Below are 63,310 nucleotides of genomic sequence, written 5' to 3'. Positions count from 1 at the left end.
TATTGCTTAGTGAATACTTAGTTTAATGTTTCTGATTTGCTTTAATACATTGTTTATGATTTTTTGAGTTGTTTGATGCTAAGTATTATATATTCTCCTTCTTCTTAGGATGGTTGAAGCTAGATTTGTCTTGGAATTTCATCATGGGGTCGTTTCGTTGATGTACCACAGAAGCAATATCTAAAAGGTAACATAAGCTTGATTAAGAATGTTGACTCTGACAAAATGTAATACTTTGAAATGTTAGATTTGGTTAAAGTGTTGGGGGTTACAGAAACACCTAATATCTATCATATGCTTCTTGACTGTGACTTAGATGGATGGTTGAGAAAGATTAGGACTGATTTAGATGTGACTTGATATGTTTGCGATCCATGCTGGGAGGAGTAGAATTGTGGTTTATGTTGAGAGCTGTAGACACCCCAATCTAGTTTTCCAATTGTTTTACTTTGTTTTTCGGTTTCTTGTTTCCTCGATGATGAATCAGATCAAAAACAGTCTTGAGAGTGAAATGGTTTGAGCTTGGAGTGAGTGGAACCTATCATAAACCCAAAACCCTGAGTCAAAAATCCTGACCTCCGGTTTGACATTCGCGCGATGCTTTGCCTGCCAGGTGTTGGTCAAAGTCAAAGCCTTGACTTTTGACCATCGCGTGGACTGTTTTAAGCATAGTACGATGGAGTCACTGTGTCGCACGATGGTCAACACCTGTCACTTTCACCTTTTTCCAGCTGGATTTTGTGATGATCAGGGGGCTACTGACCTGTGGAACCCCGTTTTCGTCGACTGAATAGCGTTTTGCAGGTGCATGGGTAGCACCACCCTCACAACCACTCCCATCACCTTGTTGGCCTACTTCTTTACCAAGGAAGGTTGCCCAGCCTTGTTGGCTGGTTGCAAGGCCAAGTCCTCCACCCACCAAGCACTCTCCCATCTCCTATATATACCCCTTTGGTCTTCCAAGATCAAGGTTACCAAAAAAATCAAGGAAAAAAAGGCCACACAAACTCTTATACACTTGATATTCTCTCACTCAAGCCATCTTCGTACACTCATTCTCCAAGCTCTACCACCTTGTTCAATCCATTTCTAGGTTACTCAAGCAAAGGTATAAATTTACTACCTGTTTACTGTTTTGAACCCTGAGGGGGGCTGGCAGGGCCAAGGCTGGTAATCAATATCAGTTTTGGTCCTAAAGTCAGCAGAGTTACAAGAACTGTCTACTGGCTCTCCTACGCGCGATGGACCCATTCACTCTCGTGACGATTCTGGTCTATGCGAGACGGTCCTCGTGGGGATAGGATGCTAGTCATTTCCTGTTTTATAATATCATAAATCACTGTGAAGCATGATTAATCTTAAACCACTGCATTGCATGTTAAAATTTGTAAGTCAGCTTAGATTATTTACTTGTTCACTTTGGAATGCCCCTGGGTTACTTCTGAATATGTCTCAGAGCCCAGGCATGCAAAGCAATTCCTGGAAGTCCAGTCATGACACTCGCGCAATGTTCTGACTCTGTTGCGCAATGGTCAGCTTATTTCCAGTGGTTGCCCTTGCATGGGCAACTTGGTCCATGGCCTTTGTTTTAATACTCTCACTGTTTAGGGGTCGTATCTTGTTCCTGTTACCCCTGTTTGTAATAATTATTTACTTTCAGCACATATAAACTACTTGGTTTGATCCCTGGTGTGCACTGTTCCTTCCAGAGCCCAGAAGGAGACAAAACTCAACTTGTTGGAAGGGCATCGACCCTCGCGCGATGGTGTGCGTTTGACACGCGATGGTGTATTTGCATGCTGGAAGTTCCATGCATGCAAGTTGGCCACTGTTCGTATCAAAGTCACACCAACGCACTGTTTTGATGTCCAATCACAGAGTGGGGTTTTATCTCATTTATTTTCTAGCGTATCATTCATCCGTGCCATTTTTCAATCACCTTGCAAAGTGTTACAGTTTTAATCCCCGATTAACTGTTTCCCCGCCTTAATTGGCTAAAAATTGTTTAATAAAAAGAAAAATCTCAAATATTTTCACAAAATGCCTAATTAGAGACCGATCTCCGGATCGGGCGAGAGAGGTGCTTTAAAACCCTTCCCCTCTCGTAACCTAGCTCCCGAACCCAGATATGGTTATGATGGACTGGTTTCTTAAACTTTTTTTCAAGTCAGAATAGCGTGGTAGGTGCTTCGAAATACGGTTCCTTGGGTGACGGACCTTCAAAACCCGAGTGGCGACTCTATATTTTCGAGCACTTGCCATCTGTACTTGCGCTCCCTCGATTCCGGGCATTTGCGCTCCCTCGATTCCGAGCACTCGCGCTTGGAAATCCGGAAATTTCCAAGGGCATGCTGCCCACAAGAGCACAATTGTGTCACTAGATACTGACGAGGAGTTGATAAATGAAGGTGATGAAGATAATGACCATTCCAGTGATAGTGAGAGGAGTTTGAGGAGCTTTAATGATGGTGAGTGTGAATACTTTGCAGATGGAAATGAGTTTGATGAAAGGTTTCTGGGAAATACTATTAGTGCAAAGGATGTAACTAATTTATGAGAGATAGTGAGAATGGATGTGGAAAGGGCTCATCAAACCCCATTGTTCGAGTAGAAGAGATTGAGAGTGATGATCTAAACAGTCCCTTCAACTCAGATGATGATGATGAGGGGAAGGTGGAATTCACTGAGTTCAATGAAGATAGAGATATGGAGAAACCAGACCTGAAAGTGGGGATGATTTTCTCGTCTGCTATTGTGTTTGGAGCTGCACTTAGGGAACATTCAATCCTCAATGGAACTGATTTCAAATTTATTAATAATGAGGGGGACAGAGTAACTGCAAAGTGTAAAAATGATTGTATAGAGTTAGTGCACGATTTACTATTTTAGTGTAGCTATATGTGTTGTGTTGTATTTCCTTTAAACTATTATTTCATGTATTGAAGTTCTTACTCTCCAAAAAAAAAAAAATCCATGTGCTATAATACCAAGGTACATCCTTAGATGTAAATAATTGTCTAGCATATGGTAAAAAAATATTTAATACTAGCAGGCAAAAAAATGTTGCCCCCAATGCCTAAAACTGCAACAATAGAATGCTCACTTGTTAAAGATTTCCTTGCTCTCTTTTTTTTCTTAGTCGCCTTTCTCTCAACTCCTCCTTAACAACTACCATCAGTTAGGGTTCTCCTATGGGGGTGGGGCTGCCGCCCCCTTGCTCCACCCCCCTCCTCATTGTCGGTCACTCTCTTTCACTTCTTTGCCCGTTGATACCCATCCCCAACTAGATCCATTCTCCACCGCTCGCCCTTCTCCTTTTGGTTCGTTTGGGTTAGAAATGACGGTGAGATGAAGCTAGGGTGACTTGGCTCCCTCCAGCAAATAAGTCTCCAATTTACGTGGCGGCGTTTGTCTGGTGACTTCTCCAAGACCGGAGGTTTCTTTTCTATTTTTTCTTTGTTTTTTAAATCTAGTTTTTGGTTTTGTTTTGCCCAGATATTTAGGTCGGTTTCTGTTAGGATGTTTAGATTGGTTTCTGTCCAAATGTTGGGTCCGGTTTCTGTCCCGACGGATTTTCCCCCCGGGTTTTGTTCCGGTCTAGTTTCTCTAGATCTGGTGATTGGTGTTCATTGGGTTTTATGTTATCTTTGATATGGAGCTCCGCCATCCCGAGGTGTCTGATGTCTGGGTACTAGCTCCACTTAAGCCGATCCTTGTTGATTACAGTGTGGAATGAGCAATGGCTCTTGTTTAGGCGCTAGACATTAACTTCGTCTCTTTTTGTTAGTTTTAGGGTTTGACTGTGTTTCCATATCTCTGCATTCGGATGGAAATCTGTAATTGCCGTATGGCCTGATCTGTATTCAATGCTTATCTGTGTTGGGATTAAACGCGGAAGCACCCAAGAACTGAGATTCAAACACAACCACAATCTCAACCAATGGAAGAATAATGAAAAGTAAAATAGAGAGAGACACGCGAGAATTACGTGGTTCGGCAATAATATGCCTGCTCCACGAAGAGGATCCCGTTCTTTTCACTATGAGAATTTTTAGTACAAGTACACTTGAGTATGAAAGACCCATGCCCAACCCTTATACCCTCACTCATACAAGAACACGCTCTCACACCAAGCACTAAGACTTAACACTTGCACTCACACAACTCCAATATACACTGCCGTATATTGATAATCCAAAACAAAGAACACTTGGGTTTAAATAGAGTCTAAGAGAAGGATCCAGAAGCTTGATAATTACTTGGAGACCTTTGATATACCCATGCATAGGAAAAACAAACATACTAATGACCATTAGCCATTAATAGCCATGCATTAACCTGTCAACCAAACCAATTACCCAAGCTTCCCATTCAAAAATTCTCATGCAAGTAATAAGGAATTTGAACCAAACCCATCATTCTCTACCTTGGTGAGAATTCCACGCCTCATCGCGTCTCCACCAAGCCTTGAAAATGACAGTTACACTTAACCGAATCAAATTAAGGTCCAATAATTTGATTCAAACCACACGGCCAATATACGTGTGTAGCCACCTTGTGCCAATAATCATCAATTGACACAAGAGTAGGACCTCGACCCGTCCTCTCCACCAACAGAATTTTCACTCTCATAAACATTAGTAACTTGGAAACATGACTTTGTCTTCGCCGCAAAAGACCCACACCTTGGGTACCCATTTCTTTGTGCACACCGTTTCCAAACCTTTGTCGAGTAAACAGTTTTGCCAATCAACCGATACAACCCTTTGCAATTCTCTCCTTTCATTAGGACCTTACCGCCGCGAGTGATTTTCATGGTTCCACCTCCAGCAAAATACTTGCACCCAATGGAATCCATCCGGCTAAGTGAAATTAGATTCCTTCGTAACTTCGGGACATAAGCCACACCACCCAAAGTACGAACCGCTCCATCAAACATTTTTATCTTTACATTCCCAAAACCTTGAATTTCACATGGAGTTCCATCACCTAAAAACAGTGACCCACCATCTTTTTCTTGGAATGTATCAAAAAATTCTTTCTTAGAGCAAACATGCATAATGCAACCCGAATCTAAAATCCACTCATCACAAGAAGAAGTGTTTATGCCTTCGGAGACTGTGAGAAGATCTCCATCATCTGCTACCACCAAAGAACTACCACTTGAAGCATCATCAAATTTCTTTCCTTTGTTCTTGCGCAAAGGACAATCGCGCTTCACATGGCCAAATTCTTTGCAACTGTAGCATTGTACACCCTTTCCTTTAGAACTAGACTCGGACCTATTGTTTCCTCCAGATCTACCATCAGATGTCCTTCCCCGATTCTCACTTTGAACCGCTAGTGCCCAATTTTCTCCACCCTCAGAACTTGATTTTTCTGAGTAAAATGAGAAACCAATGCCGACTGCACCTGCTCCAAACTCACTGTATCTTTCCTATACAAGAGAGTCGTCGCCAAAGTATCATATGAAGTCGGAAGCGAAGTAAGAAGCAAAAGGGCCTTGTCTTCCTCTTCTATCTTTGCGTCGATTTTCCGAAGCTGATCCAAATAACCATTGAACACATTCATGTGCTCCATAAGATTCCCGCCTTCCTCCATCTTCAGCTTGTAGAACTGCCGCTTCAGATGCAACTTGTTGGTCAAGCTCTTCGCAAGGTAGAGAGCTTTTTCAACTTCTCCCACAAGGCCGATGCCGAATCCTCATCCATGACATGGTTAATAATATTATCAACAATACAAAGCCGAATAGTGCTCATACACTTCGACTCCAACTCCTCCCAATTATCATCTTTCATCGTCTCCGGCTTCGCATCATTTCCCTTCAACACCTTAGCCAACCCTTATTGAATAAGGATATCATTCACCCTCCTTTGCCATAGGGTAAAGCTGCTGCTTCCATTAAACTGCTTAAGAGAAAACAGAGAGTTGATCGTTGCCTTCATTGTGGATATAACGGAACCCAAATCTCAAACACCGGTTAAGAACCAAGCCGGCTCTGATACCACTTGTTGGGATTAAACGTGGAAGCATCCAAGAACCGAGATTCAAACACGACCACAATCGCAACCAAGGGAAGAACAATGAAAAGTAAAATAGAGAGAGACACGCAAGAATTACGTGGTTCGGCAATAACACGCCTACTCCGCGGAAAGGATCCCATTCTTTTCACTATGAGAATTTTTAGTACAAGTACACTTGAGTATGAAAGACCCACACCCAACCCTTATACCCTCACTCATACAAGAACACACTCTCACACCAAGCACTAAGACTTAACACTAGCACTCACACAACTCTAATATACACTGCCGTATATTGATAATCCAAAACAAAGAACACTTGGGTTTAAATAGATCCTAAGAGAAGGATCCAAAAGCTTGATAATTACTTGGAGACCTTTGATATACCCATGCATAGGAAAAACAAATATACTAATGACCATTAGCCATTAATAGTCATGCATTAACCTGTCAAACAAACCAATTACCCAAGCTTCCCATTCAAAAATTCCCGTGCAAGTAATAAGGAATTTGAACCAAACCCATCAATCTGTAGATGCCGTATGACTTGTTTAAATAGATATGCTTCTTTCGTCGACAAAAAGAAAAAGAAAAACAAATTCTCACTTGTTTTATTTATCTTACTAGTGAGATAACTGCGTGCTGGTTTAGGCCCATTACAAAAATATTTAGTTCAAAATAAATGATGTTATGTTCTTAAGGACTCAGGGATGGTTATGTGTTGAATGAGTTGTACACGGTGTTGTGCCCCAAAACAACATCGTTTTGGGGCTATAAGGGGTTCACCATTTGTGCTGCAAGGACTCTGTTTGGTACCCATTAAATGTACAAGAAATTGATGATTTTTATTTTTGCGTGGTCTATTACGAATCCAACAAAGATGATTCAAATCGCAAGTTATTTTTATCGATATCGGATTAAGCTAATTTTTTTCAAGAACCCATAAAAAATATTTTAAGAATAACTTGTGGTTTGAATAATCTTTGTAGGACCCATAATAATGGAGATAAAAGAGACACCCTATGAATTCTGAAATAGACCTTATCGATATCAGATTAAGCTAATTTTTTTTTGGAATCCATAAAAAAAATATTTTAAGAATAACTTGTGGTTTGAATTATCTTTGTAAGACCCGTACTGGGTCCCAATTTTTTTTTAAAAAGTATCAATTTTTTACCCATTTAATGGGTACCAAACAGGGCCCTTGCAACACAAATGGTGAACCCCTTGACAGCCCCAAAATGACGTCGTTTTGGAGTACAACACCATGCACATCACATTCAATATAGCACCATCCCCGAGTCCCATTTGGACTTAGAACATGTAAAAAATGAGGAGCAAGTAGGGTTGCAAATGATCCGAGCTGCTCGCGAGTGGCTCGAAGCTCGGCTCGACAACAACTCGGTTTGAGACACAAATGAACGAGCTCGAGCTGAAATATTAGGCTCGTTTCATAAACGAGTCGAGCTCGAGCTAGTCGAAACTCGGCTCGCGAGCCCAATTATATATATATATATATATATATATATATATATATATATATATATATATATATATATATATATATATATATACACACACACACACACACACACACACACACATTATATGAGTCCCATTCAGGTAAAGGCGTCCTCATTTTAAATAAAATGCGGATGTCCCCTTTTCTGATCAAATTTTGATGATCCGAGCCGCTCAATGTGTTCAAAAAGTGATTTTAAGGGTACTCGCGAGAAATTAGCAAAAAAATGACTGCGAAGGGCTTGATTTGAGCAGTTTTTGTTTGAACCGTTCGATAAAATACAAACAAAAACTGCTCGGATCAAGCCTTTTTCGGTCTTTTTTTTTTGCTGATTTCTTACGGGTACCCTTAAAATCACGTTCTGAACATATTGAGCGGCTCAGATCGTCGTAAATTAGTCGGGAAAGGGACGTCCTTAACTTAATACGGTAAGAGCGCCATTACTTGAAGTTTTGTGTGTATATTTTATATAAAGATATATATTGAATATATATCACCACGGTAACTTCTCCTTGACTACCAACACCAAAGATTATCCATGAGTCATTGAGGAGTGGCTACACGTGGAAAGATGAGATCCATCAGGAAGCTTTGCAGGGTATTGAGTTGCTCTTCAACTTGTATTTTTTCGATGTGGGACAAGTCCATGAAATCCCTTCTTTCTTCTTTTGCTTTTCCTTCAGTCCCACATCGCTACTTCAGAAGAAAAACACCACGGAATGCTTTACAACTTGAGGGCTTCAACTTATTTCCCTTGGGCGCTGAACTCGAACGCATTTTTTGAGCCTAAGCTAGCCGAGCGCGAGCTCTGTAAATATATCTCGAGTCGAGATTGAGCTCGCGTTTTGCAGCTCATCACGAGCTCAAGCCGAGCTCGAGCCAACCTTATTTTTGGCGAGCCGAGCTTGAGCCCTTTAAATCTCGGCTCGGCTCGTTTGCAGCCCTAGGAGCAAAGGATCCCTATCTCTATTCTTAAATTGTTATGTTATGCCTTTTAGAATCCGTCTCACTTTTTAATTACTGCACTTATATTTTTTTTAATTTTTAATATTTTACAAGCTTTAAAAACTTTATTTAATAGAACAAATTAAAATTTATCAAAAATAAGATTCGTATTACACGCAACAATTATTATTACCAATAAAAAATAAAGGTAAATTACACTGACCTCCCCTGAGGTTTTCAACAAATGCACTAACCTCCCTTAGGTTCTAGAAATTACTGTCACTTCCCTTATTTTACAAACTAATTTGCACCTACCTCCCTTGCCGTTAAATTGTGGCTAACAATGTTAACTTTGATAATGAAAAGACTAAAATACCCTCAACACATGTAGATTGGGTTGCATTAGTCTTCCATGTGCTAACACATATTGTTTTACTATTAACATATCACAAGTGTCACGCCCTCGATTTTATTCATAAATAAAATAACTTTTACTTAAATAAAAGTCCTCACAACAATACACATCGAACCCAAAAGACTTTACCATTTTTTGTCCATTAAATTACAGTTTCAACTCCAAGAGTTTAAAATATTACATCAATAAGCATTACGACCCAAAAACATAATTACTTGATTAATAAGAATTTAAAAGTTTCCCATAATCTTTCAGCAAAAAGTATAACTAAGATTACAATCTCATCTTCTTAAGGTGTGGGCTCCCTGACCGGTGCGCTAGAGAGTCGCCACCCGGATTTTTGAGGATCCGAGAAACCAAGAGGTTGTTTTGAAAAGAAAGGCTTTTGTTCTAGCGAAAACGTTGAGATTTTGGGTTATGGAGCCACGTTACGAACGGGAAAGGTTTTGTTGAAAAGCACTCCGCTCACCCGGTAAAGACCGGTCTCTACTAAGCATTTTAAATGGGGGATTTAATATCATTTGAAAAACTTAACTTTGATTAAAACATGTACGGGAAGAGACATGGGGTTTAATATAACACATTGGTATGCTTGTGGTGCGAACTGTACAGTATGAAATGGATGAGCAATGTACAGAAAGTGAAATAACAGCATTATAGCAGTCTGCCAATATCATGTGAAATGCGGCACGACAACTTGGATACGTCGCACGGTGTGACTAAAACACCTTGCGATGTACCTGTCTACACATTCCAGAATCAGTTCGCTTTTACATGACAAAACAAACCATAGGTCCGCAAAATAGTTTGTTATATTTTTCGAATCTCTGAAAAATGATTTACGAGACCCTTTTGTTCATCTTATCATGTAAAACAATGTTAAAAAGCTTTTTGAAATGTTGAAAGATTTAATAAAGTCAAAAAGATGACTTTTAACATGAAACTTGAATCTGGAATGTACCCGTACGATCTTTAAACAACATTAGCCGAAGTAGGAAAAGAAAAAGAAAAAGAAAATAAAGTAATAATAAACAGTACTAAAAATAACGCGATGTGCAATACGCTACGCCGTGCGATGTTCTAAAGTATCGCACGATATAGCGTATCCAGTGCAAAAACTATTTTTTGTGCTTTTTGAATATAAAGCTCGTTTGAGGCCCAAACCCAGTATAGAAGAACTAGTAAGGGCCCCGGTGAGCTCCCCTCAATGCCAAAACTTGGTTTAGCCCAAGAAATTTATTTATACCTTTTGATCGAGGCTTGGATGTGCTTGAAAGTGGATAAGTGGAGGTTGATTTGGACTGAATTTTGAGAGACTTGTGAGCAAATGAGTGTAGAGAGAGAAAGAAAGAAAAATCAGTTTGAGACTGATTTTGTAATAGCCCAGCTTGTGGGTTGATGTAGAGAGAGAAATAGATGTATGTGGCTGTAAGGGGTTGTAGAGAGAAAATCGGGGTCGGGGGGGGGGGGGGGTATTTATAGACAAGAGGGCCAATGATGATCAATACAAAGAGGGGAGGTGGCTTCTAGGCCGGATTATTGCACCTGCAGGTGTGGTTGACGACTTTCTGCAACTGTCATAACTTTTTCTGAAACGCCGCGTGACACAATGAGAAATGCCGTGCTGCATATTGAAATCTTGAGCGGTGGAGCAATTTTTTGAAATGTCGCGTGGCGTTTCTGAAATGCCGTGCGGTTTTGTGTGACAGCACAACACATCAAACTTCGCTGAAGTGCCCCGGACACTTCCGAACTCGGATTTGTGCGCGGTTCAAAGCATTGGAAAGCTTGTTGAGTCCTCTTTCTAACCCAATTGGTTTCACTCAAAGGTGTTTTATACATTAAAATGTGTACCTATTTTACCTTCAATGTGTCATGAAAAAAGTTATTTTTGACTAAGCAAATGCATCTTTCTCCTTGCAATTGAACCGGGGGCCACCCTATATGTTTGGAAAGGGGTTTTCTTGAGGTTTAGAGAAGGAGTAACAAAGGAGCAACAATCCAAGCCTTGAATGTATATTTTTCCTTATTTCATCATCGGGGAACTTAAAGATTATTCGGAGGCCCAAATTGGGGTATCTACACGAGGTTTACAAAAGATTCCAATGTAGCTCCTCAATATAGCTTTCAAAAAGTTTTCAAATCGATGCATGCACCACACTCCAAGTTACTATTCTTGGTACCTGAAAAATAAAGGGTTGAGCTGCACTAGCCCAATAGAGAAATCTACACTACCATCATATACAAATGGATGATCAGTAAAATGAACAAAGGATGTACAATACGGTATCACGAATGTGAAACAAGCACGACTGGTAAATATCCCATCATCAATTACGGAAGTAAAGTGCAACGGCCACGCACCAAGATTCTAGTCGAACCACAAAGACTTTCTACCTATATGGTTTACTCCCGGCTACCATGGCCCCTCACCCCATTCCGCAAAACCTATCCGGTAACTCAACTTCGTAATAGACATAACCGTACATGCGTAAAGAAAACAAGCATATTTCTATGATGTCAGGTCTGAACAACCAATCACTCCACTCGTCGATTCATTTCGTTAACCCTCCTTTCGTTTATACATTACCATTGCAAACCAACATCACATGCCATGAATGAATGCTCTTTTCAGGCTATTCATGGAGTCCTGTAACTCCCACAAGTACCTCTCTCACTAAAGGAGCTAATTCAATTCACATAGTATAGGTTATCATTACCACCTTCCCCTTAATACACTTCATGACTCTATTGTTTGTCTCAAACACATGTAAGAGATCTTTAAACAAAACTCACGTTCACATAGAAGTAGTAAAGGAATTCCATTTCAATCAACTTACAATCATTATACTATCGATTTCCCATATCATTATATATGCGTTCACATAACTCATCACTAAGTAAACTTACTCACAATGATTCCTAACTTCCCATCCTTTAACTTATCAGTTCTTACAAGCTATACATTATGGGTATATCACGCCAAGAATGTCCCTCATACCCCATCTAGCACGATTAAGCTCAATTGTGTATCCTACGTGTTTGTTTTTTGTATTACATGTCAACACATATTACCTCCATCCACCTTTGTTCATTACGTTCCCTAAGTTCTCGTTATCCATATAAGTGTGTCCCAACACTCCACGTAACCCACCAAACCCATATAGAACACCACGATACAATATCCAAGAAGAATTCAACACTAGAGTCCCACATAATAAGGACCAAAGGAAGAAGGACGATCAATGAATCATTGAGGCATGACAACCATGATTAAAGGTGGTTTGGGGATATTTAAAAGGTGTTAGAAGTGATCGGAGTTCAATAAATCGAGAAGGGGTCAGAATGCTTCAAATCAGTCCAGAGATCATCGGTATTGATACCCCTCATCATGGGTATCGATACCCCGACAACAAAAATCTAGATTGCAAAGGTATCAATACCTCTGATCGTGGGTATCAATACCCAGGGACTTTGAGCAGCAATTTCTGCAGATTTTCATGAATGAACCCCTAATAACAAACAATAATCTAAGGCACGATTCACCAAATCAACACATAAACACATGATAGAAGTGAGAAATTTCTACCTCAAAGATTGATGCCGAACCCAAGTGTTCCAAGCAAGCCCTAGCTCTCCAAGACTCGAAATCAACCGATTGCTCATCTTCGAGTCTAACCCGACGGAATACAAACCGAAGATTGCGTATACGAGGTGAAATGGAGGTTGATCTACATGGGTTTCAAGTTGTTGGGTGTGATTTTGACAGAGAGATAGAGAATTGAGTGAGAGAGGAGAGAGTAGCGTGAGAGTAGAGAGAGAAAGAAAATGAGAATTTGATTCTTTACACACACACACCTCTACATACACACACACACACACACACACACACACTAGTTTATGCCCGTGCCTGAAGGCACGGCTTGAACGATCAGCACACGCGAACAAATACTAGACATTCAACCTAATATATCAACCTCTACCCAACGAATTCAACTTTGCAGAAAACAATAACCCAAACAAATTTATTGATCTGTTTAATTTGAATCAGCAAATGAAGAGCAAATAATTTTTCAATTTCTAACTATTGTATGCACAAACTCAAATACATAAAATTTTGATAAATAAAACACACTATCAAAACATCAATGCAAACAAAAAATAATTTATAAAACTGAAAATGCGTGTCTCGAGTGGATATATAAAAGAACACAAAAAAATATGTATCTTTGTATCTCCTGTTAAGAGATACATATATTGCATTACAGGTACTAATCAAGATTTGCAAGAAAATCCGATACCATTCTACATCAAGATTTTCCATAAGATTCTAACCCATATTAGATGTTTGTCGAATCCCTATCCAATACTTTCCATTGTCAAATCTCTATCCTCATTTGCCTCTAGCAATAGTAAAACTCATGTTCCACTGACGCTACCTTCTAGCCTGGAACCAACAATAGTATGACTCATGCAACCACCCACCTCCACTACCATATTCCAATGATTTTCTTTTCTTTTCGTTTCTTTTGGGTTTTTTCTAGCAACAAATTCGTGCTATGAACGGGAGTTCAACAAAAGGATCTCAACACCAAAGATACATGTGCATTTTGAATTTCTAAATGAAAAAGATCTCTACCTCTCTCATGTCTCTGCTCAAAAAAATACTTCGTACAACCCTACATATGGATCATACAAACCGATTGTATGAGTTTTAACTTTAAACCGTTCTGCCTTCAACTGTCAAGATTCATAATGTACAAAAGGATCAATAGTCTTCAAGATTTTTAACCGTTCATTCACTAGCGCATGCTCGTGCCTGAAGGCATGGCTTGAATATTCAACACACACAATTAAATATTGAACCAACTAAAACGCATAGAATAAACTTGAATGCTTAAAACTTGATCAAATCAAAAAATACCATCCAAAACACCGATGAAACTAAAAAATAATACACATTAATGAAAATGCCTGCCACGATGAGACTTCTAAAATGAAACATAGAAACATGTGAAGACTAAAAATCTTGAAGACTATTGATCCTTTTGTGCTTCAAGGCTTCTCGATCCCAATCCTAGAAAAAAAATGATATGTCAATAGAAGCCCAATTAGTATGCCAAGTCATTTGTCTAAGAAATACATAAATTGCATTACGGATACTAATTAGGTTGCCTTCTGTTTACTAGTCATTGCCCCTATTCTTTGTATCTCCTGTTAAGAAATACATAAATTGCATTACGGGTACTAATTAGGTTTGCAAGAAACCCCATATTTATATGGATACTTACCTCGGGAACATGTGCAGTATGGTGGTCTTGCCCATCGGCTCTAATATTACCGTCTCGGAGAGGTTGAATCTTTACGCACAAAGTCAACAATTGAGAAAGAATTACATAAAAAATACATGGTTAGAAGATGTAGATAGTCAAACATGATTTTGATTAAGAATAGTCTTACACTTGTATTTATCGGTGAGTGTTGTTCCAATCGCCTTTCGGTGGTTTGCTTAAAAATTCGTTCTCATTCTCATCAGGCACGTTGCGCAAGTGTTTCTTTTGATATCTCTTTACCGGATTGTTCCTAAAATATGTGTATAAGCAACTTTAAGAAATTAGAATGTCGTTTAGCTAATTGACTATCAATTTTTCTTTTCAAAATAAAAAAGATAGAAGATACGTCAAAGGGTGATATCCGTGAATCTTTGTCTCCATTGCTAACACGTTTTGGCTTTTCTTTGCTAGTCATTGCCTAATGCAAGGGAAAAGACAAACCAAAAAAAAATATCACAAACCAAGATTGGGAAAATTTTTTGGACAGAAGGCTATATCACTTATCAAGTGGTTTGCAAATGGCTAGGCTTTAAATGCCTAGAAATAAGAAAATTCACACATAGGCTTCTTTTCCTTTACCCTAGATTGTAGAGCTTTCCTTATGCTTACACTAAGCCTCATAACCATTAGATTGACCCACTTGTTAAGTGAGGTCACGGTCACTTGGGTATTTTGTGTTATATGTTTTGAAGCTTCTCTTAAATTTCTTCTAGCCTAAATCAGCTATGGCATAAGCTTCTCTTAGATTGACCCACTTGTTTTACAGAGCAAGTTCTTACTACTACTATATATTTCCCTGCCATGACTACGCAGCTACACCTTGGATGAATAACCCTACCAACATCAGTAGTAGTAGCAACTAAAAGGAATAAGATCAATGAACACTTTCGATGAGGCATTCTTACAAACACCTTGGTGCAATAAATCAAGGAACATCCGGTTTGTTTCTTAACTGACTGAAAACTTTTGCCCGAAGACTACCGCTTGAACTTTGGCCCAAAAACGTACTATAACTTCTTATTGGTAAAAGGCACTGCTCGGAAACATACTATAACTTAGTTTCTTGAAGCATACAAAACTGTTGAATTCAATTTTGACAGTTCTTGAAGCATAAAAAAGGAATGACAGTCAGTTCAATTCAATTCAATTTCGGAGATGAAACATACCGAATCTACGACTGTTTTGAAGCTTCTCTTAAATTTCTTCTAGACTAAGCAGCTAAACCTCAGCTCGAACCCATGATATGGCACATATCACCACAGTAGTATTTCAAGAAGTACAACAAAAAAATGTTAGTTCCTTTCAAGACATTGAAAAGAGCGAAAGACGCAAAAAAAATAATTAGTCGATTGTCCTAACAGTACGATCTTCCATCAAGCGTTGCACTGCCTGTCTCACCAATTGCTCAGATCTGCTATCCAAAGCAGAAGTTGCTCATCCAAAATCAAGATGGAAGGGTTCTGATATACTGCCCTCATAATAGCAAGTCTGGCATTACACAAAGTAGTAAAGTACCAGCACAATTACTATATAGTGCAATTCAACCCTGATCCAAAACATCCATCCTTTTTAAGAAATCCTGTGTTACGTACTTCTATTACACTCCTATCTATTACAGTTCCATTACGTACTTCAAACCCAACTAAAGAAAGATGAGGTTCCCAAAGTGTTACGTTGAAATAGTGGCTCCTTATACTATTGGCAGCAAAAAATTTTGCCTGAAGACTACTGTTTAAATTGAATGTAACTTGTACTTATATCAATAAAAAATACTGTAACTTCTAATTGGTGGGCATTCTCTATCTATTGTTCAGTTCACATCCAACTCCGCCCAAACTCTATTTTTTCAATGAAGTCAAATAGGGTTGATCTAATAAATACCATCAAGCTAATTAAAGAAAAAAACGATATATAGAAAATGAAACCAACGCAGTCCATAATCTGATTATTTGCTAGGAAAAAGGGTGCGTTAACATTATTGTGAACGTAAATACTACTCTCCTGTCCCAATTTAAATACTCCCTATGAAAATTTGTGCAATTTTGAACCCAAAAAATATATTAGCACATATTATTTTTTATTTTCTTACAACGAATTAAAGTACTAATTGAATACTTTAATTTGGCGTAAGAAAATTAAACAAATTATATGTAGAATTTTTTTTTTTTTGGGGTTTGATTGTACGGATTTCCGTAGGGAGCATTTAAATTGAGACGGAGGGAGTACAAAAGACGATATAAGAGGTAGCCTGAAAATTAATTTTCAGTATGGCCCGAAAAAAAAAGTTTCAGTTCAAAAAAATTCAGATTAAATATCCATCTCTCTTTTTTTTCCTTAAAACACCCCGAAATCATGAGTTGCTCATTTGCACGCCCAACCTCAAAGTGATTCGCCCAATGCACAGCTAAACAAAGGAAAATGGAGAAAAACTTAACCAGAAAGAAAAAAGTATCACAGAGAGAACAATAGATTTTGTTACCGATATAGTTGATTATGGTTGTCGAGTTTGATCAATCAATCCAACTCTTAGAACTAAACCCAAAATTGAGAGAGAAATCCTTACCTCTCAAGTTTTTGGGAAATGGTGAAGATCAATTGAAGAAAATTGTGAACTTTTAAAAATCTCACATACAACAACTGTTTCATGGAAAAGTGGTATGTTACCCCGTAATTTAGGAGTGTTTTACTTACCACTAAGATTGTATTGAAAGTTAAAACCTTCCCATCCAAAGTTTCGAATTTTAATATGCTCTTGAAATTTAAAATTTACTCATCTGTTATTCCTTCCACAGTGTATACTAATTGAAACATGAGTAATTATTCAATAGTTTGGGAGTACCGCCACGTAAAACTCCGGATCACTTTGCAACCACACGTTTCAGTAGGGTCCATACACTTAGTGGTAACCCCACAAGAATGTGTGATTGTAAAATGGTCCGGAGTACAAAGTAAGGTACTCCCGGACTATTATATAATTTCACTTGAAATATATTTGGAATTCAAATTTAGTTGACTATTTTTGTTCCTTATCTCGAGAGCTTTCCTAAAGCATCAAATTCATTTCGAAATTTGAAATCAATCAATTAATTGTTTCCTTTATGATTATTGTTTCCTTAGCTGAATTTGATGCTTTCATTCCCATGCCTAACCATTTTTACTTAATATTAATAAGAACGGTTTGTAACGTTCGATTATAGAAAGCATGAATTCTACTAAAAACATTGAATTCCATAGGTAGGTATGGAGAGAGGGAGTGAGAGAGAAGGTTTGAAAATCAGATTTCCAAATTAGGCACAAGAATGTGTGATAGGGAATGCTCAAAAAATGTTACGGGGCATGCCATTTTGTAAAATGGAGTGCGGAGTTTTATGCAAAAGGAGGGGATAAATCTTAAGCATTGGTTGTCTTTATAATATGACAGGGAAGTGTTTGAATCCAAAAGACAACCAACGGTCCAGATTTATACTCTCGCATAAATCTCCACCCTTCATTTTGTTAAAATCTCTTCCTGGTATATTGGTTTCTAAAAGGAATGATTTTTTGAGTGATTTTTTTTATTGGTAATTTTTTGTATTTTCCCTTATAGCTATGCTCTTAATTTACCCCCAAGTTTCTGATCGAATTTTGATGATCCGAGCCGCTCAATGTAATCAGAACGTGATTTTAAGGGTAATCGCGAGAAAATATCAGAAAAAAAAAAGATCACGAAAGGCTTCATCCGAACAGTTTTGTATATATGTACTAGCAAATGCCCGTCCCTGAAGACACGGCGCAATACATTTTGAAGACAACTAAAGCTATGGGTCGAACAATGAGTAAAGGGAGAACATGTTGAAAAAAATGGATAAGAACAAAGTAAAATATGGTATATGCTCAAGTCAAATCGAGGTGCAAAAAATATTGAAACAGGTCAAAATTTTAAGTGTACCATGGTTCAGGCATGGGCATCGATTCGGAGTTGTGCCTGAAGGCATGGTTTGAACAATCAGCACACGGAAACAAATAGTACTAAACTCACATGCAATATACGGCTCAAACAATCAGCACACGCAAATTAATACTAAACTTGCATGCAATATACCAACCCATGTCAAACAAATTCAATTATGCGACAAATAATAACGCAACATATCTATTGATAGAGACAGCTGTATGGCTTAAAAAAAATGGTCACATAAACACCCAAAAAAAATATTTTTGCTGAAATATTTTTTGATTAGCCTTTCTTTGAATACCCAACCAAAATATATATGAACACCCAATTCTAGTAGTTTGGAATACCTAACCCAAAACTGAAATGAATACTCAGCGTAAAACCAATTAAACACTCAGTCACAACCCAAGTACAACTCATCAAACCATATGCTACACTATAGGTAAAACGTTAGTCTCGATGCAATATATTTTTCTTGTTGCAAAATTTTGATATGCTAATTACCTATGCCTGCAGCACTGCGTAACAAAAAGTTTTATTTGTTAAGCCCCTACCTGTGTATACATCACTACCAATGATAATCCCAATCACATATACCGAGTTAATTGCATTGATAGGATACACACTGAACTATATTAATCCAAATCATAAAAGTCAACCAATACCATGTTGCATTCATTGAATCCAATTTTAACATGCATAAAAAATCTAAAAATCTATACAGAGGCAAATCTGATGCACAAATGTAGGGGAAAAAAGGTGTTCAACATAGGTCTTATTGTCTTCAAATTTATCTCTCCATCTACCTCCCAAGAGTTTTTGTACCAACGCATATCTACTACATCCAAAAAGCACAATTAAGAACATGAATAACAGCCTAAAAAAATAATTAATGAGCAAGAATCCTTTTTTGTAAAAGTAAAATGGTGACTAATAATAGTTACCTTAATTCTAGATCTCGTTTATTTGTCTCTCAATGCCATCATGGTACGATCATGACCTTTGTAAATGTACTTGTGGATATACTTAACCGATCTTATTCCAGGACAAACTTCCACATTGATATGAGAATTATATTTTCTCGAAACGTATGTATTGTATGGCACCACATCCCTTTTATCAATTCGTTGACCCCTTACAGTACAGAGGGAGTAAAGTAATAATGGCATTGGTAGGCATAATCCATGCATAAAAATAAGATTAACTTCTTGCTCATCATGAATCACCACAATTACATCTACCTCCCAAGAGTTTTGTACCAACACATATCTACTTCATCCAAAAAGCACAATTAAGAACATGAATAACAGCCTAAAAAAATAATTAATAAGTAAGAATCCTTTTTTGTAAAAGTAAAATGGTGACTAATAATAGTTACCTTAATTCTAGATCTCGTTTATTTGTCTCTCAATACCATCATGGTACAATCATGACCTTTGTAAATGTACTTGTGGATATACTTAACCGATCTTATTCCAGGACAAACTTCCACATTGATATGAGAAACTTCTTGCTCATCATGAATCACCACAATTACATTTTTTTCTCGAAGACACATAACCTTTGTACTGAAAAAATAAAACAAAGCAAATATGAATCAAACATATAAATTCAGATTAACGCAATGCAATCAAGTAAACAGTTCTTACATTTTCTGCAAGTCACCATCGAGCTGCATAAGAAAATGAAGAATTTGCCGAATGCATAGGAAACAATTAATTTGATTATTACGACCAAGGTATAAAATGAAACGGTTCAACTTACATGACCATAGACGCTTAGATTGTCCATGATTAGTTAAAGTCCCAAGAAGTTATCTAAAATTTGAAAGAGAGTAATAGTCAAAAGTTATCATGGGAATAACAACAGAAAACGTTTTAAAGATATATATAGAAACCCATAATATTAAATGAGTGACAAAAAAAAAAAAAGAACACAAAACTCTAGTTTGCGATGTGTTGATTAACATCATAATATTTTCATCGATGCATATATGGTAATGTTTAAAAGAGTGTCAATAACTACACGTATTCTATTGAAACGAAGTTTAAAAAAATGAAAAAAAAATGTTTACGATTACTCCATGTGTTAGTCATGCAAAAAAATGTTATTTCGACAACTATTAAGGAAAAAAAGAATAGGGTGTTGCCGTTCAAAAAATAAAAAGAATAGAGTGTTAATTAGTTTTGCACTCTTTTTTTTTCTATGTCGGTAAATATTAAAAGACATAAAAAAAAAATTGCCCCTAGCCTCAAGTAAACACCCCAATCGTTTACAATTTTCTGTAAACATGCCTCTCATCGTTCTCTTCTCTGTCATTTTGATTTCAGACTTTCTATACATCCAATTTTATAATAGAGGCTCCACAATTTTTAAACACATAAAAGAAGAATAGAATTGGAAGGAGTGACACATAATTCTTTCGCATTTTTCAATAATAGAGAAAACACACGTAACAAAAAAAGAGAGTAAACGCCATACTCTTAAAAAAAAGTAAATATCATAATCTTAATGAAAAGAAAATGGGTAGCAAATATACAAAAATAATGAAAGAATGATGGAAGAACTCACCTTGGTGATTTCGGTGAAGTAAATTTTGGTGGTATTGAACTTCCCAAGAGAGACTGATAAAAAAAAAACTTCCCGAGAGAGAGAGAGAGAGAGAGAGAGAGAGAGGAGGGGAGAGGTAGAAAAAGTATAGAAGAAAAATGTGAAAATCATATGAATGATGCATATAAAATTTTATTTTCGGTGATTCCGTGATGTACATTTCACAGCCTAGAAATAGGAAAAGGAATGTTGGCTGGTTTTGGTTTTGGTGATTTCGTACAAAAGTTATGATTTTGCTCTTCATTTGAAAAAAGTCTTAATGGGTGCCAATCAAAAAAAAATTAATGCCTTAATGAGTGGTTTTTAATGTAATGCCTTAATGGGAGTAAATCAAGAGTATAGCTATAGGGGAAAATAAAAAAAATTACCTATCAAATAAAATCACTCAAAATTATTCCATTTAGAGACCGTTACTCTTCATTTAAAAAATGCCTTAATGGGTGCAGATCAAAAAAAAAAAAAAAGCCTAAATAGGTGGTTTTGAATACAATGCCTTAATGGGAGTAAATTAAGAGTATAGCTATAAGGGAAAATAAAAAAATTACCAATCAAATAAAATCATTCCTTTTAGAAACTAATATACTAGGAAGAGATTTTAACAAAATGAAGGGTGGAGATTTATGCGAGAGTATAAATCTGGACAGTTGGTTGTCTTTTGGATTTAAAACCAATTCTGTCTTATTATATATATGTGTGTGTGTGTGTGTGTGTGTGTGTGTGTGTGTGAGTCTCTTTCTTGTGAGGGATCCCTTACTTAGCTTAAGTGCGGACCTCATAGATCCCGATCGAATTTCAATGATTCGAGTCGCTCAATTTGATCAGAACGTGATTTTAAGGGTCTTCACGAGAAATCGTCAAAAGAAATGGCCGGGAAGGGCTTCATCCAAACAGTTTTTTATTGAACGGTTAAAAAAAAACTGCTCAAATCAAGTTCTTTCCGATCATTTTTTTTGCCGATTTTCGCGAATTCCCTTAAAATCACGTTCTGATCACATTGAGCGACTCGAATCATTGAAATTCAATCGGAAAATGGAAGAAATTGGGAAGGTCTGCACTTAAGAAGTTTATTTAAAGTCATCACAGGAAGCTCACTGTATATATATATATATATATATATATATATATATATATATATGTGTGTGTGTGTGTGTGTGTGTGGCACGGCTCGAACAATCAGCACACAAAAATAAATACTGAACTCGCATGTAATATAAGGCTCAAACAATCACAACAGGCAAATTAATACTGAACTTGCGTACAATATACCAAGCCATGTCCAACAAATTCAACTATGCTATAAACAATAACGCAACATATTCATTGATAAACATCATAATCTTAATGAAAAGGAAATGGGTAGCAAATTAATATACAAAAAATAATGGAAGAACTCACCTTGGTGGTTTCGGTGAAGTAGATTTTGGTGGTATTGAACTTCTCAAGAGAGAGAGAGCAGGGGAGAGGTAGAGAAAAAGAAGAAGAATGTGAAAATCATATGAAGGATGTATAGAAAATTCTATTTTCGGTGATTTCCATGATGTATGTTTGATAACCTAGAAATAGGAAAGGAGGATGCTACGGATACCGACTCAGTCCACAAATCATACGTACCGACCATTTGCGGGGTCCACTTCGGATCCGCATGGATGATCCAAGCCGTTCAATAATTTTAAAATAAAAACCAAGTGGATCTGTGAAAAATCAGCTCGATCCGATATATATAAGTGCTCGATCCAATCTTCTCATTTTTCATCCAATCTTTTCCATTTTTTTCAAAATTTCAAAAATGGAAAGATTTAATTAAGCACTTACACATATCGGATGGAGCTGATTTTTAACAGGCCCACTCGTTTTTTTAAATTATTGAACGGGTTGGATCATCCATGTGGGGCCCGGAGTGGGCCCCGTGTACCGTCGGTGGCCATGGTCGGTGTGCTCGGGTCGATATCCATAGAGTTTTCGAATAGGAAAAGGAATATTGGCTTTGATTTCGGTGATCTCGATGGCTTTGATTTTGGTTTTGTACAAATGTTATACATGATTTTGGTTTTCATTTGAATAATGCGTTAATAGGTGGTTTTAAATACAATGCCTTAATGAGAGTAATTAATGGGAAGAGAGAGAGAGAGAGAGAGAGAGAGAGAGAGCGCTTCACTCATTTGATCCAACGGCAATAACCTTATCACTAAATATGATCGAATGGCTGTAGATGCATCTATATTTGTATGCCTAGATATTTTTAAAGAAAATCGTTCTGTTTTATAACATAGAATACTCACACACATATGCCTAACACTCATGCCCCAAACTTTCAAATTCTATCACATTCAACCCAAATCACATTACCTTGACATTCTAATTTTTTTTATTCAAACATTAAAATTATTGAAACTAAACATGGGTCTTTACAACGAGTATATAATATACTTTTTATTTTAAAACTCCACATAATATCAAAAATAAAAAATTCAAAAATTCAAAATCTTTTGGATTGTTTTAATTGTTAGTTCATATTTTAATTGTTGGTCATTATAGTTTTTTTTATTTCTATTATTTATACAATGCAAATAATCATTAAGTTTTGTCCCAGACGAAAACAAAGCAACTTAAAGAAAAAAATATGAAAAATATGATTTTCATAATTATATTATATTTTATTTTAGTTTGATGATTATTTTTTTCAAGATAAATCAAAATAAGATTAAATTTTTGATAGAAAATCCAAATTGGGGGAAATCAAAATCTATAATTTATTTTTTAAATTTTTGGTAGTTATACTTTTCATTAGATGAGAGAAATCATTCTTTACAAGTTTTTTTTTCTTCAGGCATCATCCTTTACAAATTGAAAGAGATTTTAAGTGTATCTATTAAAACTTAATTTGAATGTTTTTTTATGTCTATCATAGAGTGTAGCTGGAAAATCAAAAGAAATTGGCTAATAACCATAAAAAAATTCACCAAGGATAAGAAATCAAATGTTGGACCAATTATAAATTAAAATGGAATCACGTATTTTAGAAGAACAAAGTAAGATAACAATATAGGTAAAAGGTGTAAATCTTGTGAATTTTGTCTTTAAGTCACTCTTTTTTTTTTTATCTTGAAGAAAATTTAATACTTTTTTGGGTTGTATAAAGGAGAGATATTGAAAAAGAAAAACTAAACATTATGACCAACTAGTGCATGCCTGTGCCTGAAGGCACGACTCGAACGATCAGCGCACACAAATAAATTCTAGACTCATGCGCAATATATTAACCCCTACCCAATGAATCCAATTATGCGGAAAACAATAACTCAAGCATACTCCTTGATTTGTTTAATTTGAACAAACATTTTTTCAATCCATAGTTGCCCGTGCCTGAAGGCACAATGCAATACGTTCACAACAAATGATCCCATGCCTGAAAGCACTTATTAAAAAGCATTAATCTAATAAAAGTTTCTTGCACTATCAACAATGAAATTACATACTCTCAATCAAAAATATTACTTAAGGAATCAAAACCGTTTTGAAGCTGCTATTCAAATCACAAACATTAACTAAGTTAATCAAAAGAGTTATAAATTTGACTAAAGACTATTGAATTCAGTACAAAGTAGGAGTCTACCCACCAAAATTCAAACCCATCGTAGTTGATGTAGCACTTAATAGCTACCAACAAAAAAGATAGAACGGTAGCCAGCAGTATAAAAAGAACGGTAAATTGGGCTAGAGTCCGTTTTAAAGGTGTTTTTGGGTGTTTAGTCCAGCCCAATGTGTAATAGTGGTGAAGGTCCATTACTGTAACATTTATTAGGTCTACAGTCCGTTTCTAGACCAAAATGCCCTGACTGGTGTGTATATATAATGTGTTATGTTTAAATTTTGTTCCCTGCTGCTTTCAACCCAACGCGCCATTACTGGATAGGGCACCATTTCTGGATCTCGAGCAGCACAATCACGAGATCGAGCTCGTTTCTGGTGCGCCTCTCTCTCTCTCTCTCTCTCTATTTATCTCTCTTCCCGCAATCACAGCTCAGTTCTCTCTCTCTCTTCCTGCGATCACAGCTCTTTTCTGGATCACGATCACTTTCACGATTTCGTTTCTGTATTGCGATCACGATCTCGTTTCGCTTTGTGACGATCTCTCCCGATCAGGATCACAATCTTTTGTCTTCGGAGTGTTTTCTGTTCGCGATCTCTGTGCTGATGTTTCTCTGTCGCTGTGTTCTTCACTATCTCAGTATTTGTTTTGATTTTTGCTGTGTTCTTCTATTTTGTGTTTTATAGAGTTTATTTGCTGAGATAGCGTTATCTATTGTTCTATTCTGGTAGATACTGAGATTGTTTTTTTGTTGAGATAACATTATCTATTGATTTATTCTGGTAGATACAAAAATTATTGTTGCTGAGATATGTGTATCACAGTGAACTGTATTTTCTGAGATACTGTTATGTAGATACTGAGATTGTTTTTTTGTTGAGATAACATTATCTATTGATTTATTCTGGTAGATACAGAAATTATTGTTGCTGAGATATGTGTATCACAGTGAACTGTATTTTCTGAGATACTGTTATCTCTTTCTATTTTTGTTTATTTGCTGAGATAGCATTATATCTATTTCTTTGTTCTGGTAGATACTGAGACTGTTTTTGTTGAAATAACATTATCTATTGCTTTGTTCTCATAGATAGACTACTTTTTTGAGATATGTGTATCTGATTTGTTTATTCTGATATAATGTTATCTGTTTGCAGACTGAACTGGTTTTTGAAGTTGAAATGGATTCTTCTATTCTTCTATTGTGCAAATATGGATCCTATAATCTTGTTGTTAAGGTGACAGAAGGTTATCAATTTGAGAATCTTATTGGAAGTATTTCTAACAAGTGGAATGGTTTGGTATCAATGAGGTTGTTGTATTCTGTTTGTGATCATCGTAATATACTCCTTGAGAATGATGATGATTTTTGTAATATGATGGATTTAGCTGCTGCATATGGTGCTCGTTGTGTCGAGGTATCAGTTGAAGATGGTAATTGTAGAGTTAGTAGCCGTTTTGAAATCGGTGAAAGCAGTAGTAGCAATGGAAATGGTGGAGTAACTAGTAGTTCACATTCTGAAATTGTTGAGGATCCTCTTGAAAAATTTTGTCCTCATCATGAGACAAAAAGACTTTCTGCTGATTGGGCGTATTTGATTAGTCATGTTGGTCAAGAATTTAGAGGTGGTGTTAAGGATTTTAGGTTATCTTTGTGTAAGTATGCAATTGAAGTTGGATTTAGGTTCAAGTATTTGAAGAATGACCAATCAAGAGTGACAGCTGAGTGTGCTTTTAAGGCAGATGGGTGTAAATGGTTTGTTCATGCAATTCTAGACAAATCAAATCAATTTTTTTGCATTAAGGAGCTTGAAAAAGAACACAGATGTGGTGCTACAATTTGTAATTCAAAAAATTCTCGGATGTCTTCAAAGCTTGTTGCAGAAGAAGTTCTTGATGAAGTTCGTTCAAAGGCGTCGTATAAGCCTATAGATGCTGTTAGATTCTTCAGACAACGATACGGTACTACAATCGGTTATCACCATGCATGGTTAGGTATTGAGATGGCGAACAATGATACTCAAGGTGATTATGCATTGTCATTTAACAAACTTCGATTGTATGCGGAGGTAGCGAAGGAGAAAAATCCCGGTAGTGTTGTGGACGTTGAATGCTGTGAAGATAATCGGTTTCGAAGGTTATTTGTGGCATTCGATGCATGCATCAAAGGATTCAACTACTGTCGGCCTTTTTTGTGTCTTGATGGTACTTTTTTGACAGGGAGATATAAGGGAACTGTGCTCGCAGCCGTTGGGAAGGATGCTGATAACGGTTAGTTTTTTTTTTTTTTTTCAAATTCAGAGAATGCTTATACTGAGATAGAGTTATCTCTCTTTCTAGTTTTGTGATTATTGGCTGAGATAGCGTTATCTATTGCTTTATTATGGTAGATACAGAGACTATTTTTCCTGAGATACCGTTATCTCTTGCTTTATTCTGGTTTGTAGAGACTGTTTTTATTGAGATGTCATTATCTCTTGCTTCATTCTGGTAGATACAGAGACTGTTATAGCTGAGATACTGTTATCTGTTGTTTTTTTGGGCAGGCTTGTTTCCGGTTGCTTATGGTGTTGTTGATTCCGAGACCGACGATAATTGGCTTTGGTTTTTGTTGAAGTTGAGATCTATTCTGTCAGCTCGTGAACTTACTTTCATAACAGATCGCCATACTGGTCTTGTGAAGCATGTGCCAGAGGTTTTCTCAAACGGATATCATTCTTATTGTCTGCAGCATTTGAAGAATAACTTGAGGGATAGGATGTCAGGAAGAGCACCTAATGGTTTCCGGGAACGAGTAGTGAGTCTCTTCAATGATTGTGCTCTTGCACCTACAGTATTAGATTTTAAAAACTGTGTAAACGAATTGTTTGAGGTCGGTGGAGACAGAGCTAAGGAGTTTGTTGCTTCCATTCCAGTGTATAATTGGGCAAATGCATATTTCCCAAGTAAACGATATGGGGAAATGACCTCAAATGCTGTGGAGTCTTTCAACAACTGGATTGTTGAAGCTCGTAAGTTGCCAGTCCTTAAATGTGTTGATACGATCAGGGTTCAAATCATGACTCAAATGTGTGAAAGGAAACAGTTATCAAGAAAATTGAACAGTGTTTTGTGTCCTGAATATGATGCAAAATTGAGAGAGTTCTTTAATAAAGGACGGACATGGACTGTGTTTGGATCAAGTGATGAGGTTTTTGAAGTGTCTTCATTACCAGCTGTTGTGGTTGACATAAGAAACAGGACATGCACATGTTGTCGTTGGCAGCTCTATGGTTTCCCTTGTGTGCATGCATTCACAGCTCTTCAGAAGAATGGCATAGATGTATCCAATTATATTGATCCATTATACACTGCTGATGCTTTCCGATTCTGCTACGATTGTCCTATACATCCTGTTCCTATTTCTACTCTTGGAGTTGCACCAGTGTCTGAAAATTCTGCTGTTATTCTTCCTCTTATTCTTCCTCCTAAGACTAGGAGGCCACGTGGTAGACCCAAGGTTGCAAGAATCCGGTCAAGGGGTGAGAAGGTGAGGCAAATAAGGTGTGGCAGGTGCAAGAAGTTAGGAAATCATAATAGGAAGAGATGTAAGGAAGCTTGTGATTGATTCATTGTGTTCTATTGTTGATTCATATTCATTGGACATTGAATGAAAGGTTGAACGTTGGCTGAGATATTGATATATATTTTATTTTGTTTTTACAGAGCATGTTTAGGTTTTACAGTTTATGGGTTTAGGGTTCACAAAGAATGTTTTGTATGAGATAGCTTTATCTGTCATTCTATTTTGCGAAATGTATTGGCTGAGATACTGTTATCTCTTTTAATTTTTGTGTTGATACAGATTTTATTGGCTGAGATATCATTATCTCTAACTTTATTCTGGTAGATAGACTATTTCGCAGCATTCGTTGTGTGTCAAGTGAAAAGATATAGAGTTGTTATCATAACAAAATGATGACCTGCTATTCCCATTGTTCGGAGCCAACTATGCATATGTATCGTTTTAAACAAAAGAACAATTACTGTAATTCAAAACAGAGCAGGCAAGACATTTCATATACAAGCCTTGGTACGGCGAATTCCAATTGTTCTGAGCCGACCATTCATATGTGTCAATTTTAACAAAAGAACAACTATTGAATGAAAGGTTCACAAAGAATGTTTTGTATGAGATAGCTTTATCTGTCATTCTATTTTGCGAAATGTATTGGCTGAGATACTTTTATCTCTTTTAAATTTTGTGTTGATACAGATTTTTCTCTCTGAGATAGCATTATCTCTAGCTGTATTCTGGTAGATAGACTATTTCGCAGCATCAGTTATATATCAAATGAAAAGATTCAGAATTGTTATCATAACAAAACGATGACCTGCTATTCCCATTGTTCGGAGCCGACTATGCATAGGTATCGTTTTAAACAAAAGAACAATTACTGTAATTCAAAACAGAGCAGGCAAGACATTTCATATACAAGCCTTGGTACGGCGAATTCGAATTGTTTTGAGCCGACCATTCATATGTGTCAGTTTTAACAAAAGAGAACACCTATCGTACTTCTAACAGAGCAGCCAAGACATTTCATGTACAACCCTGGTATGGCGAATTCCAATTGTTCGGAGTCGACCATTCATATGTGTCAGTTTTTAACAAAAGAACACCTATTCAGCAAAAGAATACCTATTCAACTTTCCAACACCTAGTCCTATTCAACTTTCCAACACCTAGTCAGTCTTCAAGTTTCGGTCTTTCCAAAGAGCTTCTGTCCATGTTCTTGGTTCATCATACAGGAACCTCATCAACAATAACACTCTGTATTCTCTGATTTCATCAGTTGTCGATGACTCAGGGATGCTTTCTCCGTGTGCAAGCTTGTCAATGATGTAGCAAACTATAATTCCACAGTCAACACTACAAAAGTTGTCATAATCAGAGTTTAGAAGGATAGAAATAGAGTGCACAGGAAATAACACAGTGCATAGTAGTATCGAAATAAGATGCTGAACATGATTAATTGGCTTACGTTCCAGGTCTTTGTTGCGGAGATGCAGGTGAGATTATTGGAGCATCAAACTTTTGCTTTTCAAAGATTGTTTCGTTTTGTGATGAGAGGATGAATGTTGGGGTATGATTTTTCTTCACGAATCCTTCAACATACCTTTTCTGCATTTGCAAGGTTAAATATTTGTTTATTATTATTTTTGCGTCATTTAAGTATGGATTACAAGAAGTCTCAGTATTTTTACCATTAAACGAGCATCTTTAAGGTATGCATCTGCCTTTCTTCCAGTTGGTCTGATGGAGTTGTAATGCCTCCATTGCCCATCCTCAATGTCATAAACCAGGACAGTCCAATGGTATGGATCGTTGTCGTTCTCTTTATTACCTCCTGAGGAATTCATGGGGAAAACCAAGTAGCGATAGGCATGCTGTTTTTGAATGAGTTCTAGCAGCTTGTCATCAAGGAACATCTTTCTGACCTCATTTTTCTGGTCCTTCAGTAGGCTCTGTCAGAAGGAAGTGTTTTACAAATTACATGCAACAAAATACATACCATATACCAGTTGAGATAACCATATCTCATGGTTTCTAATGGATAATTCAGAACATAGAATTCGTGAGGTATTCTTATCTCTTGTTCTTTGTGCGCAAAAACAGTATATGAGAAGTAAGAGATAACAGTATCTCAGACACATAATATGTTTTTGATATTCTTATCTGTTGTTCTTTGTGAGAAAAAACAGTGCATGTGAACAAGAGATAACAGTATTACAGAAAAATAACATGTATTTATGCAATAGATACAGAGATCAAGTAGTCATGCGAGACTAGTGCTTTACTTACCCACAATATGGATTTGAAAAATAGTATTTTACTTTCATCTCCTTGCTCTCTTTCCAATATGAATGTAAACGAATCGATGAGCTGCACACATTATTTCATGTGAGACTTAAATGCACAAAAGATTGGTAACAGTCCTGAAGAAATATAGAGTATTGGCAAAAATGAAGTGAGAGATAACAGTATCTCAGATAAAAAGTGTTGGTATCTCACAAACTTAATAAAGAGATAATGTTATCTCATCCAAAGAATTTACTGGTAGTACAATGTATACACATGCGAATGTGGATAAAGCAAGAGATAGTAATATCACAATGTAAATGTCAGCCAATTCAATTCCCAAATAAACCGAATAAACTAAGAGCTAAGAATTAATGGAAAGCGAGGGATTGATAAAGAGTACCGGAGGGGTACGGTTTGAGAAAGACAAGGAGCCTTTCTTACCGTGTTTTGTACATCTTTTTCATTCAAGATTTCTATGACTTCTTGCAAGCTTACTGTACCATCAAAGAGGTTGTTATCCCAGATAGGGATTCTACAAAGTTATAAGACAACAGCAGTACATCAGCAATGAATATGAATCAAGAGATAACAGTATTTCAGACAAATAACATCTATTTGAGCAAGCAAATTGGTGCATTTTTACTAACCTGATGTCTTTCTCACACTCAAATATGTGATTTAAGAAGATCTTGTCATTTTCTGGGACAAGATGTGCCAGCTTTGTTGTTTCAACACCCATATATGGTAGTTCTGGAGATGCTTTCTCTGCTTGTTTCTCTGTGCTTTTCTTCTTCCCATAGACTTGAAAATCCTCCATGTTCTTCCCTTTCCTATCTTCCCTCTTACTCACTCTCTTTGTCAACGACGATGGGTCCACAGTATGACCTTTCCTCAATCTCTTCTTCGTTGTTTGTTGTGGTTCTGCTTGAATGCTTGAGATTGTGGACTTGATCATTTGGTCTATTTCTTCCTCAGTCACTTCTTCATCATGAATTGGAGATTCATGATGGTGCACATTCTCGCTTTGTTTTTGTTCAGACAAGCTATTTTTTTGTTTCTGCAACTCTTCAATTATCTTCTGATCTTTGTAATGTTGGGAAACACAATGTGCTGCAATGTCATGCAACTCTTCTGTCACCTCTTCAATTTTTTCTTCCGCTATGTCCTTCTCAACATACAACCCGCCTATTTCAACCTCATTTTCGATTATGTCTTCCTTCAACATCTCCACCTCAACATGCAGACTACAAGTTTCTTTTTCAATATCTGTATAATCTGCATTTTGTTTTCTATAACCTGAAAGCTCATGTTGAAGGGATTCTACATTCTGGCGTAACTCAACAATCAACAGATCCCTTTCTTGGATCTTCTTGTCCCTATCTTCAATTTCAACTTTCATGACATTGTTCTCTTCTTCAAGCACCTTAATTCGTTGTTCAAGCTCTAAAATCAAATTCTTAACATCCTGGTTCTCTTCTTGAGGGTTTTCTTCTTGGGTTAAAGGCTCTTGGTCCGTAAGGTTTTTCTCTTTGGCTTCGGGTTCTTTGTGTGTACCTTTTTGTTCGTGCAAGACTAGAGCTGCAAACAACCCTCTCTCCCGTTCAGTTAGCTCCAATTCTTCCTGTTTGACCTTTGAGAGTAGAAGGGAACAATGAATTAAAAGAGGTAAATTCAGATTATAGATTCATGAGATTTAATGTTTCAACTAAGATAGAGTTATCTCATTTTATTTGCAAACTGTATTTGACTGAGATACTGGTATCTCTTTCTTTTTGTGTGTTTATATAGAGTTTATTGTTTGAGATAGCATTATCTCTTGATTTATTCTGGTAGATACACTATTTTTGATGAGATACCGTTATCTAGTTTTGACCATAATACATAATAAAATCCAATAGGTAATGATGCTTACCATTCCCTCTGGAAGGCTGCTCAGTGGTGCCTCCAACAGTTTAGCAGCAAGCTCATTCATTTTCCATTTCATAAATCTTGGAAAAGTTTGTTGAGCTGGTTCCATAATGTGGGTATGTTCACAGAGCCAGTACTGTTTTCAATGAAAATGTGTCAGATGTTGTTGATATTTTACTACAAGAAAGGGTAGAAGATTTTTACCAGGAGTGCAGTGGTGCAACCACCAACAATCGCCGGATTCTTGGAGTTGAGTTCGTTAACAAGATTATTAGTGATGAACATTGACCAATTGTAATTTGCACTATTTTCCAAATCCTCAACAAGCTTCAGGTAGGACCAATTCAGGTTTGGACCTGTTGTTGGGAAAAACAGTGTTCCAATGGTGTACAATGTCAGAAGACGTGCCAAATCTTTTGCAGCTTCTATCTCTGATACTTGCTTTTGCTTCTTCTTCTGCTTCTTCTTGACGGGAGGTTTCAAAATATTTTCAATTGTCACCCTCATTGTTGAAAGGTGCATGGTGCTTGCCCCAGCAAAGACTCGATTGGCAAATTCTGTGTCTGGCCTTCGCCCGTGGGTTGCGATGTGGATCTTCACCGGTCCAGATGTTATTCCAAAAATGACACCAATGTCATGATCAGTCAGAGGAATATCTTTTCTTGCTAGGGAAAACTTTGCTTGACCTCTCTTATATGTCTCTATCAACTTGATAAGGACAGGATCAGATTTCTTCACCATTTGCTCATCAATACTGCCTTGAGTAATTGCAAACAACATGTTCGCAAAAGGTGATTTCTGAATCTGTTCGGATTGTACTTCATTGAACTTTACATCATGTAGAAGGCTTACAATGCTGTAAAGATTCGACCTATAATAAAAGTAACAAGACAATAGCAGTATATCAGCAAAAATGAGGCAAGAGATAACAGTATCTCAAAAAAATAACACCTTCAGGTTATTGTATAGAATGGCACGCCAAGTAGTTACCTGTATTGCAAACGTTTTGGTTTAACCTCCTCTTCCTTCACCTCTTCTATGTCTGGTTCCTCCTTTTTTTCTTGTCTTTTTTGTCTTTTTGTTTTGCTCTTGGGTTTATCTTCTCTCTCTTCCTCTTCAAGTTGTGGTTCTGTCTCTTCCTCTTTCCTTTTCTTTGTTGTTTGACTCCTTGTTTTTATGCTTTTTTCTTCTTGATGTTGTGGTTTCTTTGTAGTCTTCTTCCGGGCTATCATTTTGAATCTTTTATATGTTCTAGGTTTTTCAGGAGGGTTTTCAGGAGGGTTTTCAGGGTTTTCAGGAGGATTTTCAGGTTTTGTATCATTTTGAATCTTTTTCCTGTTAAAACAGATGAGAAAACAGTATCTTAGCAAAAATGAGCAAGAGATAACAGTATTTCAGATAAATAGTGTTGGTATCTCATAAACTTAATAAAGAGATTATGTTATCTCATCGAAAACGTTTTCTGGTTGTATTTTACAACAAGGGATAAAGTAGGAGATATTAATATCACAAATAACTCTATCTGCCAGAAATATAGTATATTGGCAAAAATGAGCAAGAGATAACAGTATCTCAGATAAATAGTGTTGGTATCTCACAAACTTAATAAAGAGATAATGTTATCTCATCGAAAACGTTTTCTGGTTGTATTTTACAACAAGGGATAAAGTAGGAGATATTAATATCACAAATAACTCTATCTGCCAGAAATATAGTGTATTGGCAAAAATGAGCAAGAGATAACAGTATTTCAGATAAATAGTGTTGGTATCTCATAAACTTAATAAAGAGATTATGTTATCTCATCGAAAACGTTTTCTGGTTGTATTTTACAACAAGGAATAAAGTAGGAGATATTAATATCACAAATAACTCTATCTGCCAGAAATATAGTGTATTGGCAAAAATGAGCAAGAGATAATAGTATCTCAGATAAATAGTGCCCTAAATAGTGTTGGTATCTCACAAACTTAATAAAGAGATAATGTTATCTCATCGAAAACGTTTTCTGGTTGTATTTTACAACAAGGGATAAAGTAGGAGATACGAATATCACAATGTAAACACATGCAAATACTCCATTACACAATATTTAACATATTGATGAGCCCTAACATAAAGAAAGTGACAAAACCAGTAAATGACGCTAAAACCCTAGGAAAGTGACGACGATCGGAATGACGCTGTTCACGATGACAATAGCAACGAATACAAAAGTTAAATTACCTGTTGAAATGGTCGAAAACCAGCGAAGATGACGACAGGGATGGTGAAAGGAACGCCTACAATAACGATGATGGCAGCGACGATGAAAAGATCGACGATGACGACCGTGAAAGGATCGACGAGAAAGACCGCGATTAGGTTTTTTCGTCTCTGAAATGTTTTTGAAAACGCGTGTAATATGGGTAATTTTAGAACGCGTGTGATAAAAAGGACTGGAGCCGCTATAAATTCTTTAGATGGACTAATTGCTTGTTAAACCCTATAGTATGTCCTTATAAACAAGGAGCCCTAAAAAGAATTGAAGAAGATAGAATGTGAGTCATTCGAAAGAGGATAACCAATAATATGACCTCCACCACCACCTTCCATCTCTGGATACATGCATATTGAATTTAAACGTTGGTGGTAATAGGATTAAATAGAATCATTTGACTTTTGTTTAGAAACAATCTGTTCAGAAATAACAAAACACTACCGAGAATATTTCTCGTTCAACTCTGAGGGCTTCCTCAAAAATCACGATCATCACCTCCTTCCTACTCGATCCATAGAAAGTAAAAAACAGTTTATCAAAAATAATTAGGAACTATAGCAGAAATTGAAAATAAGTAAAAAGCTATGGAAACAATGTTATAGGATTTTACGAAATGAATGTAAACTCGCATTTCAAGTAACATCAAAGTACTCAACAATTAGATAGATAATCAAATCAAATCACTGACTAAAAGTTGAGATATCATGTGCACAATCTATAGATTATTGGTAGAGAGAAAACAAAAAGAAAATAACGTATGATATGGTTTTTCACATTTTCCCTCTGGTTGCTCTTCATCAATATGACAATTTCTCTTGCAAAAAGAAAATATCAGAGGAAAGTATAAAAGAAAATCCAACCAATCGAATCTATCTACAAAACAAATGTTAAAATAAAACATAGAAACGAAACCAATGATCAAACTACTCACATTAATATGTAGTTTTTCAAAGATTCAGTCTCAATATTGCTCATCAGAAAGTTGAACCACTTCTGCATAATACAAAAAAGTAAAAGAAAAGAAACAAAAATAGGAATATAGGAGAGAACGCATAGGAGAATCAGTGTATCAAACCTACCTATACATTTTCAAGGGGAAAAATAGGAGAAACCATCATCAAAGAGAACACAATAGCTAGGCGGCCGGGAAAAAAAAAAGAATGTCTTCCAAGTGATAATATGTAGGAAAAAATAATATATATGGAAAGTGTTTCCTTCAATTTTAAATTTTGAAATGGAAGTCGGCAATTTCCCAAAATCAATTGTTATGTAGATGGCAAATCTTGCTCAAATTATATATGGGAAGTGTTTTAATTTTTTTCCTACTCAGCCGAGAGTTACTTTTGAACGAAGATTACCATATTTATCTTTGTCCAAACAATGTAAGTTATTTACTAAATTGCCATTGGTTTGTATGTGAAGGGTGGAGAAATTTGGACTGTTGGATTTGTTTGTATAGGTAGATAAAATTTGTGTCAGGGAGATCTGAACCGTTGAGAAGGAATATTCCTAAAGATACCCGTCCCTTTTTATAATATAGATGTTAAAAAGATATGAACATTCAAATAATTCAAAAAAACATTACTATTCTTTTCTATAATATCGTTCAAAAAATAAAATTTTGTTTTTAAACTTGTGATATGCTAATATTAAAACAATTTGTTTATATAGAGCATGAAAGACACTCAAATCTAAAATTACTGAGGGTATTTTGGTCATTTACTCATCAAAGTTAACACCGTTAATCATAATTTAACGGCAAGGGAGGTAGGTGCATAGTAGTTTGTAAAGTAAGGGAGATGATAGTAATTTCTAGAACCTGAGGGAGGTCAGTGTATTTGCAAAAAACCTCAGGGGAGATCAATGTAATTTACCCAAAAATAAAAGAGTTTATCATGGTAGAACCCGAAGGTCAAATAAATTGCCATAGGGGAAGTTAGTAAAGGAATGAGTGAAAAGTTTAATCTGGGCGGACAAATACATCAACCTGAGAACTGAGAAGTTTATGGGCACCGGCTACCACACACGTGGTACTCCGTCGTTTGGACGGTTCGAATTTTAAAGAGAGAAAAAGAGGAGAGAGAGTGGTTGGATGAGGGGAGAGAGAGGGAATATATATGGGCGGTCCTAAACACATTCGGAGCGGCCTTTTGATTGTTTTCTCTTAATTTATCTAGATTTTGATCAAAGTTTTACACCGCATCGTTTATCTTGATGAGAGTAATCGAAATATAAATATAGACTAAAGTTGAAAAAAAAAAAACTCAAATAAGACAACAAAAAAGACCTAAAAAGTCAATCACTTTATTTGGTTCGCCTCTCAAAAATAATCTCTCCAAAACTTTTGGCTGTTTCGTCATACGTGTTTTTTCGTCTTTAGTGATTTTTTGTTAAATTTTTTACTTATTTTATACTTTTTGGATGTGCATAGCATATCTCTATTTAAAAAGTAAAAGAGTTTGTCAAAATATTAAAAAAATTTACTAAAGATGAAAAAATACGCAAATCTATAGAATTTTTTTATCTAAAAAATAAATCTCAAAATTGCAAACCGAACACAAAGTATTTTTATATTTTTTCTTCATCTTATATGAATGTGTTCAACTTTGGTCTACATTTTTTATAATTTTGTGATTTCTCTCTCCGAGATAGACAATGTGGTATAAAATTTGACCTAAATCTAATAAAAATTAAGAAATCAATAAAAAAAACAGGCCACACAAAAAAGAAACGTGATTTTCACACTTCCTTTTTATTTTTAGTGTTGAAATTGCATGTATTTTTCTTGCTTAAAGATTAAAAAAAAATGTAAATAGGAGTATAAAAAATGGGAGTTTGAAAATCAATTACCCCTAAAAAAAATCCCCAAAAAGTTTGTCAAAAGGCTAGTCGTTGCTGACTGGCCCATGGCGGATTCCAAGGGACCTATCCATTCTAGTTGATTTTACTACGGAGTATATAAAATAAACCACGTCATTGACACGACAGCGTTCTATTCGCTGGCGTAGTGTCCACGTTGCATACATCGTGCTAAGTTCCGCCACGTGTACGGCGGCCGTGAATGTAAGAATAAATAGAAAAATTGGGCCAACTCAACAACCACCACAGGCCCAATTCTGAATATATAACCAGGGCTCTGTATGTAAAGCACACGTACGCTCATCTCATACGAACACGTGTATCGTGACGTGGACCTTCCCCCTTGGCTCTCTCTCTACACCCTCTGCATAAAACTCTTCCCTCCCTCTCAAAGGTTTTCTAGTGAGAGAAACTAGAGAGAGAAAGTGAATGCAGAATTATAGCAACCAGGGGTATGCTGCTTTCTATAGTATATTTTTTCCTTTTTCACAATTACGATAGCCGGAGCTTTTTACTTGAATAATATTTTCGTGAGATTTGTTGAAATTTGAGACTTGAAGGTATGTTGAATTTGAATATTTTTTTTGTATGATTTTTTTGGAATTACTTTGGTTCAGTAGAGGATTTTCGTGTGTGTGAAATTTGCGTATTTGGAGGTGATGCTTATGTTGATCTCATGGAGTTTCTGTTGTAGATTTTGAATTTTAAGTATCTTTAGTAGATGATTTGATTTGAATACCAGCTTTCAAGTGATTCCTTCATGTCGTGGAAAATTGTTATAAATTTGAGAACTTCGAAATTTTTTGGATATATGATATTCTTTGATGTAACAACTTTTTTTTTTTTTTTTTGCTCAGCATTCTTGTATGTAACAATTTTGTGTATATAAGCAAATCTTTGAGAGAGATAGAGAGATCAAAAAAACAGTAAAAGGGTAGAAGTCATGGAAATTTAGACTACTCATGAGGACTGTTTTGTCATTTGCCTTCTAGTTTATATTGAAAAGGCATAAATCATAATTGACAATTTATCTGCTTTACATCTTATTGGGATGAGGAAAGACAATAATGTCCCTGTTATGTAAACTCTTTTATATAGTATAAAATTCATCAAATTTTTTAATTGACTCAGGAGATAGTATTATTTACATGTGCTGTGTGAATATTTGGATGCTGTTACAATGTTGTTTTTTGGGGGGTAAATCAATTCTGTTATGTATGTTAATATCCTTTTCTTCATCTCCCATATAATATAACAAATCATGGTGTTTGATATGTTTAGAGCTTAGCTGTGTAACCTGTTAGTATTTTTGTTGAGCTCCTGGTATATACTGTAGCATGTTTTCCTGGTATATGAAATGTTCTGTAATTTACTTTTGGTTCAAATCAGAGTATCTGGAACTAAAGTTGACTTATTAATTGATCTATATAGGTTCATTTTAGTGTTAATTGCTTGCTAGGACGCCTAGCTTAAATTGCCTGCTAATATCTTGGATTTATTTGTTTAATAAAATAAATGGTGTTGTACTGACAGAAAAAGGTGGGTATATAGTCTTAGAACTCGAATTACTTTGCAGTTTTTAACTGGTGGATCTAATAAGCTTCAGTGGGATGCTGTGAGTTTTGTGAATGATAGTTGAGGTAAAGTAGCATCCGTTTTAGTCTGTTTTTGGCAGGATGCTAAGCTATGTAAAGCTCTGAAAGTAGCTTGTAAGGCCTCTGCTAGTATTAACTATGTCCTGGTCAATAACGTGAAGCTGTTTTTGGAATCTCTCAGTTTGGAACTTGAACTAGTTAGCTCTTTGCCAAGTTACACACTGATTTTGACTGCGAGGATACCGAATTTGAGATACAACTCAAATGTGCTATTGCCTGTGGATGCTTGTTTGTGTATTTGTTTAGGTGAGGGCGCGTGGAAGTTGACGTTGTTGTGCTGGCCCAGATCATGAAGATGATTAGTTTCGGATTTTAGCAGCTGCACTCCTGCTATCATTTTTATTTTATTTTTTGCAGTAAATTGTCTATTTAAAGCTTACCATGTTTGCAAAGATAGCAATGCCTGAGGAACTTACAGAATATTGGTTCCTAGACATTATGAACTTAATTTGCAGAACTGTATTTAGGAGTTGTTAATCCCCTTATTCTCATTTTTCGTGGTGAGGGTACTATTATGAAGCAATATAGTATCTGAATGATGCAAATTTTATTTATTTTGGGATATATTTTTCTTTATCAATGTTCAAAACCATTTTGTAGAGACGGATGTGAAAATGTTTTTCTTTTTGTGTGTGTCATCTCAGAATCAGTCAAGAGTTCCAGTTTGGTGCTTCACTATGGGTAATAGTGAAGAGACAGAACCTTCTAAGCCTGAGAAAACATCTTCACCTCCACCGGTAAGCTAACAATTATACATTCTTTTGGAAAATGTATGGGACTTCCTGATTTGTTGGTTGAGAGTGTCTGAAATAGGTGTTTTGATCACATCTTCATCATTCCATTTTTTTACAACCACTTCATTACATGTTTGTTGATTACCGAATATTGGTCGTTCCTTTTTTATTGACAGGATCAAGCCAACATCCATGTCTATCCCGATTGGGCAGCAATGCAGGTTTTCCACTTCATGCGTGCCCTTATTGCATCCATAGTTATAACTGCCTCAACATTATTTGTCTGATAGAAACATTCTAGTCATCATTTCCATAAATCTGTGGTTACAGAGTGATGAAATAGTATTTCATACCGTCAGGCATACTATGGCCCCAGAGTTGCTGCACCACCATATTTCAACTCACCCATCACACCTGGTCATGCTCCTCACCCTTATATGTGGGGACCAACACAGGTATGGTCCAATCATTAGTCATGTAAGCTGAGGCAAAATTTTAGTACTTCATCAAGAGAATGTTACTTAAACCTTAAACTTTCTGTTCTCGCAGCCTATGATGCCACCATTTGGGCCACATTATGTGGCATTCTATGCGCATGGAGGTGTATATGCACATCCTGGAGTTCCTCTTGTAAGTCAGCTTTCTCTGTATGTCTCAGTATCAGAATAGAATGGGTTGATCTTTGAATGTTTCATAGTTGAGTTCATGGGGTGCTCCTTCCTAGTAGAAGATGGGTGTACTGCCTTCCTAGTAGAAAATGTGTGTATTGAAAGTGATGAGCTTCCTGAAATTTTCCATCAGTAGACTGTATATTGACAATTAGGCATATCCTCGGAATGTTCGGTTTCTTAATGATAAATATGGCTCTCAATGAATCTAACATTCTTGCCCCCTTTCGCTGTTTTTGGCCCCATCTAATAAGAAATGTTGTGTGTATAAAATGCAACCATAATTAGGACATCAGATTGAAATCTTGTAGGGGTGTGCTTGTTTTCCAGATTTTTTATTTGTTTCCGCTTTTCTATGGTGGTCATTATCCCATGAACAAGCCATCTCATCTTTCTTCTGTTATCAAAGCCTTCGATCTCCCAGCCATCTTTCTTCTGTTCTTGGCATTTTATTTGATTGCGAAAATGGAAGTTACATTAGTGAGAGAAGAGGCGCTGTTGCATAACTTGCTTTTCTTATCTGAATGGCACTGGATGGAATTTGGGTTTATTGCAAGTGGGAATGCAGGCTGCTATGCCAAACATGGAACCACCTTCCAAGTCATCAGGAAATACAGATCAAGGACTGTTGAAGAAGTTGAAAAGGTTTGATGGGCTAGCAATGTCGATAGGCAATGGAAATAGCACCGACAGTGCTGGAGGAGGAGCTAACAATTCTCATTCTCAGAGGTAGGTTGTAATGACTTGCCTTTATTATAACTTGAGAGCAATTGAGTATACTTTACTAGTCAGGAAGTACTACGTAGGCTTTTTATCTTTCCCGAAAATGCCTGCACACATAGATTTTCCCTTTTAGACCTCCAATGGGAAGGTTAATTTCTGAATTTTATGGTCATGTGAACAGCGAGGAGACAGAAGGTTCAAGTGATCGAAGTAACGGAAACATGGCAAGGGTAAGAGTTGTCTCTTTGCGCGTTTCTTTCATTCTTTGTACCAGCTAGTGTACAGTGTTGCGAAAGAGTTGCATGTTTTAGCAGTCTCTTATCTTTTGTAGGCGCGTGAAAATGGTAGGAAAAGAAGCCGCGAGGAAACAACTATTGGTAAGCTCAATTTTTTTTCTGAATAAAAACACTATTTCTGTAGGTTGCTATTTCCTAGTAGGATGGACAACATAGGTGCAGTCAGTAGTAAGAATGGACATGATTACATTACACTTAACTAAGAATGACTTAGAATAGACGTAAGAAATTGATCCAAAGTACCGACCCCACGTAATTGCGAAGAAGACTTATTTGACTTGAGTTGATTTTTTGGATCGATAATATTCTTTTGCTAGTAGACTAGATCATACTTATATGGCATGTGCCGTGGTAAGCATACCAGGAGCGCACTAGTCAGACTTGTCCATTCCACTTGATTGGAGTTCCTTGACAGAATTCTGGTGTAAAAGTTATCAGAGCCGAGAGAGTTAGACAGTATAGCAAATATAGAAGGCAAAAAAAAAGTGCAAAATTTATCCAGTTTCTCATGCTAGTGTGGATTGCTGGGAGGGCGGCATGGATTGTAGATGAGATCTACCATTTGGAATGGTTCAGAGACAGCTCCAGCCTTACCATGCAGGGAGCTGTGACCTCATAAAAGTGCCCATGTTGCTTATGTTAGAAGTCGTGGCACACGTGTTGTGTGTCCATGGTTTTTAAAGCTATCTTTTTTGGTTCTTGGGTCATTGCCCCGCAGCATTCAATTGATTCCTGATCACTTTTAGCGAGAGAAACTGACAAGGCTGTTAAAAGAGAAAAAAGAGAGGTTGGCATTTGGTTTATAGAAACTCTACGGTTAGGGTAGGATGGGCAAAGTGGTGCATCACTGACCTATCCACGGCATGTGATGAATCTCTGGAAAAGTGGTGGTAGTTCTCAATATTGAACGGAAGTTGAATTGGAGCCATTGTGTGGTTTCGAATAACACATTTGTCAAATAAGTTGAATAATCATTACTGATCCCCCCATTGGACGACATGGGAAATCACAAAATCTCTCGAGATCCAAGGTACCATTTACCAAGCGAGGTATTGCCTTTACATAATAGTAGACGTGTGTGACCGCGTTAGCAAAGGTAGTGTATGTTTCTGGTACCCAGGTTATCACATCAAAGAATTCTTGAAATAGTTGTAATTCTATCTATCGAATTTTGCTCAAAAAAGATCTATGGATTTGTAGCCTGTATCTGTCCACTCTACCTGTGGATACTACTTCGTTTGAAATATTATATTATTGGCTCCATTTCTTGTAAGAAGTGGGATAATTGATAAATCATCTGTGGGTCCTCATGATGTATATTTTATCATTGTTGCGGTTGGAGATTTCCATCACGTGAAAAGCAAGGGTTGCTCAAATTCAAAGAGAAGCAGCAAAACCTCCATAGTTGACTTTGCAAACTTTGCATAATTTCCGCTTACATGCAAAACGTGCATGATCATCTTGTGATTCTCTGTTCTGTACTATTGTTGTACATCCTTATACTAGTAAATCATCACAAAGATAGGTAGATTTGATCGGGGTAGTTGCTGAACCATACCACATAGTTCTGGCAACAACAAAAGCTGGGAAAAAGACAGTACTGATACTGCTAGTAAGGGCGGCTTCAGTATTACCCATACGCAATTCTTTGAACAGACGTATAAGGAATTGGGACATGTACGGGTTTGGGGTTTGAGCGATTGTAAACTCTCCTCCCGTCTGGACCCTTGGACATGGGTAATTGCCGAACCACGTGAGATTTGATCTCAGCATGTTTGATTGAAAGGTAAAGAGCAAATATCCGACTTAGTCTTCATAACTCTAGGAGTGGTATTCAGTATTAACCAGTCAAGACCTTTTGCCCTTCCACATCTTTTCTAGTTGGGGGGCGTGCGTGTGTGTGTGCGCACACGCTTGCTTTTCTAGGCATCTCGTAGGATTCATAGCATTGCAGTTTGTAGGTAGGGACTGTGGAAATGTCTAATTTGCAAATGGATGAAAATCCAACGCTAGATACTTGCTGAACAATATGCCAATACCTATTACACAGAAAACTTTGTTTGCTGTACATGAAGTCTTCCCAGTCAATTTTTTGCCCTTTAGAAACAAACACTATTGAAACATCCAGAATGAGAGACTTAGAGAAATAAAAAGAAGGAATGGTATTGGTTCCTGTCAGAAGGATTTTGTGTGGTGTAATTTCTAAATATATTTATCTTTTGGCTTGATTGTTATGCCAACAGGTGGTGAAGACAGGAAGACTGAAACCCAGGACAGTCCAGTTGCAGCAGTTAAAGTAAGTGGAGCTCCTGATAAAGTTATGGGTGTCAATGTGGGAGCTACCATGGCATTGGAGCTCCCAAACGCAAATGCAACAGAAGCGTGGTTACAGGTGCTGTCAACTTTGGTTCATCTCTTTTTCCCTCTTTACTTCTGATTGGTCTTTCCCATCACATATATTTTAGTTGGGCTTGCTGGAATATGTTTGTTGAGATTAATTGTTTCTTCAAAAATAAAAACAAAGAGCTTGAATGGCTTCTCGATATTCCATGGATATATGCATTAGGTTTGGATTGCAAGACGATGTCTAGGAGATTGTTAAGTCTTACCACTGTTCTTTTTTTTTTTGTCTGGTTTATTGATGATCTTCTACTCAGAATGAGCGGGAGTTTAAACGAGAAAGAAGGAAACAGTCTAATCGTGAATCTGCAAGAAGGTCCAGATTGAGGAGGCAGGTATGGTAAAATTGAAAATTATTGGGGAACAGTCTATGTTTTGTGCAAGGATGTTGAAGGAGTTACCAACAAGACAGGATAGTGTTAGTAAAACTAAAGAAAGATATTTAGTTTCCGAACTTCATTAGCTTCTTATATTTCCCTTTCGTCGACAAATGCATTCACCAAACTTTTATGCAAACACAACCTTAATGATCTTGGTGTTCACTGTAGGTTGCCGTTCAAAAAAAGGGTGTTCACTGTAGGTTTATACACTACGATTCTTGCAATTGTGAATAATTCCTTCACACTTTGTCTACTTGCTTTATTTTCCTTGTGCAGGCCGAGACTGAAGAACTTGCAATAAGAGTTGAATCCCTGACAGCTGAGAATACGACACTCAAGTCAGAAATCAATCGGCTAACTGAGAATTCAGCAAAACGGAAGCTTGAAAATACTACATTACTGGTATAACTTCATTTGCTTCGTATCATGGTCGTGTTTGGATCAGGGAGTGGGATTCATGGGGGGAAGAAAATAAAAGATGATAATGAAGTGAAAATCCTAAATTTACTCTCTTTGGCGTCCTATCACTTTCCTTTCCCTAGATAATTCTCTCCAGAAAAGCATAATCTGAATACAACCTTTATTGTTAGCAATCCACTTCTTGTCTTTTCACCTTATTGGGAGCTCATAAAACTGCTTTGATCTCAGGAGAAACTGAAAGATGCACAAGGAGGACGAACAGAATTGGTAATTTTAACCAAGATGGATGATAATAGGATCCCTGTAAATACAGAGAACCTTCTGGCTCGAGTCAACAATTCTGGATCCATTGATAGAAGTGACGAAGGGGGTGATCTAATGTACGAGAGTAATAAGTCAAACTCTGGTGCAAAGCTCCGGCAGCTTCTAGATGCGAGTCCGAGGACTGATGCTGTGGCCGCTAGCTAATTGAGGAAAGGAGACGCATTTAGATTTTAAGTACATCGTGTGATTTTGGCATAATTACAAGCCCACAGTCACCGCTAACAGTCGTAGAGGAAGATAATAACGAGAACAGGAATTAAGAACAAAAAAAGACTGATTGTTACTTGTGATGTAGCTCTCTTGTGGTAGAACTGAGGTGTGTTTTATTAGATTCAGAGTGCCATGATGGCTGATGTAACTAAAATAAAATAGATTAGGGGTGGCAGGCACTGTAACTATAGTTCTGGTTTGTGTAACTTACTTGAGCAGCTTTTATGGACCCTTGAAGAGGTTTGGGATAAATAGATTTCATGGAGATGTCTGTGTCCTGTGTTTTTAATCTTCCAGAACATGAGGAGATTTAAGACCTTTTCAATTTACTCTTTTTTGTAGTCAAAAATAGCACCAATGAGCTTGCATTATATTGTCTTTAAGCTGTGTTTGGATCACCATGGAGAAGGGTGTGGAAACATGCTTGGAGGATGTATTTATAATATAAGAGATCTAACAACTTTAAGGAAGAGTATATAAAAAGCAAAGGAGAAAAAACTTTGTTTGCTCACATTGTATGGTTTAACTCGCGCGCGTGTGTATATATATATATATATATATATATATGGTATTTTTTTTGACATCTCATTTCTTAGAAAAAACTTTTTGTACGCAGCACTATAAATCAATTAAGACACAATTATCTCTCAATTATCTGCTCATTTTTGGAAACAGTTAAAGAGGGAAAAAAACAAATTCAACCTAATTTCTTTCACACTTTCTTAGGAGTAATAGTTTTTCCTCCACAAATACCAGATCCAAGTATAGGATAAAATTATAGCCGGATGAAACTCGAACTCGTGGTTGAATTTTGAAATCAAGCTGGATTTCTATATTTGTAGTAGTAGAAAATTAAAAATTCATGATTGATAGATTCTCAGTCTCAGACGTACATCCACCCTACAAGTAGCGGGAGCCATGTTGGCTGGCCCACTGAATGAACTTACTGTATCTCAATCACGGACTCAGGGGGGCTGCTGTCCCTTCAAGGGACAGCAGCGTGCTGTCCCGGTCCAGGGAGTCCCGCTCCGGGCTTGGTTTGACGATCGGAAACGTTCACTTCGTAAAGCTGGTCGAGTTGAACAAATGTTCAAAAAAATCAGTTTGATCGGATATCGTTAAGTGCCTGATCGGAACCTTTTTGTCTTGAAAAGAATGGATCCGAAACACTGGATCAAATCTAATAGAACCCATTATTAGCAAGTTATATGTGTTCTGATCAGGCACTTAAAGATATCCGATCAAATTGATTTTTTGCATACTTGTTCAACTCGACGAGCTCTACGAAGTGAACATTTTCGATCGTCGAACTAAGATCGGAGCAGGACCCCCTGGGCCGGGACAGCACGTTGCTGTCCCTTGAAGGGGCAGCAGCCCCCCTGAGTCCGTGACGGACTCAGGGGGGCTGTTGTCCCGGTCCAGGGAGTCCCGCTCCGGGCTTGGTTTGACGATCGGAAACGTTCACTTCGTAAAGCTGGTCGAGTTGAACAAGTGTTCAAAAAAATCAGTTTGATCGGATATCGTTAAGTGCCTGATCGGAACCTTTTTGTCTTGAAAAGAATGGACCCCTGAGTCCCTCAGTCGCCATCTTTACATAGTGTCAAGTGGGGCCCAATTGGCAAATACTACTGTACTATTCTATTTCTATCAAGCACATACACACCCTCACAAAACGCATGTGAACTTTCGGTAGTGGTCCAAATGGTGCAGGCAAAAAAACCGCCACATGGTATTATTGGTCTTTCTTCATGACGCATCGGTATTTTCATCACAAATCATGACCCCGTTCATTTCGAGATTTTAGATTTGAATTTGTAGATAATGAGTGTAGAGAGAAATAAAATAATAATTAAAAATAAAGATAATGATTGAAGAAAGTTAGAGAGAAAAATGATTGTAGGGGTTCGATTTGACAGGACCTGGCCTGGGTTAGGTTTCTCCTTCCGTAGGTTCGTTTTCTTGCTTCTGGACCTGCAACAAGTCACTAGGGCTGGAGTAGCCCAGTGACCCTCCGACGATCAAATCAGACCTCGGGGAGAATATAGATCTAGGGTTAGGGAAGAATGGCATACCTCTTTAGGTTAGGTCCCTTTGTATTTATAGATCTTGGTTTGCTTGGCCTCCAAGCTAGCGCGTGGAGGTCACGCTCGGGTAACCACCCGGGTGACATCATAGATGACGCACCGGATAAGGCGGTTACGGAGCACATGGCTAGGTCTGATTCTCATGATTACGTCTGCCCTGTAATCTTCATGGACCCTCCTTGGCATAGCTTTTCCTGGGAAGCTAAGGGAGCACCGAAGCGAGAGCATACCACGTCATCATTAACCGAGCCTCAAACCGAACCGTATGACTAGACTTTTAGCCGCCATCGTCTTGACGACCGCGCCTCCAAGGGGACATTGGTTCGGAACACATGGCCAGGTTACCGTCTCGGTAACCGAGGCCGCTACAATAGCCCCTCAACTCTCTGGAGCTCTTTGTCTTGGCTCTGGGGAGTTGATATCCTCACGAACCCCGTACGAGAATCTTACCTACTCCTGCTACCGAGCGACTTTAAAAGGTGACAAACAGTTAATCCTGCTCGTCGGGGCCACGTGTCGATAATTCTTGGCCTTCAAAGAGCTTGATAGCTGTCCCGGCACGTGCCGTGTCAGCTGATTGGTACGAAACACCTCCCTCGGGAACACGTGTCGATGTGCCAATGGCCTGACCCTTCGGCGCTCTGACCTCGGTGCAGAGCCCTTGATGTCGACCGTCCGATGAGGACGCGTGTCAGAAATCCAATAGGCCTGAGGACGGCGCTTCATTTTCCGCGCAACTCTTCAACCCTCCCACTATAAATGGGGAAGACGAAGACAGACCGGCCATCTCCTCTGTGCTTTGAAGACGAACCGCCGCCGTCGCTGCCCACCGCCTTTTGATCAAGACTTCGAGCGTTTTGGACGCGGATTTTGACACGAAACCCATGTATGACAATCTTTAGTCGCTGGTTTTCATGTTTCGATCATTTTCTTCAAGTTCTCTTTCCTTTAATTCACATTTTCACGCATTGTAGCTGTGCCGCCGTTCGCCGTTGTCTGGCCTACGACGGCGCTGGGCGTCTTCAGCGCTTTGTTCTTAACTTTCCTGAGGTCTAAATTCAACCCGAGGGCCATATTCATCCCGAGGCCAATCTGCAGCCCGAGACCATAGATATAATCACTGGTCTCGGAGACCCTTCCCGGAGAAGGGTCGCCGAAAATCTACCGAGGAGTGATGACCATTCCGTCCCATTTGCTAGGTCATGTCGCTTTTCCCTGGGCATATAGCTAACGGGCTTTTGCACACATTTTTTTTTGCTAGGTAGGGGCGAATGGTTGTTGAAGTCTCCTCGGACAGTTCCAATAGCTCTTCTTCTGCTAATCTTGAGGAGTGTCGTGCCCAGGCCTTTTACCGAATTCCATTGGACGCTATTGAACCCTCAGACCCTCTTAGAGCTTCACGTCCCGTCACAACCTTCGTTCCTTGGGAGATGGAGATCCCCAGTACATCGGGACACGGACCGGGCCCATTCGCCGATGCCCCCGAAGAGGTTCGGGGACGAAGGAGGCCGATGAGGCCGTGTCCCTATCTGAACCAGTACTTCGGTTGCTTTCTGATAACAACCCCAAGACCCTTCCTAACCGACCAGGGGAATTGATTTTTCCCTTGATGGCAATCACCGAGGGAGGGGTTAGATTCCCCCTTCATCAATTCGTCCGACGAGTACTCCGGACCCTTTCTCTTACCTCCTCCCAGCTCACGGTAAACTCTTACCGAATTATCACCAGCGTCATCGAGCTAAGGAGGCAGTTCAGCTTGACCTTTGGGGTCGAGGAACTCTTCGGCGTATATCTCGCGGGAGTCAACCGAGAGAGCAACCGACACTACCTTTCATGCAGGACGGGATACGACACGTTCCTAGTCGACCGTCTCCCCGACTCCGAGGAGTGGGCGAACATTTACGTCTCGGTAACCGAAAATTTTATGTTCGGACCCGGGGAGAATGCGGATACCACTACCAGAGTGCAGTTTGGGACCGGAGCTCTTGGTTGGTAGAAATTACTCTTCGGTAGATGCTTTGCATGTTTTTGTTATGCCCTGCATACTTGTACTGATCCATTGTTTTGGTATTGCCTTGCAGTCAAGGGAGTCGTTCAAGAGCTTCGGGAAAGAGCTAACCGGGCCTGGATTATAGCGGCCTACGCCATTCCCATCACAAGTCAGTACGCACCAGAGCTGCTCGGGTACGTCCCAACTTACACAAGCTTTTTAAAGAAGAAATCGAGGCAGCAGGGGGTCCCGAGGACGAGGCAGAGGGAGAGGACGAGGGGAGAGGAGAGACTGCGACCAAGACCGAGGGGAGTAACTCCGGGCCTCAAGGCATCCTTCGCGAGGAAATTGACCGAGATACTCCTGAAAGAACCGGTCTTAACGAGGGGATGGCAGGTCCCGGAGCTCGCAAGGTGCTAAATCTCAGGCGCCGGAGGCCGGCAAGTCGGGCTAGGGGAACAGTACCCGGTACGCCAGGCGCTGGAACTTCAAGGGCGACTCCTGTTTCACCACAGGAGCCCCCGAAAAAGAAGGCTTGGCGTGGGGGGGGGGGGGGGGGGGGGGGGGGGGGGTACGCAGAAGGGGGAGATCAGGAGACGATCCTGATCGAGGAGGAGCAGGGGGAGCCCAGAAGGGGGATCGGTGGAGCGGAGGAGGTTCCTGGGTCAATCCGAGGGAACTCCCCTAGGCTCCGGAGTTCCGCCACTTCGCCGGTCGCCAGATCCATCACGCCGACAGTGTCAAGAACCTCGGGGTAGCCTTCAGGATGCTCCGGGGGAGCATTCTTCCGAGGGATGCCCGGGTTGTTACGGGCTTGACCGAGGACATTACGGCCGAGATAGCTCAGGCCCTTTTCACTGTAAGTTAATGGTTTGCGTCCTGCTCTTTTCAATCTGAATGTTTGCATTTGATGAATCTTTTCTGTTCTTTGTTTGCAGGCGGGCGCTCGGGCATTGGCTATCAATGATCGGTGCAAGGCGCAGGAGGAGAAGACCGAGAAGCTGAATCGGGAGTTAGCCCGGAAGGAGGAAGACCTCAAGCTGGCTCGGGAGACTTGCGAGCTCTACCTGGCGGACTTCCAAAGGTGTGACAGGGAGAGGGTGCAGGCAGAGGGCAGGGCTGCCAAGGCCGAGGAGGATGCCAGCACCCTGAGAGTCACCTGCTTCGCCTCAAACCTTGCCTTCAAATAAGGTTGAAATACCCCAAGCGTAGGGCTAGGTCGTCGGTAGCATAATATCCGGAAGTCCGGGATCGTACCCACAGAGAATTCGAATGTAGCTTAATCGGAATGTAGATTTTATAAGGTAGATTGTGGCGTTTAAGACGGCCAACTTGGTTTTCCTTTAAACGGTGAAAATTGCCAAGGCAAAAGACTAGGATAACGCTTAATAAACTAAAAGGAGGCAAGTCTAGGGATCGTCTAACCCTTGACAAAGGATGTTACCGGTTCTCAATTTAACTCAGGCGAGAGTCACGACCGCGTGCTCACGCCCGGAAGATTTAGCTTTAATGACTACGTTTATCAAAAGATGTGATTAACCGGAATTAAATCAACCTATTTTTGCTAATGTATCTAACACGTAGGGGGCCACGAGCCCTCAATATGTCGCTTGCCAAGACCGCTTGACTAAACTTCATACCAAGGAGTTAACACGCCTCGCTTAGACCAAAAAGACTAGGTTAATGAAATTCCGAAAACCAAGATTTTAAGCCCGAAGGTTTGAGAACCAAATAACCACCTAAGTACTCGGGAAAGATTACCCCGAGACGTGGCCTATCAACTACTCACACATATTGAAAAGACTAGAAATTATGCTAGAAAATGAAAACATGATTAACCGATAGAAACGAAAATAAACTTGATTTATGCAAAGATCCAAAGCGTAGCTACAATATTAGTAAACGAGAAATTAACATAAAGTAAATACTTACTTGAGTTCTAAGGAAATTACAATAGGAAAAGCATGAACAACAATGGAGATCTCTCCTAGAGAGAGAACTAAAACTAGAACATAAAGTAGATATGAGATAAAGTGGGAGAGAAGAGTATTTATACAACTCAACTTCTCTCCCAACAAATATCCTAGAAACATACTATAAGTAGCAACTATTGCATAAATGGAAAGTCCAAAAAGCAGCAAATATCTGGCCGAAGGCTCTCCGTATCGATACAGATTAAGCAAAGTATCGATACCATATCGTTAAGCTGAAAAGGCCAATCTCCCGTAACAATCCCGTATCGATACAGATTATGGCCGTATCGATACGGGAAGCTCTGCTTGGAAAGGTAACAAACGCATATCGATACGCCTTAAATCCGTATCGATACGGAATGCTTATCTCTGGTTCTTCAAGCCAGCCTCCCAATCTTGACACCCGACGACCGTTGGCTTGCCCGATGCTCCTCGCCTTCGTTCTTTGGTCAATTTGGCACAAGTTCCACCGGGCGATGATTCTTGAATTAACTTGGGGGTTGACTTTGCACTCAAAATACGCCTTTTAAGGGCGTTTTGCCTGAAACACTTAACAATCTACCTTACGAGCAATATTGACTAAAAACGACAAATAATAGCTAAAAGCACTTCTAACTAACGGACTTAAGCACCACGATCAAGCAATCTTAGGTGCGTATCATCACCCGGGCCACAGAGGTTGACTTCGTGAGGAAAAGAGGCTACGATGAAGGTTGGGACGCAGCCGGAGCAGAATATAAGAAGCAGGTCCGGGAGATCGAGGCCGAGCTGCATTGGGACCGTTTCTTGGACGGCCTTCGGTATGGCCATGAAGCCTTGGTGAGGAGGCTCAACCTCCCTAAAGACTCCGATCTCCGAACACTTCCCGAGGCGCCTCCCGAAGAGCTTGTCCTGCCTAAGAAAGAGGAAGAGGTGGTGGAGCCCGTGTCCGAGGATCAAAACCCTGGGAACCCAGCCGATCCCAATGCCCCTGCGCCCGAGGACCAACTCGACCCCAACGCTCATGCTTAGGATAGTGTCCTCCTTTCCCCTTATTTTTGAGATTTCATGTCTTTTGATTCTGTAGCTTTGACTGGACGGCTCCGGACATTTAGACTTTGCTGTTCCAGGGCTTGTAAATATTTGATACCGAAGCTGTACCTTTTTGTTTATGATTTGGCGCTAAAACTCATGATGCCTTGTGAATGAATGCTTTCTTTTCCTGAATGTTTTCTTTGAAATGCTTGTCTGATTGGTTTACTGCTTGGGTGATGATGCCCCTGCTTCGGTGAGATTTGAAGATTTGTAAAACAAGTTTAACCGAAGCATTAACCGAAGAATATTGCCAAGCATAGAAAGGATGTTTATTCAGGGAAAAGTGACCTGATCCGGAGCCCCTGCTTGTTAACGGAAATAAGCCTAGCGAGGAGTAGACGCGAGATGGTAGTACTGTTTGGGGATGTAGGCCGAAGTCGCGAAGGGATATGGCTTCTGCCACAGGTTCGGGACGCAGTGAGTCCGAGCAGTGAGAGATGTTTGGTGGGTCGGTATAAGGGGCTCGGGAGGAAGCCGAGTATCCTTAAAGCGAGTGACCAGAAATCCAAACGACCGAAGAGGCCGGGGCGACTTAGTGGGAATTTTGTCCAAAGTTATCACCTACGAAAGAACAATATCCCTGAAGTCGGTGTAAAACGGTCCGGGCAAGAACGGATCCGCGTGTAAGTAATTTAAACAGCAAAGGATACACGTAGTGCTAAGAAGAGAGAATTCTCGTTCAAACTTGTTAGAGTGCTGTCATTACATAAGCAAGTTGGCTTTGAGATTTAAAAGGAAATGCAACATAAAAGAAAATGCAACATAAAAGAGATGAATTGGGCTTCGGTAACCGAGTACTATCCATAGAACTTCTTCAGGTTGTTTGCATTCCATGTTTTAGCAATGGGGGAACCATCCAGCTTCTCTAATTTGTAGTTTCCTAATCCGAGGTGCTTGAGAACTCGGTAGGGGCCCTCCCAGTTGGGCATTAGCTTTCGCTTTTTGGACTTCTCCACCACTTTTTTCCAGATGAGATCGTTAGGCTTGAACGACTTAAGGCGGACGCTTCGGTTGTAGCCTTTTGCAACCTCTTGTTGGTACGACGCGAGCTTGATCCTTGCGTTGTCACATTCCTCTTCGGCTAAGTCGAGGTCCGAAGCAATGCTGTTGTTGTTCACCGACTCATGGGCTATACCAAGATTTTGGCGAAAAATAGTTGAAGGAGCACGGGGCTGCCGGGGGAAATTTTGCGGAGAGCGTCCTTAGTATTTTGGGGTAGATTAATACACAGCGGACGAGTTGTTTACTTTTCTCGATCATCCTTACTTTGATTGAGAGGAGCTCGGTAGAGTAGCTTATCCTTGTGAATGAGCTTTATGGAATAGATGTAATTGGGTGGAATCCAAACCATCTGCTGGGGATGAATCGAACGCCGATTTTGAGATATGGAGGCACGAGGCCAGTAACTGAAGCATCGGGCATTGAGATAAGGGAACCGAGGTGCGGAGTCGGTTGCAATCATGAGGCGAGAGCCTGAGGAAACAGAGCTTAGAGCTTGAGGTGATAGAACCGAGGCGCGGAGCCGGTTGCAGTCATGAGGCGAGAGCTTGAGGAGCTTGACGGATTTGAGGCATAAAGCCAATTGCATTCGTAAGGCGAGAGCCTGAGTCGGAACTTAGAGTTTGATGTGGTTGAACCGAGGCGTAGAGCCGGTTGTATTCTGAAGGTCTGTGCATGGAGCTTTTCCATCATAAATTTTGGCATAGAGCCAAAGGATCAAGGTGCTGGACCGATCAATAAAACTGAGGCGTGGAGCCAGTTGATTACAGGATTGACCTATTTCATGAGAGAGAAAGAGATGCAAAACATAGTATGTGTATGATGATGATGGTTAGATGTGAACAAATATGATAATGGTAATGTGATTGATGCAGACTCGATGAGATTGATGCAATATGTGCATGGGCCCGTGCGTGTGTGTTCGATATAAGCATAGAGCTTTTTCAAGTTCTGGACTTGAGCATTTCAGAGCGTAGAGCTCGAGCATTCAGAGGATAGAATCCGAGCATTCAAAGTACAGGCTTTGAGCATTTAGTACGCAGTGGTTGGGCATTCAAGCGTAGAGCTTGAGCATTCAGTGCACAGTGGTTGGGCATTTGAAGAGCTTCAAGCATTCAAAATGTTAGATTTTGAGCATTCAAGCATAGAGCTTGAGAACAGATGATATCTTGTTGGTTGGGGCGGCGTGGAGCCTGTTGAGATAGTAGGCGTGAAGCCACTGAGATAATGGGCGTAAAGCCACTGTAATAGCGAGCGTAGAGCTGCTGAGGTCGTGGGCGTAGAGCCACTGAGTTTGCTTGATAGTGATAGGCGTAAAGCCACTGAAATAGCAAGCGTAGAGCTACTGAGTTGGTGGATGTAAAGCTGCTGGGCTTATGATAGTAGGCGAGATGCTGAGACAATAGGCTCGGGGCTATTAGAATAATGGGCTTGGAGCCTGCTAGGATAGTGTGCTTGGGGCTTGCATGTTGATGGTGGTGCTGATTAGTTGAAGTGGTGTTCATAGAGTTATTAGAGCGAGTATAGAGCTGCTAAATGATGGTAAGTACAGGCGTAGAGCTTACTGAGTGATCGGACATAGAACTATGGGGATAATGCTGTTGATTGCGAGCGTAGAGCTGCTGAATGGCTTGATATTAGTGAGTTTATGAGATGGTGAGTACAGGCATGGGGCCGCTGGGATTTTGTAGAGTTGCTTGAGTAATGGGCGTAGAGCCGCTGAGGGGTTATTGAACTGTTGGGTGTCTTGATGGAGATGGGGGAGCATTTGGTGAGGTCGCTGCTATGGAGAGAGAGCTTGTGGAGGCTTTGATATTTTCTATGCTCGGGTATGCCCCCAAGGATAACTCTGATCATGTTGCTCAAGAATGCCCCCAAGGCTGCTTCAATCATTGGTTTTTGTTGGTCATGGACCCAAAACCTCACATTAGTGCATTGGGCAAGATTTGTTGTAGCTGCAAGAGATAGATTAGAGAGCTAGGAGATCGATCTCTCGGCCGAGCAATTGATGTATCGGCCGAGTTATCGATGAACCGGCCAAGTAATCGTTTCATCTTCAGAGTGTTATAAAAGCCGAGCCTTCGGCCTTTTATTTTCATTTCTCTTCTTTCTCTTTCCTCTCTTCGTTCCTCTTCCTTGCCGAAGGCTTCACTGGGGACTGTTCCGCCTCCTCTCTCCTTCATTCTCGTCGAGTTCGGGCTATGGGTGATGTGTGGTCAGCGATCTCGGGGGGAGTCCGCGATGTTTTCGATCGTGTCTTGATGCTTGATTAGAGACCCTCGCATGGGTGGCTTGCTTCCGTGACAGGAAACTCCCGGGGTGGTGTTTGTACGCGATATGGTGGTTTTTTTGTGCCACGTGGTGTCTCTTCTGCACCACAATGCTTCTTTGGTTCATGTCGCCCCGGGGGTGTTTTCTTCCTAATTGCAGCTGGTCTCTGGTGTTCGAACTACCAGAGGATTCAGCATCCTCTTCTCCTTCTTTTCTGTTTTTCTATTTTTTTTCCTTCCTGAATAGGTTAGTTTGACAGGAAACCGATGTATAGTTTGTTTAGGAAATGTGGGATGATTCACCTTGTGATGTAAAAAGCTTTTGTTATATGAAACAAAATCCTTTTCTCTGATATGTGATTGTGTATGCTGCTTTTGTGCCTTTTTGTTTTAGTATGAAATTCATATTTCGACGAATTGGGCAAAATCGTGGAAGCTCACTGGAAAACATTCATTCTGGTGGCCGAGCCATCGATTTGGCGGCCGAGGGATCGTTTCATCTGCTTGGGTTTGACTTTAGGTCAACCTTGATTTTCATGGGCCGATGGATTGATCCTATGGCCGTCATATCGAAGTGCAGGCCGAGAGACCGACTAGGTTACTGAGGATTTAAAATCCAATTCCGATTCGAACTAGGACTTGAATTTAGTCTATAAGTACGCATTCTACGAAATTCGATGGTTTGTAAGCAACAGTTTCTTACATATGGCACAACCAGTTCTTGATCAGTGGTTGGATTCCTTCAATGGCCTCGACCGTCTACGCTTTAAGTCCTTTGGTATGGACTTCCTCTTCTCTCTTCGCCAAATCCCAGTGAATTTTGCTTTTCTTCGTGCAGCCACTAGCTTGTGGGATCCTGTTCTTCATGTCTTTTGACTTCGAAGAGAAGAATTGTGTCCTACCATCAAGGAGTTTGTAGCTATTATGGGGCATTCAGATAGAGAAGGTCTTATTGTTCCTAACCCTTTGTCCAATCATGGCAACCTTTTGAAGGTTCTACTCCAAGTTCAGAAACACGAAGTCAGGTTCTTCATGGTGAATGGAAGGTTGGAAACCCTTCAGTTTATTCAGCGTTTTGGCACAGCTGAAGCTCATCATCAAGTCTCTCGACAGAAAGCGTGCTTTCAAGCACTGTGTGTCTGTCTTCTTCACTATTACTTGCTCGGCCCTTCCTCTGGCCATGCTGATTCTATACTACTTGATTTCGCTCAACAGATTGGAAATCGTGTAGGTTTTCCTGGTTTAGTGTTGGCAGAGACCTTGATGGGTCTCGATGCAGTGAAGGGTTTCCAATAGCTCAGTTCTTAGGCGGTCCTTTGTTACGACAGGTTCGCTCTTTATCTTGTTATTACCAAGTTATCTTTTCACTCATCACTCTTTTGCTTCGACTCACGTGTTTTCACAACTTGTAATCTTCCCTTGTTTTCTACAGATATGGCTTTATGAGAAGCTAAGTGTATGGAACGCACCAGAACGGCTTCCCTATAGTTCAGAACACTGCACAGAGCGTCGTGTGACTAGGCAGTTTCCAACCGAGGCTGCTTGGAAGGCATGAATGGAGACTCGCAAGGGCGATCGGATCCGATGGATTTGCCCCTTGTATGGTGTTGAGAGCATGACCGCAAGTACCATGAACCATTTTGGTGTAGCAGTGATTTGTATCACTCAAGTTACCTTCTACTTTCCTGCTCACTTTCAAAGGCAGTTTGGGGCTGAACAAGCCAAGGTCTTAGGTAATCCTGAGTATGCTGTTTCCAAGGCCCATGATGCCAACCTTCGTCGCAATATGCTTCGTCTTTGGCTGAATCGGGCGATGCAAGATGTTGCTATGAACTTTGCTGACAAGCTGTCAAGTTCATATAAGCGCTGGTTGAAGAAAGACCTTTTGGGAGACAAAAGCGCGAAGAGAAGGAAGACCTAGAGATTGACAAATTGCTTATGCTTTTTGAAAGAATTTTTTCGTTTGATTCTAGCTTTCAAAGGTTGAGAATTGTTTGAGCTTGCTTTTCATTTTTCCTTGGAAATAATAAAACATCAGTTGCTTTATTAAGACGTCTTTGCCATAGTTTGATAATGAATATGCTTTAGGATAGACCTAGAAACTTGGAAGTGGTAGTGATTGCGGTGGCCGAATCTCAATTTGGAGACTGCCTACATATCCCATGGAGGGAATCAGGCCATAAACGTAGTTCCCACAAAGACTTGTTTTGTTTTTGTTTTTGTTTTTGGCTAGGGTTCACTCGAGTATTTTCCTCTCCTTTTATGGTCTTGATTTTGCCGAAACCGCCCTTGCGGGTTTTCAGTCTAGTGAGCGCTTTATTTATGCCTTAGTTTTTGCCTAAGCCGCCCTTGCGGGTTTTCGACCTAGCAGGCTGCTTTAATTTTTTCTTGGGTTCACCCACCCATGTGGTTTTCGACCCAACAAGCATCTCTCAGGGGTAATAGTTCCTCAACTTGTCGATATTGACCGGTGTTGTGAATTCCAACTCATCCAAGTCTGCGATGTATGCTGCTTTTCCAGACAGTATGCGTTTGACAAAGTAGGGTCCTCCCCAGTTTGGTCTAAACTTGCCCTTTGGGTCCGAAATGTGGCGACGGATTGCTTTGAGCACCACATTCCCCACCTTAATATCTCGTGGCTTCACCTTCTTGTTGAATGCTCGTGTGTGGGCAGTGTGCCCAAAAAAAATGGCGGATCGATGAGCGCGCTTTTTTGGTAGACGAGCGCTCAATTCAGAGTTGCCACTTGGGTTTGAAGGTCCGACACCCAAGGAACCAAACTTAAAACGCACGCTGGGCTGTTTGATTTTTGAAAAAGGTGAAGGCACTAGTCCGTCATAACCATATCTGGGTTCGGGAGCCAGGTTACGAGAGGGAAAGGGTTTTAAGGCACGCCGCTCGCCCAATCCGAAGATCGGTCTCTACTTAGGCATTTGCGAAAATATTTTGTGATTCTGTTTGATTAATCAATTCTTTAGCCAATTAGGGGCGGGGAACAGTTAATCAGGGATTCAAACTGTAACACTTTGCAGGATGTGAATGGAATATCATGGATGGATGAAATGATAAACAATAAGCGGAATAAAACCCAACACTGTGAAAGAACATCAAAACAGTGCACTACATGAATTTGACATGTACAGCGGCCAACTTGCATGCATGTATCTATGTGCATGCAAGCCCACCATCGCGCGACAAACCCATACAATCGCACGCAGGTTGATATCCTTCTAACAGGTTGTATTTTATCCCCTTCTGGGCTCTGGAAGGACTAGTGCAAACCTAAGACAAACAATACAATTTATAGGCAGTTAATATACACAATTTTAAGCACTTTAATGGCTGAAAAGCCCTACAAATTAACAAAACACCCCATAAACAGTGTGAGGACAAAATAATGGCCTAAAGCCAAGTTACCCGTGCAAGGCCAACCACTGGTCAGAGGCGTTCTGGCGCGCGATTGTCGCGCCCAAGTGCAACCAGACCAGTGCTTGGTTTGCATGTTTCTGGGTTTTGGGACAGGTCTAGAATGATCCCATGGGTACTCCATAACAGCAGAAACTCATATTGAACTAAGACTAGTAGTTTATACTAAGGAAAGCAGTAAACTGGCTGTTAGCATGCTTGCAGAGTGATCTATATAAACAAAAGACCTAAAATAGTAGGAAACCAATCCCCACGCGATCCTGTGTGCGCGGCCACAGAGTGTCGCGCGCGAGACTGGGACCGTCGCGCGCTGGTTCCTACCACAACGGCTAAACCCTGCCAGCTTTAGGACCAGAACTGGTATTGATTACCAGCCTTGGCCCTGCCAGCCCCCCTCAAGGATCAGAACAGAAAACAGTAGGTATGTTATACCTAGATTGAGTTTGAAAGAGGTTGAGCTTTGAGGTTTGTAGTTGATTGGGGTGCTTGTGTTGAGTATTTTGAGGAATGTGAATTTGGATGAAAAACACAAGAGCTTATGTGCTTACTCTTTTTTTGAATTTTTGTAACCCTTTGAAAGAGCAACAATGGGGGCAGTATATATGAGGAGATGGAGGTAAGTATGGGCTGCAAAGAGAGGAGTTCAGCCAGTCCATGAGGTTGGCTAAGGTTGCATTGGTGGCCAAGTTTCCACCTCAAGAAAAGTTGGTGGGAACAAGCATTGCGCTCCGGCGCGCGATGGAGTCAGTCTGGCGCGCGAGGGTTACGCCCGGGCGCGCTGGTCAATGGTCAAACTTTGACTGTTGACCACCACCTAACAGTTTGACCATCGCGCGAAGGTCTGAGAGCAGCGCGCGTCAATAGGGTTTTTGGCCTTTTGAAGGGGCTTAGGATCAGGTTAGGTTCAAGGGTTTTTCAAACACTCAAAACTCAAATACTCATCATTCCCAGGGTGTTCTTGATCCGTTTCATCATCGGGGAATCAAATACCGTAAGTAAACTAATCTAGAAGCCCAGATTGGGGTGTTTACATTGTGCAATGCGGCGTTGATACCCTTGCACATGGTATAGTGCTCTTAATCACCAAAGGTCTAATGTTCAAAAGCTTCCTTCAGACCCAAGTGCAATCAGCATTAATTTTTAGATTCCAGAAATTCCTTCCTTTTATTAAGTAAGATTTAACCCATTGACACCACACCCCCCTGCTGAAATAAGGAACCAAATATGCTTGGCAATGGCTGCCTTATTCCAAATTTGAATAGATTTAAAACCAAGCCCCCCCTCCTGTTTAGAGGAGCACAGATGTTCCCAGGAAACCTTAGCATAGGTTTTCCTAAGATCAGGGCCAATCCAAAGAAAAGCTCTAAGGATTGACCCAACTTCCTTAATCACCTTTTTAGGGATGACAAATAGAGAGGACCAATAGGTTTTAATGGAGAAAAGGACATTCTTAATCAACTGCATCCTGCCAGCATAAGTGAGGTCCTTATTAGTCCAAGACCTTTAGCAATAATGCTATCCACTAAACACTAGCAGTCAGAGGCTTTGAGTTTAGTGGAGAGAAGAGGCACTCCAAGGTATCTAACAGGCAGAGTGCCTTCCTTGAAACCTAAGACACCCAAGCCCTAGAGAAGTAAATGTTGCTCTTCCCAGGACTACATGACAGACCAAACAAACCCTGGAACTCAATGAGAGCTTCTTGGATGTGATTGACTGAAGTCAGAGCTCCCTTGCAAAAAATCATGAGATCATCAGCAAAGCAAAGATTTATAATCTTAATAGCTCCACATCTCCAGTGAAAATGGAAATCAGGAAGCATGGATTTCTCCCTAAGAAGACAAGTGAGAATTTCCATCACAATGACAAATAAGTATGAGGACAAGGGGTCTCCCCTGTCGAAGCCCCCTTTTTCAAAGAATGTAACCAGTGACTTCCCCATTGATACTAAGAGAGTAGTTAGCAGTGGTAACACAAGCTTGAAGCCATTTAATCAGTGTGGGATGGAAATTCATGGAAGATAAAAACATCTCAAAGGAACTCCAATCTCACATTGTCTTATGCTTTCTGGATGTCTACTTTCATAGCACACCTAGGATAAGGTGATGATTTATGGTACCCTCTCATAAGTTCTTGGGTAAGGAAAATATTATCAGCAATCCTCCTACCTTTAACAAAACCTGATTGTACAGAGTCAATCAATGTAGGGAGGGCAACCTGCAATCTTTTAGCCAGAATTTTAGAGATGCACTTGTAAACAGTGTTACAACAGGAGATGGGTCTAAAGTCCCCAACCCTGGATGGATTAGGAACCTTAAGGACAAGGGCAAGAATAATAGAATTTGCCTTTCTGAGCAACTGACTAGACCTAAAAAAGGTCTTAACAGCTGCAATGATAGGCCAAGATTTCCTAAAGAAACCAGCATTGTAGCCATCAGGACCAGGGACTTTGCTAGGATTAAGAGACCATAATGTGTCCTTAATTTCAAGGTCAGTAACCTCAGCAATCATTGCCAACATTTGACTATCAAAAATTCTCTTCCTAACTACTTGCTGGATCCTAGAGAGCCCCTGATAAGGAGTATAATGAGCTGATCCTAGCAGATTAGTGTAGAAATTGACAAAACTGGACTTAACAACCTTAATGTCATGAGTGAGAGACCCATCTTCTAAAACCAAATTGGTAATCTTACTTCTATTTCTGGTATTGCTTATAGCTTTAAAGAAATCAGAAGTGCATTGATCACCAAGTTTCAGCAACAGAATCCTTGACTTCTATTTAGCTAGACATTCCTCAGCTCTAAGCAAAGTGAGAAACTGCTTATGAACCACTCTGGCTTATAGCTGAGGGATTAGCAGAATGTGTACTCAGATCCTTCTGCAAGGATTCAAGAAGATGCCTAGCGTCAACGACCCTCTTAGAGATATCACTGAAATCGCTAATATTAAGCTGCTTAAGCTCAATTTGTAACAACTTGAGCTTTTCACAGACACAGAACATTGGATTCCCAATGATCACCCTTCTCCAGACTCTTTGAACCACAGATAAGAACTGGGGGTGATTAGCCAAGAAATCAAAAAACTTAAAAGGTTTATTAAATTTCTTAGGACTTGGAATTATATGCACAATGGTTGGGGAATGATCAGAAAACCTAGAAGTGGGAAAATGAGCAGAAGAACAGCTATAAACTTTCATCCAATGTTCATTGACTAATACTCTATCCAGCTTGGTACTTACAAAGCATGAGTTGATCTGTTTCACGTAGATCACTGCATGCGAGACAACATGCGCTTGTGAACCTCAGACCAGCGCGCGTGTGTTCGCTTGTCCCAATAGGCTTTGGTTTTTATCCCCCTCTGGGCTCTGGAATGACCAGTACTCGCCCAGGACAAACCAAGCAGTTTATATATACAGAGGAGACATATAAATACAAGCAGAATGAATCTAAATGAAATATGCCCCATAAAACAATGTGGGGAACAAAATAGTGGCCAAAGGCCAAATTACCCATGCAAAGCCAACTACTGGAAGCTAGGCTACACCTACGCACGCAGCTCAACAATAGGCGCGCACCAATTCTGACTAGACTTCTAATGTTTGGTGTTGCATACCTGGGCTCTGAGACATGTTCGAAGCAACCCAGGGGTACTCCAACACAACAGATATGCATATTGAAAGACTACTAGCAATCTTAGCAAAGAAAACAGTAAAACAGGTTTTAACATGCTCAACAGTGTCTTATATGTCAATAAAAACATAAAAGACCAACACCCCTGTCCCCACACAGCCACGCGCCAGCTTTTGACCGATGCGCGCAGGTGTGATGATCACACAGTTCTTGAAACCTTGCCAGCTTTAGGACCAAGACAAGTATAGATTACCAGCCTTGGCCCTGCCAGCCCCCCTCAGGGATCAAAATAGGAAAATAGTAAAGGTTTATACCTTTGTTTGAGGTTGAAAAAGGGTTTGAACTTGGTATTTAATGGTTGAAAGATGGATGTATAGTGGTTGTTTGAGTGATAGTTGGAGTGTATGCTTGAGTTTGAGAGAATTAGGGTTAAGATTTGATAGCCATTTGAATTTTTGTCACCCTTGGCATGGAGGAACGATGGGGGTATTTATAGGAGGAAGAATGGTGGTAGATATGCTGGTACAGCTAGCCAACAAGGGCTGGTTGGGATTGCTTGGTGGTTAAGTCTCCCATAAAGGTGATGGGAGGGCTAAGAGAGAGGAAACATAGGGGTGATCCCCGGGTTGCCAAGGAGGCACAACTGGCTTAGTAGCCCCCTGATGATGGCTTCTGCAGCTAGAAAAAAGGTGATGGGATAAGGGGTTAACCAGAGCGCGCAAGTCCAAGATAGGCGCGCGCATCTCAAAGCAACACGCTCGTTGGTCAACAGTCAAATTTGACCATTGACCACCACCTGTCGATTTGACCCGCTC

General features: G+C 39.4%; 4 protein-coding genes and 1 long non-coding RNA gene across 7 annotated transcripts; 2 read left to right on the top strand and 3 right to left on the bottom strand.

Annotated features, from left to right (window-relative positions):
* Nucleotides 1-14,067: 14,067 nt before the first annotated feature.
* Nucleotides 14,068-15,930, bottom strand: LOC131324523 (uncharacterized). Its single transcript, XR_009199375.1, has 3 exons — nt 14,366-15,930; nt 14,197-14,265; nt 14,068-14,119 (listed from the first exon to the last, which is right to left on the bottom strand). It is a non-coding gene; the product is annotated as an uncharacterized LOC131324523 (long non-coding RNA).
* Nucleotides 15,931-25,633: 9,703 nt separating this feature from the next.
* Nucleotides 25,634-28,033, top strand: LOC131326208 (uncharacterized). Its single transcript, XM_058358899.1, has 2 exons — nt 25,634-26,642; nt 26,918-28,033. The coding sequence occupies exons 1-2, from the start codon at nt 25,679-25,681 to the stop codon at nt 27,976-27,978; spliced, it is 2,025 nt and encodes a 674-aa protein (XP_058214882.1). The 5' UTR covers nt 25,634-25,678; the 3' UTR covers nt 27,979-28,033.
* A 1,063-nt stretch (nt 28,034-29,096) lies between these two features.
* On the bottom strand, nt 29,097-31,825 carry LOC131330051 (uncharacterized). Its single transcript, XM_058363540.1, has 5 exons — nt 30,864-31,825; nt 30,658-30,748; nt 29,619-29,879; nt 29,396-29,535; nt 29,097-29,283 (listed from the first exon to the last, which is right to left on the bottom strand). The coding sequence occupies exons 1-5, from the start codon at nt 31,613-31,615 to the stop codon at nt 29,097-29,099; spliced, it is 1,431 nt and encodes a 476-aa protein (XP_058219523.1). The 5' UTR covers nt 31,616-31,825.
* Nucleotides 31,826-32,050: 225 nt separating this feature from the next.
* Nucleotides 32,051-33,283, bottom strand: LOC131335848 (uncharacterized). Its single transcript, XM_058371388.1, has 3 exons — nt 33,115-33,283; nt 32,329-32,995; nt 32,051-32,260 (listed from the first exon to the last, which is right to left on the bottom strand). The coding sequence occupies exons 2-3, from the start codon at nt 32,902-32,904 to the stop codon at nt 32,075-32,077; spliced, it is 762 nt and encodes a 253-aa protein (XP_058227371.1). The 5' UTR covers nt 32,905-32,995; nt 33,115-33,283; the 3' UTR covers nt 32,051-32,074.
* Nucleotides 33,284-37,546: 4,263 nt separating this feature from the next.
* LOC131332725 (common plant regulatory factor 1-like) lies at nt 37,547-45,324 on the top strand. 3 transcript variants are annotated; one of them, XM_058367036.1, is made up of 12 exons: nt 37,547-37,695; nt 39,543-39,635; nt 39,809-39,853; nt 39,992-40,087; nt 40,182-40,262; nt 40,869-41,029; nt 41,205-41,253; nt 41,355-41,400; nt 43,563-43,711; nt 43,977-44,054; nt 44,376-44,501; nt 44,748-45,324. In XM_058367036.1, the coding sequence occupies exons 2-12, from the start codon at nt 39,576-39,578 to the stop codon at nt 44,985-44,987; spliced, it is 1,131 nt and encodes a 376-aa protein (XP_058223019.1). In that variant the 5' UTR covers nt 37,547-37,695; nt 39,543-39,575; the 3' UTR covers nt 44,988-45,324. The 3 variants fall into 3 exon arrangements, with proteins under 3 accessions (XP_058223019.1, XP_058223006.1, XP_058223013.1); XM_058367023.1 differs by having other exon boundaries at nt 37,558-37,712; XM_058367030.1 differs by lacking the exon at nt 37,547-37,695 and adding an exon at nt 38,142-38,883.
* The last annotated feature ends 17,986 nt before the right edge of the window (nt 45,325-63,310 follow it).

The sequence above is a fragment of the Rhododendron vialii genome, chromosome 1a (assembly GCF_030253575.1).
Source record: "Rhododendron vialii isolate Sample 1 chromosome 1a, ASM3025357v1".
In the NCBI taxonomy this organism is placed as follows: domain Eukaryota; kingdom Viridiplantae; phylum Streptophyta; class Magnoliopsida; order Ericales; family Ericaceae; genus Rhododendron; species Rhododendron vialii.
Note: the sequence above shows the minus strand (reverse complement) of the source record. Positions and strands in the feature narration are given on the sequence as shown.

Coding starts and splice junctions, on each gene's coding strand:
- LOC131326208 (XM_058358899.1), top strand. CDS start 25,679: ATGAGGTTGTTGTATTCTGTTTGTGATCATCGTAATATACTCCTTGAG. Junction 26,643..26,917: donor TGGGAAGGATGCTGATAACG/GTTAGTTTTTTT, acceptor TTTTTTGGGCAG/GCTTGTTTCCGGTTGCTTAT.
- LOC131332725 (XM_058367023.1), top strand. Junction 41,030..41,204: donor AACAATTCTCATTCTCAGAG/GTAGGTTGTAAT, acceptor TCATGTGAACAG/CGAGGAGACAGAAGGTTCAA. Junction 41,401..43,562: donor CCGCGAGGAAACAACTATTG/GTAAGCTCAATT, acceptor TTATGCCAACAG/GTGGTGAAGACAGGAAGACT.
- LOC131335848 (XM_058371388.1), bottom strand. CDS start 32,904: ATGTTGTTTGCAATTACTCAAGGCAGTATTGATGAGCAAATGGTGAAG. Junction 32,261..32,328: donor GTTGCACCACTGCACTCCTG/GTAAAAATCTTC, acceptor CATTGAAAACAG/TACTGGCTCTGTGAACATAC.
- LOC131330051 (XM_058363540.1), bottom strand. CDS start 31,615: ATGAAAGTTGAAATTGAAGATAGGGACAAGAAGATCCAAGAAAGGGAT. Junction 30,749..30,863: donor GAGTGTGAGAAAGACATCAG/GTTAGTAAAAAT, acceptor ATAACTTTGTAG/AATCCCTATCTGGGATAACA. Junction 29,880..30,657: donor AAAAAGATGTACAAAACACG/GTAAGAAAGGCT, acceptor TCCTTCTGACAG/AGCCTACTGAAGGACCAGAA.